Source organism: Diadema setosum, chromosome 8 (genome assembly GCF_964275005.1).
Source record: "Diadema setosum chromosome 8, eeDiaSeto1, whole genome shotgun sequence".
NCBI classification, from domain to species: Eukaryota; Metazoa; Echinodermata; class Echinoidea; order Diadematoida; family Diadematidae; genus Diadema; species Diadema setosum.
In genome coordinates this window covers 12925967-12998055 of record NC_092692.1, presented here as the reverse complement: position 1 = coordinate 12998055, position 72089 = coordinate 12925967, and the positions used below count along the sequence as shown (strand labels likewise).

The following is a 72089-nucleotide window of genomic DNA, read 5'->3' as shown; positions in this document are numbered from 1 at the left end:
AATCAAAAAATGACAAGGCGAGTGATATCCAACACGGTAATTAACTTATCAGTATCAATGAATACACGGTGAACACAAACACTTTCCCTTTTTGAATATTGTTCTCAAACTTTTTTCACTACTTGTGGATATTAGCCCCGTGCAGGACATATGAAACGGTAGGGATATTGAGCCAATTTGCTCGATCGCACACCTTTTGATCTCGCCACGTTCGGCTTTTCCCCACCTATAAAAACGTCATGATGCGGTTAATACAGGATTATGTTTTCCTTACTTTCATCTCAAATTTTCATCCGTTTTTGTTGAATGTCTATCATCATTCGTGATAATGTGACAGAAAGTTTATCATTAACAAAGTTTTGGAGCTGACTGACCGATTGAGATGTCTGCTTGAAAGAAAAAGAAAAAAGAGGGAAAATTAAGTTTTGCTAAATCCACACAAGAAAAATATTGCAAAGTACGATCAACTCTGCTAACTTAGTTCCGTCATTCATTCTGTTCGTACTTTCCTCTTTGAAACCTTCGATTGCCCTCTTTTTCACCTTATTTTCTTTATTTTCCCAATTTACCGTGCCAACCTTTTGAATGACAGTGGTTTTCTTCTAACGCCGATGGCTCCTATGAGATATACGTGCGTGTCTTTAAAAGACCTTATCACTGACATCTAATTTGTCTTGTCAGATCTGTAATGATGGACACCGCTGCGATAAAAAAAAAAAGAAAAGTCGAAGACATACCTTATGAAATTGGTCACCTTCTCGTTTTTCATCATACATAATCAGTCTCCGTTATCATCTTCCCACCATTAGCTTAAAAAGTATAGATATAGATACCACGGTACTACAAACCTTAGAAACTGATTGAGGTCAGTATTTTAGGTTTATGTAAGCAATATACAATCCATAATGGAAGATCGTAATGTTTATAGGGTAATCTTATATTTTTGGACAATGAAAAGTATCATCGATGATTGCATGTCTTTGAGGAACGTTTTCCATGCAACATGCGCACATTAATTCGATCCGGATAGAATGAATGTATTCATCACATCAACATGATCAAAGTGAGCAATGAGTAAGTTGGTAGATGAACTAGCAGTGGAAAGGCAAACTACAAACAAATAAATATTCTAGGGATTTCACTCAATTTAGTAAGACTCGTTTGACATGCAAACTTCCTCCAATCAATAACATTGATATATTGCACCATTACACATGCGCATTGTGATTGATGCTATTATACTGTCAGCCTGACTGTGTCTTGATTTTTAACCCGAGCGTGCGAAGCTGGATTACTGCGCGCAATGTGAACGACAAGAGCGTTCGATTCAGTGTCACCGAATGAAAGATATTTTTTTTTTTTCTGTCCTTCTTCCTTTTTTTTTTAAACACATGATCGCATTTCGTCACCGGCGTTGCATATTCTAAGCCATGCAAAGCCATGCTAGCGGTAAACATCTCATCAACAAAATGAATTATTCAGGTTGTGTTATCTTAAAGGATAAGTGATTTGGAGTGCGATGGGGGAGGCGATAAAAATGCCGGGAAAGCGTCCCGTTCCCATGGGTATTGAGCCGTGATGGACAGCTTCTAAGGAAACGGTATAGCTGCTCTTGAGATTCTTGATATAATTGTGCATTTCTATCTCTGCATGGTATGTCTGTGTGATTTTCGTGAGTATTTGCTAACACAGACGTTTCCATGTTTGCATGTATAGATATGATGCAGGAAGTCTGGAGAATAATCGTTGAACCTACGTTTTTCAGATTCTTTTTTTTTTTCCTTTTCATTTTGCTGAGTAAGAGCGAAGTAGAAAATGTCAAAGGGATGAAAACACGCGGTGAGGGGAAAAATGCCGACTCGAAGGCTCGCCTGCGTTTCATTTCACCTGAATAAAAGGCGATAATGCCGGAACTCACTGGGGAAACATTGTACATGAATTAGGTATAACTATACACGCTTTTTCCGTTCCATGCATACACTGCCGGAGATTAGCGCAGAAAAGCACCCGACGCGCAACGGGCTTAATCCTTGCGCGAAACCATTTCAGATCCCGAGAGTCCCCCGCGTCGCTTTCTCTTAATGGAATCATCTAATTCCGCGGCCCTATTGTGCGGTCGCCACTTTTCATTCCTTTTTCCCTCACTCTCCCTCCTTCTTTCTCCCTTTCTTCATGTCTTTTTCCTTACAGTTTTTTTTTTCTTCATCATGTTACCTTCTGCTTTAGTCCTCTCATTCTTCAGTTAAGCTTTGAACAATGATAACAACAACATCAGCAGGAATGGCAACAAGAAAAAGCTAGCGGGGGGGGGGGGGGGTGGAAGCTCAAGCTATCACTGCAAGATTTCCCCCCAGTCGATCATCGAGAAATCGTGTTCCAAATCGGATCTGGCATCATTTAATGAAATTAGCGACGTGAATATCTCCTGTAGCTATAAAATATTAATCAAATTACGGGTCAGGCTGTAGAAACTTTCCGTGTCGGCTCAATGCTATTACCAAGTTTTCTTCTCTTGCCTCTCCTCTCTCTCCCTCTCTCCCTCGCTCTCTCTCTCTCTCTCTCTCTCTGTCCCCTATTCTTTCTCTTTTTCTTCATCTTGCCTTTCCCTCGTGCATTACCTTGACTCAGTCTGTATTGAATTGTTCGGGTTTTTTTTTTTCTTGTCTCTATGACTCCTTTCCTGTTTCTCACCAATTTCTATCTTCTATCTTTCCTACGTTTGACAATTTTCTGTCTCTTCCACCCTCTTCACCCCAACTCTCCCTCTCTCTGTCTGGATGTCTTTCTCTTTATTTTTCATTTCTTATTCTCTCCAAATTTGCTCTTTCTATTACCATGTTTTTTTCTCTTTCTGTTTATGTTTCTTCCCAGCGGTATTGAAATAAATCTTGAACAAAATGTGAGATGTGCCATATTATCTTTCCCTTTCAAAAGTTTGCTATTGCATTTTATCTCTTTCTCCTCATTCATGCCTGTACCCTCCCCTCTCCCCTTCCCCTCCCCCTCTCTCCAAACCACCCCCCTCTCTCTCTCTCTCTTTTAGTTTCATGCCCATTCTTTCCTTCCATGTACGGTCTCTCTTTCGTTCGTTCGTTTGTCATCCGCGGTAGCTAGTTGCCGGGCGGCCGGGATGAGTGCCCATTGCCGCTGACAAGTCGAGCGGCAGCGGCAGCGGCAATCGTCAGGGGAGCCCTTCCCCGTCGAAATTCAATTTGGAGCCAGAAATGGGTATCTCAAGCAGAAATGTAAGCGACCTAATTGATATTGCTTCCAAACAGGAAAAGTTTTTTACCCCCCCCCCCCACCCTTCAGCCCTCCTTCCCTCAAACCATCTCCGCGGTGTTCTTGGCGGTATAAGAGACAATGAAAGACCAGTGAATTGGAAGCATGTCCACTGATTGACTTATTTTGTGAGTGCAAATATGCGATTACACTATGTATGTGTGTTTGTTAGAAAGACTGCATGCATGTGTGTGTGTGTGTGTGTGTGTGTGTGTGTGTGTGTGTGTGTGTGTGTGTTTGGTGCTGTATTTGATAGAAAGAGATGTGAAGGCATTTTTCTGACATCTACGTTAGATGTGAAAACAACTCGTCAAGCTTTGTCACTTTGTTTATTATATCAAGGAGCTGTTTGAAGCTCTTTGATTATATAGAAGATAAACAAAACAGTCTTTTTTTCACTCCTCGTTTTACCCCGTTTCCCCTCTCTTCTCTCGAAATACTCGAAGGGAGATAAAGCACCATGGATTTTTTTTTTTTTTTTCAGGAGGGGAAATAAGAGCAGACGTCATATATAAATCATTTGCGTTAAAGAAATTGACGTACAACGATGAACTACTGTATTAACTTTTTAACATACGATTATATAGGATCTGGGCGTCAACCAACCGGGTCTTTCTCCAGCGCTGCTAAAACCAACACATCACTCTCATCGGGTCAAAGACTTTAACAGATAACACACTCAAGGGCGTGTATATCAGTTGCCAATATGTTGCGTCACTGGTTTCGTGATAGGGCGTTGCTCATAAGAGCGTACACTGTATATACGGACCCTTTAACAAAAAAGGTGGCTTTCAACCACAACATTTTTAGCGATGAGGAGGACTAATAAGCATACTTTGTAATAATTATCGCTCACCAGACTTGGTAGATGAACAGACAGACAGACATACATACATACATACAGAGAGACGGAGGGGGGAGGGGGAGGGGAACAAAACAGGTAACTGCGGTGTTAGGAAACCAAACTGCGATCGAGAGATTAAGTCTTATTGAAAGGAAAGGCCGAGGATGGTGTCAGATGTATCAGAGAGCGAAAAACCGAGGGCTAATGACATGCAAATAGAAATGCATATCATTAGGCACGACACGATGCAGATCGTGTTGGAGCGGAGAAAGGAAGCAAAACTTACAGATATAATTTGGCTGAAGGAAGGGAGGATATCAAAGAAGCAAATAAGAAACAAGCAAACAAAACGAAAGAGGGAGACGGGAGAAAAAAGGTATTGGAGAGGCCCCGCGTAAATCCCCTGTAGATTAACACTTCTGCTTTGATGCACTTCCTTCGACACCACTGGTTTGAAAGATACGCGTTTCCATCAACGTCAAACATCTCATTACTCATTGATTATACACTGACCGGAGATTGCCTATTTTTTTTTTTTTTTGGGGGGGGGGGGTGGGGTAATCAAGATACACTGCCCACTTTTTTAACGATATCTATGTATCTTATTGCTTAGTATTGGACATTTTGCCTCTGACGAAGATTCTGCCAAGATCGAAAGCTTATGCCACTTCTGACCCCATTCAATATAGCGCACATCGTATTATTGTTATAAGTAAGATCCAACTAAATCATGCTGCAGTTAATCATTTACAATCAGAGATCGCTCTGTGTCCACTTTTCAAATAACATTGACAATAAGTTGTCCACTTGTCAAACCTCAAACTTCTCCGTTTTCTGCCTATGATCCCAAACTAGACCCATTCCCCCCCCCCCCGGCCTGACGTTTATATACATCTATGCGTAGATCTCCCCACCCGTCAGACCCCCAATTTGGTGTTGCTTTGGTGCTTGCTTATTTGAATGGTTCTTTTGCTCCCTTCGCATACCATTTTGACTAATAAAGCACATCCACACCAATTCTCCTACAACATAATGGTCACACTTTTTTTTTTTGCTTGTCAAAATAATTCTTTGTTAAAAAGGTTACAAAAGATTATACTGCAACGCCAGAAGTTTTCGCTTTTTGGGAATTTCGCGTAAAATAATACACTCATATCAACGGTTTAACAATAGAAACACCAGGAGCCACATAACTTTGGTGAGCTTTCCGTTGAGAAATGAATCATTTGTTGGAAGTGGTTAATAGTTTGAACAATGTGTAAAAGAAATTAAACGATTAGTAATGCATTACAATAATAACCTCAAGCCAGCGTTTGGTTATGGCCAAGTCCACTCTCTCCACATTTACAGCACCAAACAATTGCCTCGTTGATCTCATGTATATTCTATTTCGTCAAAATTACGGAGGTATTTCTAAATGTGGTTGGGTTAAAGGTGCAAAAAGTCGTAAATTATCACGAACAGACAAAATGGGAAGATAAAAATGAATCTGCTATGAGGGAATCATCATAGGAAACAATGAATTAGATGTTTTACAAAAAGCCTTTGAAGGGTAACTATGAATAGAGAGCCTATATATCACTGTAATTTGGTGACAGCGTGCCGCATGCACTTTCCGATCCGTAGACGATTAGGCGAAAATTTGCGAGCCTGAATAATTAACGAAAAATCAATTTTATATGCCGACCGTTCCCAAGCCATGGATAGCCAAGGCTTGATGCGCTTACACATTTTCGGCCGGCGCTACCCGCTTTCAGTGTCGTCGTTCCTCCCCCCCCCTTTTATCCGCGTTTGTACCCCCAGTCAAAACCACTTGTTAGCTAATTGATAAATCACTCTCTATTCATCCGCCCCCTGTTCATGCACCTGTCAGCGGAAAATGGTACCCTTGGAGCACTATTTCCTATTTAAAAAGATTTTCCCCCATTCATGACAGGTAGACAGGGCGCACAAGGTTATGCTGATATATTTTGAAGAGCGAACCAATAGCAGGCGACAACTGCCATTATGATTTCGTGAAATAATAATTCCCAATGACCTTCATATTTTTGGTTGCGTGTGAGGGGCCGATTAAAAAACAGGTGATTATCAGGCGTCGCTATTCTACTGGGCCCCTTTTGTTTTTCATTTTCCCATGAATACCATATCACATTGTGAGCAGCGGCTAATTCATCATAACGACTTATCAATCAATGATAGGGTTATTAACTTTTTTTATTCTCTTTTATCATATTTAAAGTGAATCTGGGCTCAATATATTACATGCGATTAAAAAGAGGATAACAAGAGTATAGAGAAGAGAAAGAGACACAGACAGAATGATACCGCAAGGCCAGAAAAGATCATATTTGTTACTTTTATGTCCACGTACATACACACACACACACACACGCACACGCAAACACATATCATATATATATATATATATATATATATATATATATATACTTTATTATAATCTACCACTATAAACTTAATGTTATATTAGGGAATATATACTTCACAGAGTGGCAGACAGGAAGAAGATTGGAGACATTGGCAGAGGATGATGTTGTCTAGATTTCTTTCATACTTGTCATTTATGCTCAATATCGCAATTCAGAACGAAATTGCGGTGAGTATAACTTTAATCTATTTATAGCTTGGATTTCAAATTCATACTACTCTTTAGTTAGTTAGCAGCATAAACGATAATATAGTTAAGACTATAGAGAGACAGAGAGAGAGACAATGATGAGATAGATGGAGAAAGATAGATGGATAGAAAGAGATACATATCAAGAGATAAATAGAGAGATAGATCAAGAGATATATAGAGAGATAAAAAGATAGATAGAGCTATATAGATGGATAGAAAGAGAGATGGATGAAGAGATAAATAGATATATAGATAGATGTATAGGCAGATTATGGAACAAGAGAAAGAGAGAGGGAAGGAGGAAGAGAAGAGGAGGAGGAGGAGAAAGAGAAGGAGGATGAAGAGGATGGGTAGAAATAAAGTGCACCGGACCATCACCGAGTGGCGCTTAAAACGCCTTACAACGTGCCATGAACCCGTTCACTGGAAACTACCCTGCCGTCAGGTCCCGCCACTCCCTTGGGAGCCATCCGACCAAACTGGCCCCTCCTGGCGTTCACATACTATATAAGCTAACGACAGGTACGTCAGCATCTTATTGTGTACCTTTCTACACCCCGACGTACAGAGGATCGGTGCGGAGGAGAATGGAGGCGTCTTAATATAGTTCGAACTGAGGACTAAGCTTCTCTATAACATCAAACACAGAGTACGATCCACTGAATCAAAGCACCTTAATCACGTTAATAGTAGCAGAAACAACTTCCAAATTCTTATAAATCAGAAACTGGACGTGAAACGTACGTCTTGCAACGTTTCGTCGGTTACACTGTCAGCTTCTTCTGGCGTCCTTCCAGTGGAAGTCCTGTTTCTGATTTATAAGAATTCGGAGGTTACACTTCGACTGGATGAAGAATATTCTACACCAGTTTAGTAGCAGAAGTATAATTATCAAAGCGCTTGGGTTTTGAAAGGTCAGATAAGAAACCGCATAAAGAAATCAAAAGAAATAGAGAAAGGGGTAGGAAAAGGACAGGGGCCTTGGAGTGGAACAAAATCGAAGATAATGTCTCGCAATACCATAATTCAAATATTACCTTTATCGAGTACGGAGGACTGACCTACGTAGAAGAAACGCAAGAGAATACTTACAGAGCTTTGTTGATTTACCATGATCAAGATGAATATAGTTGCAAAACAGATTAATCCTAGCTATGATTGGATGAAATGAAAGCATATTGCACCCTTATCGTTACTAAACAGACAATGTAGTTATATAATACTGATGCACAATGGACTAGAAAGGAGAGAGAGAGGGGAGAGGGGTTGGGAGGAGTAAATTTGATTTTTGTTTACAAACAGAAGACGCTCACGTGAGAGATTTTCCGTCGTATCATCTGTATTTGGCAGCATATAGCAAGACACACTGATGGTTAGATGGAATATATCCGATGTTATTAACCTTTATTGGTTTGATTTTTTTTTTTTTTTACCGAGACAAGCTTGGCGAATCCTTTCCAGAATGTCCACAGACCGCGGCCCAAGGCCATTCCAATTAATTTACATCACCTCCAGTATTAGCTGAGTATGCAATTATCGTCTCTTCTAAATGATCATAGATGACATTCCTGTATAATTTCAAGTCAGCTTGCAAGATGAAGAAAAGGGAAGAAGAAGTAGTAGTAGCAGAAGAAGAAGAGGAGGAGAAGGAGGAGGAGGATAAAATAGAGGAGGGGGGGGGGGGAGAGAAAGAGGGAGCTGCAAGTGACCATGGAAACTGCGCCCTCATGCGATAAAATTAGTGTTTGATTGCTTTTCTGCTGTGGCCAGTAATGTCATTGACCGAGTTTGACGTACTCCTGAAATATGCCTATATTCATAAATGTAATAAAAGGAAGAAATTCCTTGGGTTTCCTTGGATAATGCTTTGTACAGATCGTGCTCATGAGACCAGATATCTAAGACATCCAGAGAAACTCATACTAGTAATCTGCGTCTGTATGTAAGTGCATGAATACAGCCTTTATTATCACAAATGTACGTGTAAAAAAAGTTACCGTATATTGTACATTTCTGAAGTCAGTGATCCCACTATGAGAGAGGTAAAATACCAACGTTTTATGTCAACCTTCCTGTCATCAGAAGCAGATTGTGATAAATGAATTTACGGAGTCAGACAGACTGATACATAATTACTTAAAATCCTTCACCACTTGACTATTGTATCCACGTGTGGAGACCGCACCTCAAAACAGGACATCAAAGTGTTAGAAGGAGTGCAGAGAAGAACCACCAAACTTATCTCGAGCGTTAGACACCTCCCATATCACAAAGTAAACAGTTATGAAGAAAGACTCGCGAAACTCCACATCACTATGCTAGAAGATAGACGCAGAAGAGCAGACCTAATTCAAACCTAAAAAATCTTCAACAACATAGACAGAATCAAACCAACAGAAATCTTCCAACTTGTTACACACCAGAGCACAAGAGGACACCACCTCAAAAAAGCAACACATGAGAGTTGACGCTGGGAAGTATTCGTTCAGCCAAAGGGTCATCCAAGATTGGAATAATCTCCCTCTTTCAGCAGTAGCAGCATCACTCAACAGCTTTAAAGCAGAGCTACAATCGTTTCTGAGTTACTGTAAAAGGCGAATAGCCCCCTCATCCTTGCCGCACTGCATTCTACATGGTGCATTACCAAGGTGGATGTGCGGCGCTTCAGTAAGTTCAGTAAGTTCATAACAAGAAGCATTACATCAATCTGTCAAATGGAGACGATCTACAAATTGACGTCAGAAGTTCGGATGAGCGTCAGTTGAGCAGGAGACAGGTATATCTATGCCATTATGGTGGAGAGTTTTGTCGTTTAAGTCCTAGCCTGGGCTAACAGCATTCCTTAGTACGTTGACGATTTCTCATACAGATATACATGTATATCTCTACGCAATTCCCGCTCTTCTTATGTCATTGAAGAGCTATTATGATCATTTAAACGAGACAAAAGGGGTGACGATTGGGATATAATAATGATGAAAAAAAGTGAATGCCATGAAGACGAAATTTTATACTGCGGTTCTTTTATGATTATTATTAATATTAAAAATTATTATAATCGTTTTGTATTAACAAAACGATTATCATTATCAATGTTACCATTGACATTATTATCATTGTTGCTGTTATCTGTATTTCTTCCTTTTTGAATGCAAGCAAAAGCTATAAACTGACGTAGAATACAACCTACCGTAAACAAAGCTAGATTGGCTCGTGACCACACATTGCGATCTTATATCATTTGTTTTTAAAACTCCCAAATCAAACACAATACAAAACAAAACATATAAAACAAAGAACATTTCCTGTTTTATTCTATAATATACATGTAACACTAATCGGTTGATTGATTAGTGAACGCCCAGTGTCAATGTTTGCGCACTTTCTCTATATCCTAATTCAACGAGGAGTTTCATCGTTGACAGACACCAACCTATTACATTTATCATCCTTAGATATGAAACTCTAGAATGTGGACATCACTAAATAACTTGAATATAATATTTCTTTTTTTTGTGGCGGTTAGGTTTATAACCGATCAGTGCACTTCACGAATTTCATCGTGGTTTACAAACCGCTATATCAAAAGGATATGACGTTGTTGAAAAGAAAATAATGAAAAGAGAATTAGTAACTGCATACCTATCATGGTAAAGACTTGTTTTTCTAAGGATGATTTGTTTTGATGGTTTCGTGACGTTTCACATGTTTTGCAGCACGTGACGTTTCACATGTTTGCAGCACTGTCAGTGCGTGATATTAAAACATTGTGTAAACTTTCATAGATAAAGTATATGATAGAGATACAATCTTATTGCAATAAAAGGATTTGTGAGACTGTGTGTGCGTCTGTGTGGGCGCGCGAGGGGCTGTGTTGTGCGTGTGCTTTGGGCACGCGGTAATCGGTTTTGTCTTGGATCTTAGGGGAAGATGTTTGGATGGACGAACGTAGCCTTTCTCGCGAAGGGGCTACTCTTGGTGCGGAGGCGATTTTAATTTTTTCCTACTCTATTTGCCCAGCCTGCTACTGACACTACCAGGCAGTCACGCTGTCTGGCTAATTACTGCAAACGTGTTATAGGCAAACTATTACGAGCAGGGCCTCAGGCCTTTTCTCAAACACGTTTTGATTTTCGCCGGACGGGCTGATATATCACGCGGCGTAATAAATGGCAGACTGTCAAAAGGAAAATAAGAAGACGAAGACATGAAGAAGAACGGAATAGAAAGAATAGCCAACTTGAAGATAAAAAACCGCAAGACACAGGCTGGGAGGATGTTGTTTGTATCAGTCATTTTTGCACTAATTTTCTTAAAGATAAGTAGGCACGAATTTCTTTTTGCTTGTGCAGTATGATAGTAATCCTACCCTGGTTAAACAAAATAAGAACTCCATAAACACGGGGGGGGGGGGAAAGCAGATTACTACAAGTATTGTTAATTTCCTTAAAAAATCAGTGTCGTGCAAGTGATGTTTTTCCTTTCCTTTCGTTTCCCGTCGTTTCCAGAACGTGTCGACTGTAACGTAGAGAAATTCTTCACAAATTATTTGCCATTTCCATGTGCATTCTTATACCTGGCACATGACTCTGCTTTTTTTTTTTTTTTTTTTTTTTTTTTTTTTAGTTAGAGACGGTTAGCAAGTAGAAATCATGCCAGTTGCCAGTGTTCAGTCAATAGGCAAAGGAAGAAATCAAAATAATTACTATTCTTTTCTGACGTATCCAGTTTTAGGTCTCATGAAGTTGTCAATATCGAACACTTAACACAAAGAGAAATTTTCGGATTCAGAGATGCAGCAATATTGTCTGCCGACGGAGTTCCAAAACGAAATCGCCATTTTGGAGATTCTAGGATCCGAGGGACGCCGAATGGATGAGGCAGCGTTGCGACAGAGGAAATTCACATGTTGACGTTATTGATCAACTACTATTCTAGGGGGTGACGAAAAGGTAGATGACAGGTGTTGGGAAGACACTCGCCTTAAAATGCTCATCCTTCCCTATCAACCCCCTCCTCCACCCCCCCCCCCCCCCCACACACACACACACACACACACACCTCCATGTCCTAAACCGCTTGTTGGCTTCAATTCCATTTCATAGTATAGCACCGACCCTCTAACGATGACGACAAAGTGGACAATAGTTAAATATATAGGAAGAGGCAAATTTAGCCGACGGGTCACGTGATTTGCAATTAAAATAAGCGACGGAAGTTGGCAGACTCCTGACAACGATGCCTGACAGGGCATCTCTTTGATTCATTTGCGAATAATCATCATCAGTGATAGAATAAAAATAGTATCTCAAGAGATCATTGTTTGGCAAGGTGAATGTGTTTTACTATACTTCAATATTCCAAACGATTTGCCGATATGCCACGACGTCAGTACATTGAATTAAAAAGATTATAACGTAAAAAGGAATGACGATGATACTCACAACGATGATATTAATTGATATCATCACTACTCTCAGTATCGTCATATCTGTTGTTATCATGATTTACCAGATGATAATAATGATAATGATAATAATAATTACTGTTATTGTAACTATCATCATTACGATTTTGTTATCATTATTATCATAAGTTGATAGTATGGTTTACCAATATTATCTTTGCCATCGTTTTAAGTAAGAGAGTCCGTAAAAATAGCACATTGTCATGATGTCAAAAACACATACTTGTCCAAATGAACCGTAATCAAACAAAGAATAACAGCAATACTGAAATGGTTTTATGTTTACAGACATGCACATCGAGGTTCCTTCGTAATGGGACAATCAGGGACGATAGGCCATATTATAGAATTGTTTTTACTATAAAGCATCACGAGAAACTACTGCAATGGGCCCGTATAGTTATAATCTCCATATCGACTACGTGTTCTTGTTGACACGAGTCCGCTGCGGGAGGCGGACCGCTGTACTTCGTTTCTCTTTGAGGAAACCCGTGGTACAAAAGGACAGGGTGTCACGGGGCGCTTTCACGCCACCGTTTACAAGCTTTTCCCCCCATTCCACCCGACCCTCCGTTTCACACCTGTTCAAATTAAAGCTCGTCAGGTAGGGTGACATGTCGCGTTGAGCAGAAGGGGCAGATCCGGAAGGGGGAGAGCAAAGACGGGAAAGGGGACCATCACACGAGAAATGATTTCTATCTCTCCCCACCTCCTTCACTCTCTCTCCTTTACTCTCTTTTTTTTTCTATCTGACTCCGGTGGAGTCATACGGATAACGTGTCCGTGATCCGTGGATGCGAGATAATTGAATTGAATTAGCGATTCTGTTGAGCAAATTGGTCCCGAGTCAGGGCGCGAGTCAGGGACGTGAATGAAAAAAAAAAAAAAAAAAAAAGACGTTCTGTTAATACGGAGTATCGGTTTTCGGTTTCACGTGTTGGCGAAAATCGCGGCGTCTCGAAAATGAGACCCGCTAGGTTTGGGGATGGTGGAGAATGAGGAGGAGGAGGAGGAGGAGGGGATGGGGTGGGGCTGAGTGGAAGAGGGAAAATTTGCCGCCGCATCCACCTACACATCAGCACCAGAACCTTCTTACACGTACACGTCTAACAATGACCAGCAATATTATCGAAGTTATAAACTCATCCGTCTGTATTTATAGAGTGCAGTCAGTAATCGTCAGTTATAGCTGGAGATAAATCATTCTGTTTTGTTGTTTTTGTGCAATATTGATAAAGTAACGTGGCTGAGTGGTCCATGCATAAATGCATGCCCTTTATAGAAACTAAGATTATCAATGTATAGACTCATTTTCTTCTCTTCTTTAAAGGTAGGGGATACCTTTTACAGAACTCCCAAAATGCAGCAAAACATTAATATGAACCTCAGGGGACTTGTTTAGGCCACTGCTTAGAAATTTGGAAGTCAACAGTTATCTACAATTTGAATAATGCACAAAACTCAACTACTCAGTAGTTCTGTGTGTCAGCCACACTTAAGCCTTTTTGTTGCAGTCTTCTGTATTTTTTTTTTTATCTATAAACACAAATCTAAAAGTATAAGAGCTGATGTTATAACATATAGAGTGTGTGGCAAGAATGTATATAGAAATGTTTGTAAGTTTTGATGAACTTTATTCACAAAATATACATGATAGACACACATGCAGTGCATGGGTCTGCAAAGGTAGCCTAGTAATGTACTGGAATTTACGGTGAGCCCCGAAAAGAATTCAATTCAAAATCTAACGGTCAATAAAAATGTACTAAATGTTACCACATTCAATACTTTATGGAAATTTCTAAAATGATACTCTCTTCAACATACCACTGTGTTTATACAACTCTTCATTTAAGGCATGCAAATGGGATTCCCTACCTTTAATATGCAATCCTTCATTGAAATGTTGTCTTTATTGGTTCAGTTATCTCGTGTTGAACATGCATGGAATTTTGTAAAAAAAAACAACAACAACTTTTCTATTGTCACCAATACTTGAGTATTCAAGTCAAGGATTGAAGATTGAATTATAGAATAATGTACGTCATGGAGTCTTAGTGGAATAATTATGGCATCCCACCAGTGTAGGCCTACATTATTTTGTATAAGGTATTAGATGTGAGATTTGTGATTTCTTACGTTCACACTGCGTTAATCGGAAATAAACACGTACGTGATGGTGTATACTATTATAGGTGCTTCCTTTTATGTTTTGCTCTTTTTTCTTTCTGTCTTTCTCAGTCAATGCAGTACAGTATATCAATCTTGTAAAATATGACAATGCATGGGAACAGCTAGTTGGTAACGAAAACCCTTTTCCGAGTAAGCGTCCTTTTGCTTTACTTTTTCAAGAATAAAATGTTATTTTGCAAAAGTATGTTGTTTGCCTTTTTCATTGGTGTAGATATCGCCTTCCTATCGCACTATGTCCCAGTGCATGTATTATGATATCATTTTGATTGTGTCATTACTTTTTGGATTTAGAACAACACAAAAAATGAAGTGAAACAAACAGCGGAATGAAATATAGATCTACTTGCTTTCTGAGCTTATAACAGCACATCGAAATGCAAACTTAGTGGAAATAAAACATAGTAATCTTGTTTACTTATGATATTCCAAGGGACGAGGGCTATATTGAGGAAGGGTATTCGCCAAATAAACTTCTATGATAGGCTTTCTCAAAGCTATGTGATTTTAAAAGCCTGTATTCCTTATAACCAAAAGTGCGTGACTATGCATTATTACATTATCCCTTGAGTGATGCACACAATTAGGCTAGCTAACCCTGGTTCTGCTTTTTATCCCTTTATAATCCTAATTTCTTTCGGCTCATTTGCCGTAGCGTAGTGCGTGTACAGACCTATGTTTAATATTTGTTTGCCAGTGTGTATAATAATAATATATAAACGCTACTTTTTCTCTCTTCTTTATAAATTCTCTCATGAAAGTTGCAAGCCATGCATTCAAGCGTATAAATATACAGCATGTCCCTTGTATCCCTCATTTCCCCCCTTAATCAGTTGCGTGAAGATTGTCTGGAATAGTTTGTTGGTTGAATGTTGATCTGGTTTTACGGCTCATTTTGTAACTCTGATAAAAATGATCATTGTATAGGTAAAGCAGATGATTTTCTAGCGGTTTGGCGATTGGTCAGTGGATTTTTTGTTTGATTCGTCATTTTGTACTAGTAATCATATCGCAATGGCTATGCACACAAAAAGAAAGAACCAAAAAAAAAAAAACAGTTAAAGAGAAAGTTGTAGGCCTGCTATGTGCTCTCATCACAAGGTATGAGTCTTTTCGGAAGTCATCTTTTTTTTTATTTTCTTGTTTAATAAGGGTGAGAAAGTGACATCAGACGAGCTATTACGAAGGCTCAGAAGGAGCTACAAGTAATTGGAAACGTATTCACAGTCACAAACACATGGCGCGCGCGCTCACACACACACGAAACACACAATCAGGCAGTTTAATGCTCTTCTGAGTGCAAAAATATGGCAAACATGGAGAGCGCTATAAAGACAAATCCCGCGGTGCACGCGCGTCTAGACAAAAATCGCTGCAGATCTTCGAGCTTCCATACGATCGAAAGTCAGAATGCGAGCCACACCGCGAAGTATAAAGTACGCGCGATAGCTGCCCGCTTCCTTCCATTTTGTTGTAGTTGTTGTTTATGCGCGCGCTGTACTATAGCTTCAGCACACTCTCTCAGCATGGATGTAAATCGATAATTTTCTTGCATCGAGCAAAATTCCCAGCGCCCAAAATCTTCGCCAAGAGACTTCCCACATGAAATGTTGATGTGCAAACCTCAGCAATTGTCTGTCAATGGAGAAAAGGCCGTCTAAAGTCAATGATCATTTTTTTTTTCTTTAAATTGGGAAGTTACAACAGCAATTCTCTTTGATCTTAGGGCGGCTTTGGCTGCTGTCGTATTTCATTGTAACGATTTCACTTTATGTATACACTATAAAGGTTCTTCCCAGAAAGAGCCGATGTGTGTACATCAAAATGATTCATGTGCTGTAAATACTTTTATTGATGGAAATACAATGTTTCAGTATCTTTCCTTTTCAATGCTTTTTATTATTATCATTATTATTATTATTATTATTATTATTATTATTATTACATCGTTACTGTCTACGTGTGATAGTTATGCCATACCCTCTTCTGCGTGGAGAGGCTGTTAAAAACAATCCGGTAAATAAAGGGAAATGTTTACTTTTGAATACGATTATGAAAAGAAAAAGAATAAAAAAAACTATTTCCATTAATGACGGGATTGGTTATTTTTATTTCCCGTCATAAAAAGGAATACAAACGAAATGATTTTACAAATATACAGAGTATACGGAAATACAATAATATACATGCATATGCAAATAAGAGAAAATTAATATTATTGAAAAGTGAAAGTATGAGTTTACCGACGGAGAACCTAAACAATAATAACAGTGACAGGGTAATAGATGAGATTAGAGTAAAACGGCTGGAAAACCCGTATATTCAGCGACACTATTGTAGAGTTACTGGTCTTCCATGGGGACCAGAAGAAAAAAAAAAGATAGAAAAAGAGGGGGGGGGGGTCGTATCGTCTTGTAATGATAATGATAATTTTCAGCATTATCTTCTTATTCTAGTTAAAGGTCCTTTACAAATCAAAATAATCGTTAATATCGAACATCATACATAATAATCTTTGAATTTAAAACACCATGCGTTTTATTCATTCTAATTATTTAACAACGATCGCTTAAATATAGCAATTATTTATTCTTGGGCAGTTACGAATACAAATGGGAAGACTATTATATAAATTTATACCTCTGTAAAAATAATGTGCGTTTACAACTATTTGTTCGAGGTTTAGGTAAAGAAAGATTATAATATTGAAAATGATAAGGTTTATCAATATAATAATATATTTTCTTGGTGTAAAACTGGGTGTTAAAGTATCCAAAACTTTAAACATCATAATTTGAGCGTGACGAATTTGACGAGATGTTCAAAATTTCCCACACTGTAATATTTCATAAAACAAGGATGATACGGAAAGATCAGATTATCGCTCTATTGTGAAGTTTCTGCATTTGGTCACGAAGTTGCTCACGTGATGATTAGAATATAATGTCTGCATAATGTAGATGACGTAAAATAATCGTTCGATATATCAAATTTAGATGTTTTCTACTGGTAAATTGTCGTAAACGACGACGAAATGAAATCACGCGACCAACCTTTTGACACAAAAATCAGCGATCAACATGAACATCCCATTTAAGTTCGGCATCAATATAAAGGCCCAAGTTTTTTACACTCTGTACTTGATTTATCACATGACCTTTTATGCTAAGATCCAATCTGTTGTACCTTTTAATCATATAGATGAAGGAATTTCTCCTTTTCTTTTTCTTCTTCTTTCTCTTCTTTGATTTTTTTTTCTTTAAGAAAGACTGGACCAGTCATTTCACTTTCAATGTGCCATGTGTTGCATCCCTGATCCCATTATTTGTGTTAGGTCCTAAAGTAATAATAATGATGATGATAGTAATAATAATGATAATAATAATAATAATAATAATAATAATAATAATAATAATAATAATAATAATAATAAGATAATCATTAATGTGATGAAACGCAGAGTATAAATATTGTATAACTTTGGGAAGAGTCATCCTGGATTGTGATGTAGGGTCTGGTACAAAATATCACTTCTATGCAGTAATGCAGAAGTTATTTTTATATACATTTATATATATTTATATTTATATTTATATACATGGTTGCTGTTCCTTTACGACAGATTATCTTGGACTGTAATTTCAAACTTAAAACAATGGAATGTATTATAACAATTCATGTTTTGTCATTCCGAATGATTTACGATACTTACATCATTTTTTTTTCTCAGAGTGTATATAGAGTGCATGTATCTTTATTGTACTGATCATGTAGACATCAACATGTTGTTAATCCTGTCTGGTTATGTATATTTTCAACGATTCGCATGTCAAATTCATCATAATATTGTTTCTTGTACATTCTGTTGAAAAAAGAAAGTGAAAATAAAGTTTGAATTTGAATTTGAATTTGAATCATTATGTGGGGGCAAATTGGAATGGTGCCTAAATGACACAAAGAAATAATTTACAAACAAATTTCAATCCAGATTAGGCTATCCTGCATGGTAAAAAAAACCAAACAAAACAAAAAACAAAACAAAACAAAACAAAATTAAACGACTTGAATTTGATTATCTTTTTTGTTGTGTTATCATCATAATGAGCTTCCATATTTGTGGAGACTTATCTTTCTTTCTTATGAGCTCCCCCATGGACACAATTATTGTTATGAGATGATAAAAAAAATATAATTATCTAATTATGTGGTTATAAATCAATGTCTCCATGTGAGAGCAGATCTCCCATGGAAACATTTTATCAGCATAGAATCAGATAACGATTTTTTAATCTGTTTATAGTATCGTTTTATTTGATATCAGTACTGGCTAAGGTATGTTTTTTTTTTTTAATAGGATCCCATTTTTCAGTGAACAAGAACAACATTTTGGCGCTGATTTCATTTCATTTTTTGGTGACAACCTCCTTACATTTTTAAGTTCTTTTAGATTGAAAATAAAATGAGGAGAAATACCTTTGTATGATATAATGGAAATTTATATGATAATTTTAAGAACTTTTAATTTCTTTAAGAAGATACAAAGTGTATCAGGACTCAGGACTTCTAATGTTTCGTAATATCATTAAGAAACATAGTGAATCCTTTAAATCTTCTATAACATCTAATGTTTCACAGATAAGCTTCCAGTTACAATAAAAATATTTTCATATGCTGGGGTAAAACAGTGAATTGTTATTGTTTCCGTAATTCCAGTTACAATAAAAATATATCCATATTTCCATCATTCCACAAGGATAAAAAAAAAACACATGACATATAAAAATCAAGACTACGTGAACACAAGGTATTATTAGATTCATATGCTATACAAATCAGCACAAAGTACACAACTGTAATGATGAAAAATGGAATGCACATAAGAAAGCCTTTAAATGGCTTGTAAGACTGTGCATACCTACTAATATAGAAACAGATTTGAACTGAGAAAACAAACAAGCAAAAAATACAGAAACGAACAAACAGTCAAATTAACATGGTCAAGATACATAAGGATATCACCCAAAATCTAAAACCGATACTTTCACATAGAACTTCAGTATAAACTCAGAAGAATCTTTTTATACTGTTTTTTAAAAATATTATTAAATTGTACATTAAAAACATGGTTCACGTTCAAATCATTCCACAATACAGGTCCAGTATACCGTAATGAATATTTGGACCTATCATTTGAGAAAGACCATCGGTGAATCTGGTAACATGATCTAGTATAATGAGTGTGAACATCAGCATTAATCATGAACATATTCATAAAATACGGAGGGAGAGTTTGTGAATGGTAACGTTGCATCAACGAGGCAATTTGCATCTTATTTATATCTATTAACTTCAGAGTTTTCAATGACTTGAATAATTCAGATGTAGGCGCTTAATATGTAGAGCCAGTGCAGATACGTATAGCCTTCTTTTGTAAAACTATCAACTTTTGCAAGTGGGAAGAATATGTATTCCCCCAGATAGAATTACAAGTATGTCAGATGTGATAAAACATTAGAATTATATAATATGAATAATATAGACTTTGGCAATTCATATTTCAACCGGTTTAAAATTCCAGCAAAACGGTTTAAAATTCCAGCAAAACGAGACACTTTTTTGCAAACAGAATTAATATGTTCCTTCCAACTTAAAGTGCTAGTCAATGTGACACCAAGAAAATTTACAGAATCATAAAACATTAAAGAATCTGAATCTATTTTGACAGACAGCTTGCCAATATCCTGTTGCACACCTTTCCTTTTAAAACGGATACACTGTGTCTTGCTAATATTCAAAAATAATTCATTTGTTTTAAACCATGAAGATATCTGAGCCAAACTTCTATTCAAATTACAAATCAACACATTCATATCTTTATGAGATGCAAGGACTGTAGAATCATCAGCGTATAAAATAAAACGACAATCAGAACAAACATTTACAATATTATTAATATACAACAAAAACAATAATGGCCCAAGAATTGAGCCCTGGGGTACTCCTGTACTAATAAATTTTTGTGTGGATGTACAAGAATTAAATACAGTGTATTGTTTCCTATCTAACAGATATGATTTAAACCAGTCAAAACAAACACCTCGTATTCCATAATAATACAATTTTTGCAACAAAATATCATGTGAAAGAGAATCAAAAGCTTTTGATGAATCCATAAAGACTGCAATGACCTCATTCCCCGAATTTAACTCATCCAGGATTCGATCATGAACTTCAATAACGGCAAGGTCCGTAGAATGATTGTGACGAAATGATTGTGACGAAATGATTGTGACGAAAACCATACTGGCTGTCATACAACACATTATGTTTGATGAAAATAGATTTAATCTATCAAACACCAATCTCTCTAAAATTTTAGAAAAACAGGGTAAAATTGATATGCTGAGGTAAAATAGTAAATTGTTCTCGTTGGCTGAAAAATGAAGATGCTTTCAAGAACGTTACAAAGATAATTATGTTGTCTTTTTAAAAATCGCTGCCTGTGAATGTGGTATGATGTTTGTTTTTATGATGTAGCGTGATCTCTTTGTAAAAGTATGGCTTTTTCCACAGAATGACAATAATATGTTTTATGATATTTATTGAGCTTTTTGTCCATATCGGCAACCACATATCTCACAAGGTCACTCTTTTCGCAGCCCCCTCTTTCTTAAAAAAAAAAAATATTTTGCATTCCTTTATGCGGCCTTGAGCTTTTTTTTTTCTTTGATAGAGATCATGCGTTTCGAGCAATCTTTGTACTAACATCGGTGTTAGGCAAAGGTGGTAGTCAAATTAAAATGCGACTCAAGCGAACATCACATTCTGACGTTGTAATTTTCTTAAAATCATGCAAAGTGATCATTTTCCTTCCATTTGCTGTTTCAAAGAAAACTCTTCAGTCAATGAGGCATTATCATTGTAAGACCAACGTCTAAAATCAAAGCTTTCACATCATGCTTTAGAGTTATTACACATAATCTTGTATGCGTTTCGATTAGGCAAAACGTGGCAAACAATGCATGCAGTCGCGCGTGCCCAAGTTGCCTTTTCTCTGTACGTGCACCCATCCGAGCATGCAACACGTCTGAAAGCTTGCGGTCCAATCCACTCACGACACTTTAGGCCGAAGAGGCTGGCCGGGAAAACTGTGAAGTACCGCCCCGCGATGACAGCGGACTCCATTCATGCAGCCCGCTGAAAGGGATAACTTCGAGAGTGTCGGGCGACGTCTGGCGGAGATCGAGTGCGTTTGCTCGGTCGCCGGGTGGCGGTCGGCGGTCCGTGGGAGCAGCGATGCGGCACGAGAATAGAAGATACCTCTTCGTCTCTTTCTTTCTCTCGCTTTCACTCATTCTTTCTATCTGCCAACCTCTGTAGATGACGGCATAAACGTTTTGTTTCGGCAGCAAATTATCAAATGGTGTCGTAGGGCTTGACTTGGATACGATTAAGGCGAGACACAATGCGACAGTGCTGCAATGGCGACATTCCTCCTGAATCTTGTCGCCAGAAGAACCACGTAACTAAAGGAGTGTTTGTGTAATACAGTGAAAAGTGAAAACGGGATAGACGAGGCAAGTGTTACAGAAATGAAGCAAAGAGTTCGTCAGTAACAGTCCACACGATCCTTAAACTCTCATGAGAATAATCTCTTTGTGTTCAACAACATCAAGTTACACATAAATGTATCAGTTAGTATTGTATACCAACGGTATTCAAAACAGGGATACGGCAAGCGTCAGTTGACATGAAATCAATCAAACCTTTAAGAAAGTTATCAAAAGCATTTCTTTGGAATGTAAAGGAAAATAAGGCACGGGATCAACGTTAAGTCAAAATTTAAAGCTTTGATAAAAATGATTGAGATAAAATAACATGCTTAAATAAAGACAAAGTAGCAGACAGTGATTAGATATTCAGGAAATGTAATGATAGATTAGCAAATGCTTTTGAAATTTTGATCACATAATTTTGAAGGAGGAAATGAAAAGACAGCATCAACGCACCATAATGATGATAACCTTTAAAACAGAAGGAAAGCAATACATTTAATCAAAATTTATGTTACCAAGCATAATATACATTTTAAAGTGATTATAAAGTAGGTTGTACATGACATCTAAAAAGAATATTGCACATCCTTATAAGTTGACGATCATTACAATAACACACCTCTTTTAACGTCCACCGCATTTTGTCATTAATTTTCTACAAAGATGACTTAACTGCATGATGCTTTGAAAAAGGTATATAAAAAGCGCAGTCGCTAGGGAAAAATCAAGCGAAGTAAATAGGCTGACACACAAGCTCAGAGTATTAACCTTGGTATGTTACTGAAACATTACGAGATATTTGCATAGTAAGGGTCAAAACACACAAACCACCCCAAGTGTGGTGAAAAGAGAAATTTGGCGTCCTCTTCACTGCATGCCTACTCGTGTTGAGAAAGGAGAAAGTGTGTGTGTGTGTGTGTGTGTGAGGGAGAGAGGGAGAAGGAGATTGAGAGTGCATAGTTTGGGTACTGAATGCCCATTGGTCTAAAATGTCATTAGATTAAAACACGTAATCATCAACAGTTACATACACACAGACACACACACAGAAACTCACCCATGAAATACTACTGTGCTGTCCCCCTCGAATACCCCTACACACACACGTTAATTCTTGCGACCACATACACTAAACACACCGACACACGTGCGCCGGAGGATGGCGAAGCGAAGGAGAAAGGACCACACCGGGAGGAGAGGAACACAAACGTGGCGGCCTATAAACCACACACACACACTCACACACACACTGTCATGAGTTCTTGGTAGATAGAGGGCAAGTTGGAAGCGGTGCGGCGCCAGAACGTTGGCCGTGTTGAGCTGAGGGTTGACTGCTAGAACACGTTTCATTAGAAATTTCCTATATAATGACACTGCGAGTGCCTGGCGGCTGTCACTTAAACTGTTTAGAGTAGTTTTGTCTGTAGCGCCTTCTACTCCACGGCCACCCTGTGGGAAGTCCCCGATGACCGTATTGGCTGGCCCAATTTCATGCAAAATTGGAATATCCATCGACTGTCGTCCTGAAATGCTCCAAGTTTTGGGGGAGTTTTATTGCTCTTCATTCTCTTTTAAATCCATGATTGAGGGGCTTCTCAAAAACGACGATGTGCAAACATGATTATGCAATCATCCTCCTTTCGGAATTTCTGTGAGCGCTGAATGTCGCGGGCTGAAATGAATCTACACAACACTGTATTAAACGTTACCGGCTGAATATCATCATAAACACAATATACTAGTGATTGACACAACTTGATAATCCTTACATTGCAGATATATATTTCTTCGGATAGAAGACAGTTGGTTATATTCCAAATTGTATCGGGACTAAAACGGCGATGGACGCCCAGCTGATGCGGAGTCACCTCTCGCAGGCGAGCATCGGCGGCCTGAGCCCCTTCCCCGCCTACTCCTTCTCGACCGCCGCTCAAGCGCTAGGCTTCCACGTCTCGCCGCCGGGAGCAACGCCGGCTACGCACGGCGAGCTGGCCATCGCTACCTCGGTGGCTGCGGCAGCCGCGGCCGTCCGCGTTCAGAGCTCGATGGCGAACGAGCTCAAGCACGTCTCCGGCGACTGCTTCTCCGCCAAGGGGAAGTTGATGAGACCCGTCAACGATGATGACGATGACGACAAAAACGGTGAGTGAAACCTCTTTCTGTTTGTCGGCCAACACGGAAAGCAGACTTATACTCAAAACTGTCATTCTCGGCCTCAGGAAATAGAGAACTATGTACACAATCCTCCAGGTTAAAATCAATCAAGCAGCTTAACCTAGAAGTGGTAAAGTTGATAATAGTTTTCCTTCTATAGCCATCCTTTTATTACCTATTTAAAACACGGAAATGCAACACGGAATGTACAAAAGTTAAATAACGTATATTGATTAGACCTCGTGTTTTGAAAATGTACGGGTCTTTTTTTTTTATAGACGGAAAGATAATTTTCGTAGATTTGTTTTTCCTTATGGATACTAAGGACTGCTATAGTATTGTTGCTCATCAAATTCTAGCAAAATGTATCTAATAGCTAGACTTTCGCCAAACTGTTAACGCATAGACTTGTCCCAGACGCTGATTAAAAAAGGTCTGGACCTTTGAAATTAATCAACATAGTCCGTTGAATCTGAAATCGTGTGATACGAATTCACATTGGCTATTCGTAATAACAATTCAAAAACTAAATAATCAGAAAGTAAAGGGTAGACATACAAGTTTTTTTTTCTTTATGGTTTTCCCCTTTTTCATCTTAAAAACTCTCCCCGTAGAGATTAAACATTATATTTCCCTTGTTTGGTATTGATATCCCATGGGTATTTATTCAGCATGGGCTGATGGGTATATGAAACGTTCGTTCGTAGAAATCTTGTTCATATATCGTGATTTCGATGAAAAACTTGCTCTTGAATGTTTAATCCTCAAACACTGCCGCCATTCATCTTTCATGAATCTTCCGTTCCTCTAACATGGGATATTACCGACTAGTGGCCAAGAGGTATATCAGAATTTTCCTCGCGGAAAATGTCTGATTGAATAGCATGTTGTGTTATTATATTCCTCTTGCCATAAGGCAAAACGCCACAAAACTTGTAGGTTTCATATTGTTACTTGAACAAGCGAAGACATCTGAGAGCGCAAAAGCATTTTCAAGTTATGAATAAATCACAATCATCACCCAGAGGAGGTTTGCCAGTCTGTAGATGTCCTGTTTTATGAGAGATATGTAAGATCGTGGCACAGAGAGTGGAAAAGTTACGTGACTGTCTCAGAAAAATAAAAAATGCAATTATGATCTTGAGTGACGAGTTTTTGCAGTGTGAGATATTTATCTGTTGATGGTCATCACTAAAATCTGATAACGGTGCTTATTTTTGTGTAACGCGTTATGATCAAATAAAAAACAAACATAGACAAATGTAACCTCACATATCTCCAGTCCTTAACCTACAAAATAATTGCTAGTATTTCTTATATATTATGATATAAATATTCCGGGGTCTTTTTTGACTTACTTTTTGACTTTTTGTCATTAAGACTAGATAAAGTTTGTAGACTATATTGATAAAGCATTTGACTTGATTCTTCCAAAGTTATACCATATTGACTCGCCCTTTAACCTTATGATTGTAAAGGAGTGTATTATCAATTTGGAGGCCAGTACCATCAAATTCAAACAACAGTTAATGACAATTATTGTCGGCTTATTATCATTATTATTTTTTTTTTTTGTCCAACTTTCATCTCTTCCATTTGCTAGGTCTCTTCAGGACCACGGCTTAAATACAATGTAAACATACATGCGAGCTATCACATGGGTTATTTCGAGCTGTAACAAGCAGTCACGTACTTTGTACTTTTCTCAAAATATTATCATCAAGTTATTTATATACAAAATTTTCTTTATGAAGAAATTCAAATCAGAATTTAGGAGCGCAACTGCAACAAATCAAGATGACCAAAACAAACGCTCGGTAGTGAAGGATATAACATAATGTTCCAAGGAAAATCAATAAAAGTGCTTGTATTATCGGAGAATGTACTTTTCTTCCAGTAACAGCACAACAGTAATTCATTTCCATCATAGCAGTAGGCGACATTTTCTGAAGCTATGATATTCGTTCAGGGTAAAAATACTCAATTTTTAGAGTAGAGGTCATTTCGAATGTTACATCACTTAATGTGACATGGATCTAATGCCAAATGCACTATCAGCATGAGGCATCACGGGTTGACTATAGGATACTTGTGTCCACTGCTGCACAGAGCCGAAACAGAAAGTCTAACATAGTTTTCTATTGCTTGCCGCTTTAGTATACTCGATAACAGACATACAAGCGTTGTAGATCAAAGTGACTGACTATCTTACAAAATGGTGATTGAAATCTATAACTGGAATTTTTCTTTTGTAACAACCTTTGAGATAAGCGAACCGTTTATTCTCGCATTGATATCTTAATTTCATCATGATTTCCGTCATTAGCGTGGATGTGACTGCTCGAAACCTGAAAATTGCTCAGTCTATACCCGCTTCATACCACCGAAGCTCATCTTTGGCAATAGGACAGGTTTACATTCCTGCATCTATATTAATGTCAAAACACATGTGCGTGAGATCTGAACATGGAAAAAAATGTATCTCTCGCCTGCAGTAAAATACTACCTTTATGGGGATCAAAAATCGCAACTCATATCCAAAGTCATTCATCGCATATACACTTTGTGAGTATACACGTGAGTATATTTATGATTGTATGTTAAGTTGTGTCACGGAAAATGGAATGTTATGAAAGTTACTTCATCTTTACTTCCTTTACTTTGAAAGAATTCAGAGGTTGCACACTTTGTCGTCTTGTATTCATTGCAGAGTAACTTTAAAAATTCGACTTGAATTTCACTGAATTGTGCAATTGCTGTTCTATTTTTTTTTTTTTTTTTGAAGTATAATCTCTCTGGGAAAATCGAGATGATCGTATGCTGGTATCAAACAACCGCAAATGAAATCAACTGAAATGAATTGCGCTTTACAATAATGGAGAGATAAGAATACGAAATCAAAGTTTACAAATTCAGAAGGCTATAGATGTGGTTTGAAATTCCCTTGTAATTAACACGTGTACGCTATACAATGACAATCTATGACAATGACAATGGAAATATCGCAGATGTATTGCTAAGAAATATATATTCTATACGCGATAGAAAAACAACAACAAAACAAAGAAACTGTATCAATAGTGTCAGGTTTCCTCACGAGTTGTTCGAGTCGAGATTATTGTCACTGATTTTGTAAAAGAAGAATTGTGGAAAGCTCAGGGCACGCACGCTAGAGAAGATTTTTTATTTGTGTGAAGGAAATGAGTTGCACTATATCTGTCTTTTGATTGGAAGGTCTTCTTAATGATTCTTCAAGGGAGTTTGTCATTGTCTTAATGACCGACAGGTCTCGATTCCCCTCTCCCTCTCTGTGCCTTTACGAAATGACACTCTCCCTCGGATATCCCAGATCAAAAGATGGACCGAATTGACCATGAATGTGTTGTAGCTCCATGTCTTGAAGTAGCGATGTCAGATCGAGCGAGAGGAGTACATCATATAATGTGGTCGCCACCTACGGCGGGTCAGTTGAAAACTTCGATGGAGGCACAAAGCTGACATTGGTAGACAGTGATGATGATGATGATGATGATGATGATGATGATGATGATGATGATGATGATGATGATGATGATATGATGGTGATGATGATGAAACAGCATTCATATATAGCGCCATTTATCTGTAGAAACATTCAAAGGCGCCCGTGCAGCTCCCACAAAGTGTCACACATCATTCACCAAGTTGCTGGAAAAGATAAGTCTTCAGTTCAGACTTGAAGGTATTGCGGCTGCTGCAATTCCGAAACTGGACTGGTAGAGAGAAGCTGGACTGGTAGTGGAGACAGGGAGGAGAGGGTGGGGGGGGGGGGTACAAAAGAGAGGGAAGGAATAGAGAATGGAAACTGAGAACTAGGACGGTACTGCTTGTTGCTGCCTTACTTGGCGCCTTTGGCAATGCTGTCATAAACGCTAGGTATCCATTTATCTTTGACATGGAATGAAACTTTTAATGGGTCCATTACCTTTTGAAAGATGACAACATGTTTGATGAATAATGCATTTACATAGTTTTGACGATGAAGTGCATAATGTGCTTCTGTCTTTCTGCCACACCGCGCGAGAGGCGGAGGGAGAGATGGGGAGCTGGGGTGGGGGGGGGGGTGTTAGAGAGAGAGGGGGGGGGAGAGTGGGGGGGGGGGAGAAGTAAAGGGATGAAGGGAAGGATCTCGTGCATCACGGGTCAGCAGATTGTGACGGAATGGAAAGGAGACCGCAGTTTCTCAGTCTTCGTTGTATTTTTCCCTCTGGTCTTTATTTCTATGAAATTCCATTAACGGCTAGACAACGATATCAAGATGTCAAGATATCATCCAATGCCATAACGTCACTTAATGTCAGAGGAAACATTCCAGATTTTGCTTTCATACTTGTGTCTACATGCTATCCATTGTTGATGTTTTTGCGATGTTTAGAGCAACATGGGTTGCGGTGAAAGAAAGATTTTATCCTCGACAATCTTTGAACGGTACTTCCACACAATTTTCTTTTCAAACTGTATTTTGGGCACATTGCTTCTAGCTTGGTACTAAGTATAGTGGTAATCAATACATCATACTTTCCTGTAAATTGAAATGCATTCGTCTTATCCTCTAATGACCTCCGATGTAAAGTACCAAAAAGTCGCATTTTGTCGATGCATTAAATGAATTAGCTTTGTGTCGTCTCCAATTGCGCATTTGAATATGCTCCACTATACATGCCGATATACTTTCAGAAACGAGCTGCCATGCTGAGCTCAGAGTAAAAGAACAAGAACCACCATTACGGAGAATTATGTGATATTTCCCAAATCGCCTTGGGCGACAACTAGAAACTGGGGAAATCGTAAGGCGACGCTCTCATCGCCAAATAAACAAAATGATTTAGGCAGTTTGTGATTTTTCCTCCCTCAAATGTCATCTCGCAGATATGGCTTTATCGGACGGGGGCAAACGAATCATTAAACCGAATTATCCGTTTGTTCTGCTTGTACGAGAACGGTCGCTACTAATAGGTTTGATCCTCCTTTAATTGACTCCTTTGATGAAATTAAAACCCGGCAATGGCGCTTACGAGCATTGCCTCGGAATGGGCGAGGCGATATGGCCTTCCCAGCATCCCTCGCCCGAGCAATAAGACTCATGAGTTCTGGTACTTATTATCAAAAAATCCCCGGCGATAACGAGCCATAAAGTGGATCCTTAAGAACATATCGGCGCTGGAGCGACTCGGTATATTACCCAGATTTTCGGTAACCGCTTCTTCTTGTACTATACACCCCAATACTATTTCAACAGATCGGCTCGGCGTTTATGGGCAGAGATGTCTAGTGCACGACGAAGTTCTCTAGGTTGAAGAGAGGTGAATAGTCTTTTGCTGACTTTCTTTTTTTATTTTAAAATCTGTTCATGTATACCACATCATTAAGGATAGATGTCATAGTTTGATGGTCCACCACTTTGCTGCCCTGGTTTCGTAATTATGTTCCCAAGTCTATTACATATGGATATTTCCTTATTTTGTCATGTTTGCTATATCTTCAGGTCACCCAATAATGGCCGAACCATCTCAGTTACGTTCAAAAGACTTTAGTGCGCACATTCGAAAGAGGACAGCTATAATCTGGTTCAATGTTTTAAACGACATACACAATAATGTTTGACATGTTTACATAGCTCTTAAACTGGGAATGCCCGTATGGAAAAACAGAAGAAATTGTCATAATGCCGGGACAGATGATCCCCAATACTTGACACAAACTTAGTGCATTGTATTCTTTTTCTCATTGCGTTTTATCATGTCAAATTTGTTCTTTCTACAAGCTATGAAGAGATTTTCATGCGTATCATTCCTCCGTATACATCATTAGTAAGTGCTAATGATTGACATTTGCCGGAATCTTCTTACTTTCTTTGATTTTGCTCTGCTCTTTTAAAGAGATGTCTAAAAGATTTTAAACAACTTGTCACAAAGCCTAGAACAGGGTTGTTCCCATTTTGAAATAACTCAGTACAATTTCTTCGACTGTCATTTACAATATCGAAGGCAGAATAACAATGAAGATATTGTCAAGAGTCAAGAGGAATCGAATTCACTTATCAAGTGTAATTTAGTGTGCAAACAGAACGACACTGTTATACTCTCCATTCTACAAATACCCGGATTTTCGCGGCATTTTTTCGTAGCCACTCAATGGGATCCCGGTCTTGGCAGTTACTCTCGAGTTTATAGAATGTCAATTGTAACGCACAGGTGGCAATGGTACGACCGGTATAAGTGCAACCGGTTCAGTACACCGATAGTTCAGCAGAGATGCTGCGCGGGATTTGTCAACCCAATCGTCGGGGGATAGTAGTGGCGGACGTAATGGAATCTCCCGTGAGGACTCTGCTCTTCTCTACTGTGCTACATCGGTTCTTGCCGTTTTGGGCAAACTTTTTTTTTTAACTTGCATGTTGTTTTCGTGAGGCTTAAAAAGACAAGACGAAAGATGAGATAAAGACCAGAGAATGCAGTCGTTGGTTTAGTTACAGAGACTTGTAAATATTGTCCAATGACGAAAAATGTATTTTATGCTGTATTATTATCATATATTATTGTATACTGATAAGAGTCTGTAGAGCTTGAAAAGACACAAGAACGAAAAGATAAAACACGCGGAGGCGATGGAACTTTATTGGAGGGCTGAGAGCAATTTTGACAAGCGCGACGCGAAGCGAGCGGAGTCAGAAAACTAAACATTACCTTAGCGCCGCAGCATCGGCGTTGTAATTGTGGTCAGAGTACCGACGAACATGGACGAATTTCATCATCAGCGACAATATTACGAACGGCCAATGAAATTACGCTGAAGGGGTTACTGCATGGTTTGATACTCGATAACACTCTTTGACTCCTACTTTTCCCAACACCAACTCTCCTCTCTTACCTCCCCAACCTTCTCTCTATCTTTCTTCCCCTTCCTCCTCCTCCTATATTTCTTCTGTTATCCCCTCCCTTCCCTCGTTTGTCTCTTCAGTGACGCTGCGTTCTCGCGTCGGGACGCTGGGACCCGGAAATTAATAGATACACTTTTCTCCTCCGATACTCGACGGAGTCGGGGAAACCGAGCGACAGTCTCTCGTCACTTTTCATACACGATGAGCTGTCAGAGACATGTAAAGAGCATTGGGCGGGTCTTTTCTAGTGAGAAGCACGTAACATTAAATAGAATCAATCTTCCGCTAGTCGCCGCAGCCAGGGAGGGCCCACCGCTTTTTTACACGCGCGCTCGTGTTTACGCAGCCCCGCGGGTCGGAGCAGGTAACAACGCATTTGTCTTGCGGGATGATGTACGCAGGGGCTCCCGCCGCTATAAAAAGTGAGTCATGGAATGGAAACGGCCAATAGTCTGACAAAAATGGCGAAGAGGTAAAGGGGTGCTCGTGAGTGCGAGCAGGGACAAGATAACGAGTAGCTTTACGCAGTTGATGGGTCCACATTATTACCCTTGCAGCACGCACGCGCATGACTGATCTGTCACGCCGCATTGTGCCTGTTCGGCGAGGACGAATTAAAAGTTGGCGCGCGAAATGGACTCTACTGAAGCAAGCAAGCTCGCCCGCGGGCACCAGCAAATTCCGTCGATTTGGAAAATCATTTTGTATCGTCTGCAACCGCGAGGAAAGGGAGGAAATTATGCGATAACACTTTTCTAATAGGTAGATTGACCCCATAAAATGTTGCAAATGATTGTGGCCCGGGAAAACGGATGTGTTCAGTGGCTGGTAACGTTTTTGACATATTATTGCTGCAAGCGCGTTTTCAAAACAAGGAGTAAAAGACAAGATGAAGAGAAAGAGAAGGAGAGGGGAAGAGTGTGACGAAATAAAGGACAGCGCTCTTCTCGCACTCTCTTCCCGATCAGCAGCGGATGAAACGCAAATGTGTACAATTGCCGAGCAAGATGGTTAACTGGCGTGAACGGACAACCAGCCCGCAGCCATTTTCCCAGGCCCCTTTTCAATTCCTTCCTCGGTTAATTACGTGTTTCACCCCCTAAAACGACGCACCCTCTGTCCCGCGCGCCTATCAAAACATTTATGTCAATAATTGCCTTCCCTCCTATGTCTTCCATTAGACGAAGGGGAAAGAAAGACAAGATTCTTGATGACTTTTTACGGTGACGCGAAAGCAGGTGTAATCTCGCACAAAATCTTTTAACCTTTTTACCTCGCAACTGGCTTTGAAGGTGCATCGTTCTGGGACGGACAGGCAAAAAAAAAAAACTCCTCGAAAATAGTTTACGAAGTAGAGCATAGACCCTAGGGAGAAGTTTACTCTCGGTCGCGAAAATTAGCTGAGAAATTGTCGTCCCTTCAAAATTGAGTTTTACACGTCGCATATTAATTTCTCCTATATTCATTTTGTTCCCAGCACCGTGCACAACAACAAAAGTTCGATTGATCTTACATACGGAGAAGGTGATGTCGATTCTGGAGCATCTATCCAAAAACAGAATTCTATTTACATTATTCACTTTCGAGAACAACGCGTACCTTTTTTTTCTCTCTCTCTCTCCCCTATTCACGCAGATGTAATTTTAGAAAGGTGTCTTTAGGAAATATTGATATAATCCTCTGATTTCCCATTTTCCCCCCGTGTGTATACAGCGGGGAGCCTGTGTTATTTTTAAGCGGATTTCGGCGAGGTCTTTGGGGAAAACCCCCGAACGCGGCTCACTGCAGGGTTTGCGGGGTATCACCGCGTACTTATACCTCTGAGTGTATTCGTGTGTATGTGTGTAATGCGATTAGGACTGGAACAAAATGTTTGCAGTGCTAGATATCATGAGATGGGGGTAGTCTCGGAGGAGCAGAATACACAAAAACGAAACGTATTACACGCCGATTACATGGCTAACACGCCAGATACCTCTCCGCGTTTTTATTCGACTCTCATGCATGGGGAAAACAACTCAAAATAAAAAAAGGACTGTGTTCGACAAAAATATATTACTTATGAGATCGATGGAATTAGAGCCTTTAAAATTAGGGTAGATGCTTAAACTAGGGACCACGTATTCATTTCGTTATACATCCATCATAGAGGGACAGTAGAAATTCAAACACGTTGACATGAGCTCAACATAACTATTGCTAGAGACACGAACAAATTTGAACTATTTTCACTTTTCCACTAACTGTTGAGCCTCAAATATTGATGACCTTTTCACAGTTCACTGGTGACATGTACTAATGAGGAGAAAGCTGGCAAGATCGTAATCGGGGTGTAAAATCTAATCGTTTGGATGTAAACGCACATACTAAAATGCTACAAACATGATGAAAATAAACAAATAAGTAGTATATACTTGTATAAACACAAATGGAAACACACAAACCCATACACATACATACATAACACATGTCTAATCAAATAGGCGCATCAAGTTCGCATATATGAGAAAGCTATAATGTGTGTGAGAGAGAGAGTGATAATATATATGCACGCAAAACACAAACATAATTGCAATAAAGATATGCATGTATTCCCTCACTATAAGCGTTACTTCTCTATTTTGCTCATGGAAGACATGGATTGTCTACGAGCCTGCAACCATATTACTCAGCATAACCAATACTCCGGGTAAATGTGTTGCCCACACTACAACGCAGCTCAATTGGTCGGAAAATACTATCGCTTTGACCTACTCTAATAATAACATAAGTAAAAGCGTTTTGATTGTAGTATCAGCAGTGTACAATCCTTTCAGTGTCATTGAGTCAAATGTACACAGATTTGACATACAAACCTACGGACAGTTAATTAATGTGGCACCCAGAGAGTTAACATGATAGATTATTTGTCGTTTTCGTTTTGCCCCGTTCAGATAAAGACGACAAAGACCCGAACGGCAGTAAGAGACGGCGGAGCCGCACTAATTTCAACGGTTGGCAACTTGAAGAGTTAGAACGCGCCTTCAACGAAAGCCATTACCCGGATGTCTTTACCAGGGAAGCCCTGGCCATGCGATTGGACCTCGTTGAGTCACGTGTTCAGGTACTTATGAATATTTATATGTCATCGGTCAATACGGATTTTTGCTTTCATACTTTCCACAGAAATCTGTTTTGATTTCATTAACATACGTTCGCAAAAAGACAATGAGTGTTTTGGATGCTGTAAGTGAATGATCCATTTGGTGTAACAGACTTCTCACGTTCTTATCTTGATATCATTATTCTTTACATTTTTTTTTGTAGCAATGATATATTATTTCTTCGATGTTACATAGATCAGAGTCTTATGGAACTTGGATCAGCCAAAGACGAAACTATTTCTGCAAATATCTGATTAAGATATTAAGTTAACTTTAGCGGGACCTCTTTCTAGATCACAGTTCAGTCAGTTCTTTGTGACGATGTCAGAGTCCCATCATGCTCAAAAACCTCGATATAATGAGTGGATCCATTCGGTTTCAGCAGAGACTCTGTGTTGCCGAATTCACGATCCTGTGCCTGTATGGGGTTTATCATTGCTCATTACCTTTATTTGTCGAAAATTCCCCTGTTTTTCATTGTTTTCTTAAAACCAAACCAAACAAAAAAATTATTACTATTTTTCTTGATATGATCCGATTTTGCCCATGATCTGATGATTATTACGGATATACTGTAGTTTTTTTCATCGCACAAGATTAATTTTAAGCCATTTTTACCTGGAATACTTTCATACTATTAAGGCTCTAGAGATGGCGTAAAAGCATAAGAATAGAAAGGTGTGGCTTTGAGTTTCATATCATGACGAAATCATACAATAGACGTCACCGACAAGATGCTGCACTTAAAACATTTGAGAACGTATTTATAGACTTGGAAACGACAGGTACAAAGAAAAGTACGGAAAACTGAATGCTGACCATGCACTAAGGCGATATTTAGTCAGAAGTGGTTTTGTTTTTTACTCCAAAAGAAAGAAAAAATGTTATCTCTTGATCTTTATTTCTAGATATTTCTTTCCTGTTTGTTTTTTTAGTGTCTTTGTTTTTTCCTGTCTTTCTCTTGTTTGTTGCTCGATCCAGCTCTGTGTCAATCCAGCAAACCTATTTACATAATCTATCTCGTCAGCTCTGCTCTCTCTCAATAGCTGCTTGCCTTCCAATTCTTTCATATTTCACCGCTGATTACATAATTGATTGTTCCGCCTATAATCCTCGCGCCTGCTGGCTGCGTTTAGTCACAGCCCTTCAGTCGCAAGCGGTCAACGCATTTGTAGCAACAGGCGAGAAATGTATAATGTAGCACCCGTAACGATTGAGCGCCGGCTTTTGTTTCTTTCTGTACGTGTGTCACTGGTAGCCGAGAGAGCTTAACAAAGGAAAAACAAACAAAACAAAACTTTTAAAAGGAGAAGACCCACACCTAAAAACCGTTCGATTGGTCACCCTGTGTGTCAGACTTTAAAGAAAGAAGACTATTTGTAGTGGACATTAGCACAGATAAAGGACGGTAGTTGATGGGACGTGGCGAAATTAATTTACTCTTTGTGCGCTCTCCTTTTTTTTTTCTTTGTCTCTGGTGTTACGCGTAAGCTCGTAGAAGTGTTGATTTAACAGCCACCCTCGTGGCAATTGTTTCTTCCAATGGGCGTAATTGACTTCAGTGTTGGCAGAAACTTGCTAATGTGTGCGATACAATGACCAGTGCATCTATACGTACAGTCATAATATGTAGTCTGCCAAACCGTGGGACCGTCCCTCCCTCTCTCCCTTCCGCTGCAGGTAAACTTCACTTCAATTCTTCTGTAAAGAGAACGTTTATGTAAACGGCCATCTATCGACACATTGTGAAAGTTCTGGCCTCATTCTCTCGGTGTCGATCCCGATACGAAAAGTGAATCGAACCACCCTCCTGTATAATACAGCCACCAATATTTGCACTCTCTCCAATCCAGGCATGGGCTCCCCCGTTTATTCCTATTCTTCTTCTTCTTCTTCTTCTTTTTCTTGTTCTCGGATACTTCTATTTGCTGTATACCTCGTAGGTTGACATCCATCGAGGACCACTTAAGATCGATAATTGAATCAAAATATTTGCCAATAATGCCCGTAATTAATCTGCGGGGAGCGTAATTGGTTCGGTTCTCATTAGCTAATTGGCAAAAGACGGGAACCTAAACCGACGACGAACAGTTTCGTTGGCCACATGTTGAAAGCGCTGACACGGTGGGAGAACTTTTGTGTAAAGATCCTTTGTTAATTTCTAATTTGACCTCGTCCCTCATAAATACACTATTTATTCATTGTTCAACCTCATTATTCTACATTATTGGTCATCTTGGTGGAAGAACTCGAGGAATTATGTTTCTGGTCATCTCTTTGATGTCGCTTTATCATATTGAAAATAAAACAAACCACAAATCATTCTCTTTTCATCTTGAGTCCTCGTAATTTCAAAGTGTTCATGCCTTTTCTTTTATTAAACACCACGGGCAAGCTTTAATTTCTATTAATTACTTACAAATAATGAACACATTATACACGTGTTCCCTGTCAAGATTTATTCATGAATATAATTATGGTGTTATCATACCTCTTCCTTATCCGTTCTTTCTGGACTGTGATTATCTGAAGAAAAAAAAACCCACCAAAAACATACAAACTCAGCGATAAAATGCAGCTCTAATTCCATGCTTTCTGCTTCCCGTCCTTGCTCTCAAACAAAGTATGATTACTTATGGGATCTTTTGTGTATGTGTGTTTGTGTGTGTGTGTGTGTGTGTGTGTGTGTTTATGTGTGTGTATGTATGTGAAAGTGGCACATTCATTGCTGAAAATCTTTTTGCGCAGTTCAAAGAATTGCACGACGAAGACAAGAAAAAAAAAAACAACTCCCCACGAACAACATTAGCAACATTTCAGACATGAACTGTCGTAATTATATTTCTTTTTTTTTTATCTCTGTTCTGTCATCGTTGATGCTCCTTTGATCTTAAAGGAATTTGAGTTTTCCAACTTTTTTTAATGATGATTTTTTTTTTTAGATAATGAGAAACCTCTTATGAAATATGAAAGACATATAATTCTAAAAGGAATTCAAAATTTATTTGATGAAAATTGGTTTTGAAATGGCTGAGATATCAAAAACAAAAAGATCTTAATAAAAAGAGTGATCCACCTTTTATTTGGATCACTCCATTTTACTTTGTTCTTGGCTCTCTCAGCCATTTCAAAACCGATTTTCATCAAATGAAGTTTGAATTCCTCTTTGAATTGTATGCTTTTTAACATTTCATTAAGTGGTTTCTAAGCATCTGGCCAAAAGTTAAAAGCTGAATACCCATCTCAATCAATACTATACCATCCCTTCAAAGTTGCCTAAAGTAGCAACAACAACAACGACAACCAAAAATATTTTCATGCCGCTCCGACATAATGACATTAACTTCTATGTTTTGTTGTGACGGGAGTGTTGCCAATTTGAATCCAAGATGAGCCACCACCCCCTGTGACCACTCCACTCCCCCCCCCCCCCCACCCCCATGATCTGGGAGAAAAAAAAAATCTCGAGTCCTCTGTTATACATTTCAATCCATTATTACCGCTGCACACTGCCTCAGTCTAATTTTGGCTCTTCCTTGAATTTGATTTTTCTCTCCTTTCTTTCTGGTCATTACCCAGAACTCGAGGGTCGGTGAAGCCACTCACAATACTGGGAAATGTAATTAAATAATCCCTCGAAGATTGCCATCAGAATCAATCAGTAATTGCTGAACGTATTGCCGTTATCAACAGCCGAAAATGGAGGACACTAATGGACAATTATTTAATATCATGTCAAAACTGCCACAATTCCCGTGCGGAACGAATTTTATGCAAATATGTACTCAGATTAGATGATATCGCACCCGCCGAAACTGTAGGGCTGACCTATCCCTTTTCAATCAATGCGATAACACGATTGGTCACGAAATCTGAATCCAATTAAAATCGTCTCTCTCATTTCAGTCCTTAGGTAATTTCCACTGTTTAAAGGAAGGTTACACCCCTCGATGTCAAAAATAGCAGGTTCCGGAAACATGCTCGGAAAAAATTGTCGTTTAATTTGATTCAGACTTAGTGTTACCGTCATTACGATCAATCAAAAGGCCTATATCCACGTAATTATACGCAATTGTCATGTATTTTCTGCTTTCGAGGAAAGTGTACACTTAAATCTATATCGTAGTCGGATCTATTAACATTTCAAGTTCAAAGACTGCCATATCTCTGTCTTTTTCTGTATTAGATTATCCTTGATGTTTGTAACGAAATCCTTTCTCTATGAAAATAAATTCCATTTGAAAAATCAGTGCATGAGTCTAGTAAAATCTGACACATCCTACAAAAATACTTACCGGACTGCGTCCGTGCTCGACTTCGCTGCAGTGCCATACATTTGACCAGAGAATGTGTGGACGTCGATTTACATGATATTTTCTACAAACACAGCTAGTCTTGCCTTTTCCGAGGTGATTCCCATAATGCAAAGTATTATGTGATCAATAAAAACTCGAAGAGAAGGCGCCTATAATCTATGACATTAAACGTAGAATGTTCTCCCTGTCATACAACGCTGAAATTACCCTCACGGTTGATACTGACGAAAGGGTAATATATTTACGGTAAATTACTCAAACCGAATCACTTTTGTGTGCATATTTAACTAAATATGACGATGATTGTAATTAACATAGCCCGATGCACACAATAACCTGTAGGTAATAATTCTTGTCGCGCACGCAGCTACAAGCAGCGCCTGAACTCATAAGCAATTAAAATCCTTGCCGTGTACATAAGAAGCGGTGAATTGATTTGTATAAATGGATAAAGGAGCCCTCCTAATTTCATTTTCTGACTCAGTCTGTGGGACAAGGAAAAGCGTAGAGTTGGCGGTTTCGCATTTCGACCATTCGGACGACCAGCAATCGAACACAAAAGATGTTTCCTGAGAAATAACTCGCAGTTTCCGCCGTCTTGTTCTGGCAAAGCATGATGGACTTGCGCGCTGCGCGAGTTACGCTTTCTCCCCCGGTCCACCTATTCATATTTTGTTGCTGTTTCTTTCTTTACTATTTATATGGTTTGGACCAGGAGCATAGGCATACTCAGAGTCAAGTTAATTGCGAATTGAAAAGTAATTATTATCCAGCCTTGAGATCGGGAAGGAAATGAAACAACTTTTGAACGATACAGAATATAGCGTGTTTCCCTGTATCTGATTATTTCCCTCCCCCCCCCCCCCCCCAAAAAAAAACACTGTATGTATATACATGTATATATTAATGCTTGCATGCAATTACTGGGATGTCTTGCGACAATTGTTATCTTCAGGAACTCATATATCAGTGACTGGTTCATTAGATTAAGAAAAGAAAAGTGGGTGTCATTTAGCAAAGATTAATTGATACTATATGCATCGACAGAACTTGCATTGACTATAAAGTCAGTGTTTGCATAAAAGTGGTATATTATGGGAATTCTCCCTGCGAATTAGATACATTATGCAATCGACAGTGACAATGTCATTTCACAGATATACTCAGTGTGCAAGGCTGGTAAGAAAATCTCTTGATGTCTTAACTTGGTTTCATTATCCTTATCAGAGGGAAAACCCCGCACCGCGCTGCTCTTAATGTTTATGTATGTTGTTGTTGGGCTTCTTTTCTTTTTTTTTTTTACACGAAAAAAAAAGGTATACTCTCTGCAGTGAATTTGCGGATCTTCCGGATGGTTACAATCAATGCCAACCTCTCCTGTTCTTACACAAAAACAATAACAGTGTCAGTGGAGAAGGAGCAGCTCAGTGGGAGAAATGGATTTTGCTGGTTTCTTGAAGTGTTTCGACGCCAGGGCGCGTCCGCTCGCTCGCTGGATGGGCGGCGTATAAAGAGTGTATGCGTGCTAGCTCTTTAATGGCGTCAGGATGCAACAATAGCCCTAGCACGGGATGAAGGCGAATCGTTTTGGAAATCTGCATGCGAGCCGTTTCTTGCCGTGGTGCCGTCAGAAGAAACCAGGAGAGAGAATATGAGAGAAAGGGAGAAAAAGACAGACAGAGGAGAGAGATGGGGAGGGGGTATATATACTGAGAGAGACAGAGATTGTGTGTGAAAGGAAGGAGAGAGAGTTCGAAAGGAGACTGAGAATAAGCATACTCCTTTGGAGAGATCAATGAAAAGGGATACAAAGGTTTTGCCCGAAGGAGCGCGTACCTTCTGTCGAAGTATTTCTCGTAGCGAACACTTTGTAGCAGATTTTTCCTCCTTTGCTGTCAAAATCCATTTAAGCTGTTTCCTTCTGTTTCAAATGATTTCCTTCTCCCATAATTTAACCCCCACACTTTCTATTCTCTCCACCCCCCCCCCCCCCTCCTTTCTGGTCAATTTCAAGCAGTTAATGAGCTCAAGTGTGAATCGTGCCTGTTCGCAAAGCAACAACAAAAAAAGCACCATGTGCAACGATATGACTTTGCTAGGTTGCATTGGGCTTTAAAATGCTTTCCTAGACGACAAGGCGATCTGTATTTGATAGACAACTGAATAAGAAAGACGGACAGCGTCACATTTTATAAACAACTACAGTGAAGGTAATCTCCTGTTTATTCACTTTTAGTGAAAATGTTCTGATTACCAATGTTGTTTTGTAACGTCTATTTCTCTTTGGTGTCACCATGCGGAGTTTGAATGTTTATGTAGTTTCTTTAATTGACGTATTCCACGTATCTCTTATCTAAGAATGTATAAATGATCCAATATGAAATCATGTAAATGTGTACATATGACATTTCTTCTGTAAACATCGCAAATGCGTTCTATAATTCATATTGTTGAATGGACTGGTCTCGACTAGCCTACACGCTGTTACCGGTTCTTTGTCTTTTTAACACTGTCCTTTACTATTGATTTCTGTTTTTACTACATTGACAATGTTTATTATGTCATTGCCTGGTAAATAAATTTTATTTCATTTCATTTCATTTCATTTCATTTCATCTCATTTCATCTCATCTCATTCCATTTCATTTCATTTCATTTCATTTCATCTCATTTCACTTCATTTCATTTCATTTCATTTCATCTCATTTCATTTCATTTCATTTCATTTCATCTCATCTCATCTCATTTCATTTCATCTCATCTCATCTCATTTCATTTCATCTCATTTCACTTCATTTCATTTCATTTCATTTCATCTCATCTCATTTCATTTCATTTCATTTCATCTCATCTCATCTCATTTCATTTCATTTCATTTCATCTCATCTCATCTCATTTCATTTCATTTCATTTCACTTCATTTCATTTCATTTCATTTCATTTCATTTCATTTCAAAGCGATGTATGGGAAAGCATTGCAATGGTTAATAGTGGAGAGTATGGTAGGACAAAGTTCTTCACGTAGGTTTCAGAGCCACCTGTGCTTCCTTCGTTTCCTTAAACTCTTTAAAATGTATTAAGACACATTTGGCTTTTCGTAATACTTGTCCTAAATCTTAACCTGATTTTTTTTTCTCAGCAGCAGCAAACAAGTTGATTAGTCCAATTTGTAACTCTCCTAGGCAGGGATCTCTGAATAAGCTACTATTTTCTTCCGCCCAATATGTGTTTGAATAAATAAGAAAATAACATTGTGAATCGAAACTTTTGTTTGTTTGTTTGTTATCAGGCTTTTTTTTTTTTACCATGATTAAGGAAATTCGATGATAGTGATGATGGCATGTGATAACGAGAACGTGGCTTTCCCAGAGGCAAATATTACCGCATAATCAGAAGATTGTATCACTCGCGATAATAATCTCCTTTAAAAAAGAAGAAGAAGAAGAAGAAAAAGAATGACAAACACAAAACAGCGACAGTAGAAGAATAAGGCAGACCGTTACTGTCTTTGCAGCGCTTTGCCTCTGGTGCCATTTTATCTCCTTTTTGAGAGGAATGCGACAAAACTCGATAATAGTTCGATCTTTCATCTATTGAATTCGTTACTGGAAGATTTTTGTTGGCAGGGATGATGTATATTTCCCCCAATCTTCGCCGGCCATGTCCCCCCATGGGATTAGGACAGATCTAATTCGTACCAGACGCACGTGCGGGGATTATTTTTCTATGAATATTAACCACATTTTTGTAGGGATTACCGATGATCCTTCGGCGGCTAAGGCTAGGGTTACTCGCCCGCCGCCAAAATGATTATCAAAATTAAATCAGACTCGAATTCAATTGAAATTACAAACTAAGAAACTTTCTTAGGCACACGACCATCCTTTGACGTTTTGAGAAAGAGAAGGAGATTTATACTAAGGCAGAGATGGGGGGGGGATGAGTAGACATCATCACATTATATGTTTGGCATCGGCTGAGAATCATACACCGTTTTGAAGGGGAACAAATCATGACGAGAATAGAATTGCCTTTTAATGAAGTTTCGCCGAGATATTGAATCAGCAGAGCAATGGATCCTTCGAATCTGAAATTGACCGAACTCATTTGGGATTAAGGACGTCAGGTATCGGTGTACTCATTTCCAGAGAATTCAGAAGGTATAGACTGTGGTTAGGTTTGACAAAACAAAATTAAGGATTCGAAGTACCAGAAGGTTCCCTTAAAATCTCCATGCAATTTAAAGGGGGGGGGGGGGGGCTTGGATTCTCCAGTTTCAAGTATAGGGGTACTATTATGGAACTGAATGAGGAGAGAGAAAAAATAGGGAATCATTCGGGAAGGGAGTTGATTTTGATCGTGTATACACTGCAGTCCATAAGTGTTTTAAAGGCACTGTTTGCCATTGGGAGCAGTGATTTAGAAAATGTTCGAGTTATCACATTTGATGCATATACAGGTCAGGTGTATCACAAAACATCCCACATATGAAAGTTTAGCAATACAGCCTAAGATATGATGAGATAATATATCACTATTTTTCTTACTAAACCATAACCGCAGACGGTTCAATCTAGAAACAATTTCATTATAACTGTTGTTCACATTAAAAAATTGAACAATACTGAACATCGATTGCACTGATTAACTTTTTCATACTAGTTGTTTATATCCCTAACTCACATTTTAGAACTATTTTGAAGCACTAAAGCTGCGTTTTTGTTTCATCTGCAAAAGGTTTACAGTGCCTTTAATGTAGTTCCATACGGGTTAATATACGAAAGGGTTGGCAAATTTAACTCTCTGCGCTTACATTAGAGTGGCACTATTGCACCCAATATCAGTGAAAAGTATCTTGACGGAAACCTCCTCATAGATGTTTCTATAAAGTACCTATACTTTGTATAGGAATGATGAATTCTCGTGGGCAATATGTTAATTTGAATTATAGTTGTCATGATCTGAGTTGTTTCATATTCATTCCTGTTTTCAGAAAAAAAAAGCTTTGTCATGATTTTCTGAATCCATTGGCCTCATTGTTATGGTTATGACACTGACTACAACTTAATCCATGCAGACATTCCATAATGTGACAAAGCCTGAACTTTTGCTCACCTGGAATCTACATTTTGTTGACCAGTTGTTTGTTATCCTATTCATGTAAAATGTTAGCTCCCAGATATAATGTATTTTACAATACAGGCCGAACGATAAAGTAATTGAATCACATTTATCTCTTTTGTTATGTTATGTGCAAAAAGGTTGCTTACAAAGATAATTTAGTCAAGCAACCTCGTTTGGAAGAGTGCTAGACAGCGGCTGCATGTTTGTTTGTTTATGTGTGTTTTTATTTTTTGAACTGACTTCGAATTGCAATTCCTTCGTGACCCGATTCCCGACCTGTTTCCCATGACCGACAATCCCTCCTAAAATCTTACTTGATTTGCACGTTGAGATTACGAGATGCAGACAGGCTCTAATAAGAGTGAACTGGCTTTATTTAGCTTATGGATTATCACTTCATGTTTATAAAAATATCATAGTGCGATGCATGCCTACATGTCAAATTCAACGTATAAGCAAATAAGACCTTTCTGGATGTAAAACCATGGACTCATTTGCTCATTGAGCCAAAACTTTGCTGAGGAGAGACTACTTTAGTTTGATATTTGATTCGATTTCGAGAAAGTTATGATAAAAAGCTTTCAGATTATTCTAACTGCAGGAGTTGTTCTAAATTTGTGTGTCAATGTAAAGACGTGTGTTTGTTTTCTTGTTTATTTACTTTTTACTTGAGAAGAACAAAAATAAAAAGGAGAAAAGGAATTAATGTTCATATAATGTCCTGCTGGAAAAGAACACAGTGTCCCACAGTGTAAAACACAATGTGAAACACAGTGTGAACACAGTGTGAAATCTCTTCCCACTGTAAAATTCAAGCGTTTTAACATTGTGAACAGCACAGCACGTGAAACAGAACACTTCCATGTGAACTCTCTGTGAATAATCACACCACAGTGTGATAATTTTATCATCTTCACACTGAAAAATTCCAGCGTTTCCACATAGTCGACTGTGTGAACACATTAAATAATGAACACACTGTGGGACACCGTGTTCTTTCCAGTAGGGTCTCTTGTGACTTAAGTTACCCATTAAGTAACCCTATGAAGGAATATAGTTTGACTGTGCGGGAGAAGTTAATTCTAATGTATTTCTATTAGAGAAAATGATTTCCATTTCGCTTATTCATTATAGATTGTGGAGAGACTAATGTCTTATCCCTGTATCTCGCCCAGTATCACTCCATCAACTCGATATCACTCATTGTTTACTGTCGTTCGAGAGCTTTATGTATCGCGAGGCGGTTATGAACGGATATATCTTACAAAGTGTGATAAGGTAGATAATACTTATAAAAACAAGAAACTTTAGGGAAGGAAATGCCGCAGTGAATCCATGGATCTGATTTGAAATGAAGTAGGATACAGCCGCTGGATGGTTTGTCCGATTTACAATGGGGATGGACCTCCGTGTGAGGAGAGTGAACCTTCGATGGATGACTTTAGGCGGACTCTTGTCCTAGAGATAGGTTTTACTCAGAGAAAAAGTAAAGAAAGTAAAAGATAGAAACTAATTTTGAGAAGACCGCTTGAGCGCTGACAATGATTGTAGGAAGTGGATTTTTTTTTTTTTTTGTCAAGACAGAAGAGAGAAAGATCCGAAGAGGTAAGAAGAAATCCCAGATTATCATAATTTTTATCATTTTCTTTCCTTCATTGAATCAGAAGTCTGTACGGTCTCCATATTCTGAGCGTTAGTGAACATTCTCGCGTAATCTAACTCCTATTTCTACCGGACCATGATCTATGAATATGATAAAATGTATAGCGATTGCTTGAAAGTCATCTTTCAGTGCCCTATAGAGCTGAGTTTGTTTCGCTACACAAACATCCAGTGATCCAGTAATCGTAGTGTCAATGGTGACATATAAAGCGTGCAATTACCTTCAACAGGGTTAGATTTTCATAACATTAATAATGTCTATTACGAAGAAATGGAATAGCCTTCAAAGGTACAAAATACGTTCAGTCGTATTTTTGTTTGAGTCGATGTTGCGTATATAAGACGCACACCACAGCTGTGGCGAGTATAAGATGTCGATGACCTGAAAAAGGGATAATCCCCGTCTATATCTATCTATCTATCTATCTATCTATCTATCTATCTATCTATCTATCTGTCTAACTATCTATCTATCTATCTATCTACCTATCTATCTACCTATCTATCTATCTATCTATCTATCTATCTATCTATCTATCTATCTATCTATCTATCTATCTTTCAATGAAGTAGAGGGTTTTGAAGCCCTACGTGGTTCCTCCGTGCTGTCTACAATTACCGGTATTTTCCCTGCTATCGCTTGAAGAGGAGCTGAAAACAATCACGCCGTTGGCGTTTGGCGTTCACGCACAGCGCTGGCGTTAATCTTTTGTCGTTCCAATGGCAACCTTGCTTGCCTGCAAAAGTCAATGGCATTTCAACAACATGGTCCAGGGAGAGGTAAAACAGTGAATTTAAACGCGATTTACATGCAGTTTATGAGTGCGTTGTGTATAGCAGGTGCACACCTTAGGGTGGATCCGGTGTCGGTCTTTCGTCACACACGTAGAGTTGTAGTGATGGTGACCTGTTGGAGGATGGATATATAAAATGTTCATCCTTGGCATTTACATGTTCCCGAAACATAGACGTCGGGGAGGGAGGGGGGAGGGGAGTGGAAGTTGACGTTGGTAATGAGTTTTCAATGTTTCCATAATTATGTCAAACTATGTGCTTTACTTGAAGTTTGTGTACGTGCATGTGTGTGTGTGTGTGTGTGTGTGTGTGTGTGTACACGATGGCCATGTAATTTTTGAGATGTTTATCAAAGATCAGAGTTTAAAGGTGTATATTGAGTTTTACAAGTTTTATTGTCATCAATATCGATGATTACATTTATTCCATTTTGTGACATAAAAACACGAGAATCAGTGTAATCCAACAGAAATCCAAGCAGTCGAGAATATGTGAAAGTGTTTAGATATAATTTGTTTGAAATAGTATATAAGATTATATTCCTATGCATGACGCGGCAAATGTATACAGGAGGAAACATGTGGGGTCGTCTTTGAATGTTAATTGCGCGTTCTTTGTTTCAGTTTATGAACTTAAACAAAGAAAGTGCAAGTGGCACGTTCAGAAGTTGATGCACAGAAATACACTTTTATCTATCTGTACATTTCAGTGCACAGCATAAAGTTATGTTTCAATACAAACATGCAAAATACAAGAGGTAGACGCTAGTGATGATTAGATATTGCCCTATTCCGAAATGTCAAACGTTGTCAAATATTGATCTTTCAATTTTGCAGTGGAGTTTAATTAGGAAAATGATAATGGGATGAATTAGGTTTGATGAGATGATAATTCGTTACGAACAGATATGTAAGTCTTCATCTAATAAGCGAACGTAAAGTTATAAGGGAAAATTATATACCATTTGCAATTGGCAAATCCTTCTGCGGAGATGTTTAATCGGACATTTTACTTGATGATCAGAATTCAAGGAGGCGTCAGTTTGTGTTGTGGAAAAATCCCCCAGCAAACGTAGCGTGATTGAATATTTCTGATTTTCTACTTTATTTCCCAACACAAACGCTCATAAACGCTTATAATGATAAGAATAAAATTCATTTATATTGCACTATATCCACAGAAATAGCTGTTTTTAACAGCTACTTCCGTGGATATAGCGCTGTATAAGCATAAGAGCGTGATGAAATATATATATATATATATATATTTTTCACACGGAGATGACAAGCAGACATTTTAGTTGAAGTGATAAGCACACAATGCAGGGATCTAATTTTCGAAGATGAGGGACTCATAATTGTTCACTTCAAAAACGTCAGTTGTCTGTTTTCGCAGTTTCAAGCTTTAATTCTTTATGCAGCGAGGCATTTAAACTCCCGTGTACATCTCTCTCCTTTTCTTTCCCTTCCCGCTTCTTCTTCTTCTCCTTCTTCTTCGTCTCTACGCCGCTTTCATTTGTTCGTCTGATATAGTACGACAGAAGTCAAATTTTGATATCATTCTCAAGTCAGGGGTAAACTTATTCGATTTAAAGACGGTGAGTGATTTCCCTCTCCGCGTCGTCGATTGCAAAATTGTTTAAATGAATATTTTCTTCACGCTAGAGGAAAAATTCAGAAGTCGCTTGGCTGCCCGCGCCACTCTCGCGATGCAGTCGCGTATTTCCCGATCACACGTTATCTAATTCTGGGAGGTTGCGCAAAGCTCTTTCTATCGATTCGAGGCGTGTCTAAATGGTTTAAAAATCTTGCTATTAGCGCGGCGAGTGGAGAATTCTTCGGAGGGTTAATGTTCGTTAGCGGCCAAATAACTAGCGGGTTATTCGGAAGCAAAGAAGCTGTGCGGCTACACGCAAGAAAAAAAAAAGAAGAGGGAATAATAATAATGAAAATCAGTGTATGTTCTTGGACAGCCCTCCATTTGGAATGCACATAATTCAATCTCGCAACGAGTGAGATTTTTGCATCGGGCTAATGTAGTGTTCAGAAATCCCTGTCATTTCTCTTCCCGTTCATTAGGAAATAAGTGCTGAGTGCCAAAATCACATGATTAAGCATCGTAATACATTTATATGAAGTTAGTTCTCCTCGAGAGATATGGAGTTAGAGAGAGAGAGAGAGAGAGACGGAGTCTGCATAACGGTAGAAAGATATTACAAATAGATGCTCAATAGAAGAATACCATAGTTTCCACATGTCCATCGCTGGATTAGTGCACCGGGCATTATTCAATTACAGGCTATCCTTTTGTGCCCACTAAACACTTCAGAAATGTGAAAACCATGAACAAGTACATATTTTCTTTTGCATTTGAGTCGCCAGGGATTATGGGTAATGCTTTCCCTCAATGCAATTTTCTTCCTTCGCTTGGATGAGTTGGGGGGACCTTAATGCAACATAAATTTTGAAGGGAAGTATGGTGTATGGTGAAAATAATACTGATGATAAAATGCATTCTCGATCGAAAGTTTTAATTCTATATTTGATTACTGTACTGAGAATGTCTCTCTGACTCCCCTTTACATACAACACATATACTTCAGCTTTGGTATTTTGCATGTACGTAAGTACCTAAGAAACTTATGTTTACTATTATTGTCTATCATAATTCCTCATGGAAATTATCTCTTATGTAGGCACAATGGGCTTCCCCTACTGGAAAGAACACAGTGTCCCACAGTGTGTTCACAATGTGGTCACATAATAGTCGACTTTGTGAAAACGCTCGAATTTAACAGTGTGAAGATGATTTCACACTGTGGTGTGGTTTTCACAGAATGTTCAGATAGTAATGCTTTGTTTCACACTGTGAATCGATGACTCACAGTGTGTTTACACTGTTAAAACGCTCGAATTTAACAATGAGAAGAGATTTCACACTGTGTTCACACTGTTATCACACAGTGTTTCTCACACTGTGAGATACCGCGATCAGGCTGTCGTCTCTACAAGCCATTAGCTTTTCTAACGACAGCCTAACGACAGCATTCTACTATACATCAATCAATTCACTGCTTATTTTTCTATCCGAAAATCCCATTATTTTAACAATGCGTTTTGAAGACAGACACTCATATCTTTTTTTTTCACCTTCTTCTTCTTTTATGGTATATGTATTTGTAGTCTTTTTGCTTTGGTGTAAAGCGCCCAGAGCAATAATCTAATGGAATGGAAAATGGCGCTATAGAAATTGTATGTATGTATGTACATATGTATTATCATTATCATTATTATCATTGTTGTCATTATCATTATTATTATCAGTATGATGATGATGATTATTATCATTATTATTATTATTATTATTATTATCATTATTATTATTATTATTATCATCATCAGTATTATTATTGTCATTATTGTTGAATGGCTCAAATCCGTATACATTTTTATTCTGCTATCAGACTATATGACACTGTGTGGATGTAATTTTAGTTATATTTGAATGTACCGGTTGCACGTCTTATTCTATTGGAAAATGGAGGAAAAGCAGAAGAAAAGACTACGTTATTTTGTTTGTAACATGATCGTGCTGAAGACCTTTATTATAATTGGAATCTGAATTCTAATTTGCATTATGAGAAGCAATTAGGTGCAGGGGGCTTGAAAACTACAAAAAAAAAAGCCATCTTTAGTGCTGGCAGTGAGATTGTTTCATAAAAGATAAAATAATACTAGCGATGGGAGAAAGAGAGAAGAAAAGAGACAAAGAAAGATGTGAAGAGATAGATATAGAGGAAGGGGAAGAGAAAGAGAGAGAGAGAGAGGGGGGGGGGTCGGGGTGAATTAAGAAAGAGGGAGAAAAACGAACCCGAACCGAGAAATCGTGTTCGAACTAAGTGCCAAATGATTGTTCAATATGAAAACGTCCACTGTCTTCGCGTCTGTTGTACTTCACGAATTATTAGCGCAAAGCACACAAAACTCTCACATTACGGGGATGACGATGAACGTGTGTCAAGAAAAGAGTATAAAAAGCACCATTTCGGGGTCATTCTCTTTTTGCATTTATTTCAATTTCCTCTTCAAATGGTTCTGTTGTCTTCGCTGCAAATCACGCGACATCGAGCCATGATTTCTAACAATCAGGCTGTCATAAGAAAGCCCACCCCCCCCCCACCACCACCACTACGTGTCTTCCCTTCATGCATACGTTTTGTCGCTTACAAACGTGTCTCCTGCATCGCAACAAGAACTGATTTCCCGCGCTTCCAATGTGGACATACCATGCAATGATACACATGTCAATTGTTGATTTCTCGTGTCCTTCTCTCACCCGTCAACCCTCCCCCACCCCCTTTTCAGATATCTCTCCCCATTTCACGTCTTCTACTACTTTTTTTCGCTCAGTTTCCCCAGTTAGGTTTGATTGTTCCCATTTACGCTAAAAACGTGTTGCGGTGTCGCTTTTCCTTGTCGCACCCAACTTCCGATTGAAATTGGACGTCGACTGAAGCTCGCCACTCGAGCTCCGTCCTCGCGCGGACGAGCCAAAAAGCTAATATTGCGATTCTTGACGCGATAAAAGCCCGCCATCCAACACGAGTCATTGTCGCGCAGACAGTGTTTGATCTGGTGAAACGTGAAACGAACGCAGATTTTGGCCCATTGTTGACGACTGTGTCCCGTCCGCGATTAATTCCATTGTATCGTTATTTCGTTTATTAATAATTTTCGCACTCGAATAGAAATTGCCTCGAATCTCGAATGAACTCCCTGAAGAGAAGTTAGGTGCATACTGATACAGAACTTTTCCCCCTTCAATCTCTTTCGTCCTGCGATTATTTTGACACCTTTTGGCGAGATGGAAGTGATGAGCGGACAGCGTGATCCCAGGCTAGAAAGCAGAACTAAACATGCTATTCGTTCCTTTCTTTTTCATTGAATGATACATAATACCGCGAAAACGTTTAAGTCCCCTGTGATCCATATTATTTGTCTGGTAGACATAATGATCAACAACGTAAATGTAGATAACAACCCCATATACCTTCTTTTCTATTCCTTTATGTATGTTGCAATTTATCCACTCATCGAGTTGTTGTTTTTTTAATCAGTCCATATCCCCCATCACTCGCATTTGCCTATTCATTAAAACTTAAAGGTCCTGTTTACCTTTGGGAACATTGATTTTAAAAAAAAATTCAAGATATGACATTTAATACATGTGTGTATGTCTGTTGTACCACAGAACATCCTATCATATAAAATTTTTGCGATAAAGCCTAAAATATAAAGAGATACATGTATTTTTCTCAATAAACCGTAACTGTATACGGTTTAGTCTGGCAACATTTTTATTATAACTATTGTTCACATTTTGTAGATCTAAACAATACTTAACATCGATTTTACCGATTCAAATTTTCACAGTGGTTGTTTCTATCCCTAACTCACATTTTAGAACTATTTTAAAGCACTGAAGCACTGATGCTGGATTTTTGTTTCATCTGCAAATGGTAATATGCCTTTAAACACGGATTAGCGTTTTGCGATGTTTCTATAAAAGTACAATATCGGCGAACACGGGCAGCCCTATAGCACACTTCCGTGACCTAGGTATGTCCTCGACCTTCATTAAAAGGGAACTTGTGCTTCGCTTACGCTGCGAAATCTTTTCTCTCAATCTTCACGGTGTGACATTTGTATCGTTCTTGATTTTTTAAAAAAGTCAGTGCATATCAAATGCAATTTGTGTCAGACGTGTTATTTTTTTTTCTGGGTATGACGACCCTCTTCTACCAAATTGACGGTTTCAGTGACACAGACAAGTACCGAGTTGCGCACGTCTGCCAAATCTCCACATTTTCATTATTATTATTGTTATTATTATTTTGGGGTCGTGTATATAAATGCTTTTTCACTCATGTCGAGCTTAACATTTTCCAACAATGCACACTTTAAGGACATACGACTTTTGTATCCGTTAATGGCTCTGCTTTTTATTCACCATACACCCACTTCGTATCAAATGACTGGATCTAAGTGGTTGTACGAGATTACTACATAGCATGACGACTATTTATAAATCGTCTCTATGTGACAAAAAAAAAAAAGCGCAGAGGTTCAGCGAAAAGTCTCACGTTCAATGCCTCGCGTTAATGCAATTATTAACTCACACTCATTATCGGCCTGTCGATTTGGCAGTGAAAGAAAATCGTGATGATGGTGACGTCAAAGAGAAACTTGTTCAAATATAATTAGTGCAGTTGTCATGAAAGGTTACTCCCACACTTACAAAGTAGGAGAATACGCGAAAATACAGTTGTCGATGGCAATTTGTTATGTATGTATTCTTCTTGTGGACAGACTTGTGACAGAGATAAATCAACATATTCTGTGTTGAGACAACACACAAAAAAAGGCGCCTTAAGAAAGGATTGTAAGCAATCCATTTTTTTTTTCTCATTTTCTTCTTTATTTTCAATTATTGTAAACCACAAAGGCAGTCAAAACACTTCACAACTAGAAAAGCACTCGGAGAGCACAGACCACCGCCAAGCCAGCAACTTATTTTTACCCATGCAATTTCCCAAAATGGTAGCCTTTTGTTTATACACGTCATTACACGGCGCCTTGAGCGAACAGAAACCTCCAGTACGCACGGCTTGAACCCCAAGTTCGTTTACCTTATATGTCAAAAGATGAAAAATCCTTCTAAATTCTACAAACATTCTTGGAACACTACAAAAATCAAATGAGGTGTTTCTTGTGTCAATATCGACCTTTTATGCAAGTTTCATTCTCCGTAAACAACTTTTTGAGTTATTTTGCAAACTAAACGCCGATGATCACTTAACCTCCTCCTCCTTGGCGGAGGTAATAATACCCCTGCTTTAACTGTGTGTGAATGTATGAATGTATTGTATTTTGTTACCGTATTTACTTGGTACACAAATGGTTGAATTGATATTGTCTGGACACTGCTGGAATCCTGACATTGATATTTTATGTTAATTACGTATTATTTTCGCACTATTTAAGTACGGTTGACAATATGTTTTTATCATAACAGTAAAAAATATTATATTCAACAAAGATAAATTTTGAACAGATATTCATAATTGTTTACCGAAGGATCCAGGTCTACAAGCTGTTGTTACTCTTTTCCGTCACTTTAATTACTTCTGAACGTCATTTCTGCCAAGTATACATTGTTTTATACCTTTATACATCCATTTGCATATACATTAAGTACTATTCTTTATAGTGCACATGCTTTTTTTTTGTTGCTTGTTTACTTTATACTGTGATCACTTCTTTGTTGGTTTGATGATGGAAATAAAGAAAAGAATTGAATTGAAATGAAATCGTAGAGCATTCCGATTCATAATCTACACAGACATGAGGAGTCGTCGTTTTGACTCCGATCGTTTTCAGTCTTCATTAGTCCTGTAGACGAATCAAGTCGTTCGCGTCATCGACTTCTCAGTCATCACCGTGATCGAGACAGCAAACTGTCATCGTTTGCTGGCGACTTTGAATAAAAAAAGAGTGTCTTAATGATTTTTGTTACATCACTACCGATCAGCTGTGAAAAAAGCAACAACAACACAACTAAACAATGGAGAACGAATACACTACCTCACCGAATGGCTTTTACGGTGAATTGATTGCACAACATTGCAATTCTTTGTAACTATCTGTATATCACATTTTCTTTAAATCCCATTTCCATAAGAAATATATAAGCATGTTGCAGTCTTAGCTATACTCGGGGCTGCTTACTCTACATACACTGATTTTCCTAGCGGTTTCTCTTTTATGCAATGCAGAAATCGATATTTTCCCTTTTCCGAAGTTGTCAATACTTTCTGAGGGGCAGTCTGCAGGGAGACGTTTAAAATTCAGTGTGCGTCCCTAAACGCAAAAATCGTCCAAGGATTCAAAGAAATATTGAATAACTTCTAATTTAAGACCATCTTGCAATCCTTTGGGCTACATTTAATTGTGGCAATCAAGCTGTCTTTCTCGTCACTCTTTAATTACATGCCAAGATAGAAATCTAGAGCATGGTCGAATGAATGTATCGACTTGTATTCGCCAAAGTGACAAGTGAGGACGATAGAAAGGGAGAAAAAGGGACGCCGGATGAAAGAGAAGGAGAGAAAGAGAGCGAGGGAGGTATAAAGAGAAAGGAAAAGTTTGCTAATGTAAAACTCGACAAGTCTACCAAGGAAATAACACTTGCTCTTTCCACGCGTGTCGATAAAAGTAGAGGCAGGACGGCGTAAAGATTTTCGCGATTGACTCTGACTTAACTGTTTCGTGTCATTGATTTTGTTTATCACTCAGAGAAGAAATCGATCAGTTTTTCCCCGTGTTCCTTTTTTATATCTTTGAAGGGAGAGAGAAAGCAAAAAAATGGAGAGAGGTGATAGAATGGTAACAGGATGACTGAAAGGTCACGTGATTAAATTGAGACACGTGACGAGAGCGTCGGATATCGCCACTCTTGATCGCGATAGTGTGCTCGTGTGACCGACCGATCGCTCACTCTTGCGTGGAGTGACTGACAGCCGCATTTATGAATTGATCCGCGCCCGTATGACATATATAACCCTTCAGGCCCTGCAGGGCCAGAGGAATGAAGCGATGCGAATACCCGCATATTCATTTTGGAAGATTACAAGTAGGGAGATATTCTTTCTTTCTCTTCTTTTTGAACGCGAAGTCACCTTGCACCTATCGGGAGTCTGTTTCAGGGGCCTCGATTACAATCGCAGCGATCGCATCCTCCAGCTTGTCTGCGATAACAAGATTGACACTTAGGAGTAAATGGTGCACTCGCAAACGACTTCAACGGCTACCCTTTACACTGCCATGGACTACAATGCCTTCATGATAATGATAATGGTGATGATGATGATTATGGTAACAGTAATGATGATGATGATGATGATGATGGTAACAATGATGGTGATGATGTAGGCGATGATGTTGATGATAGCGGTGATGACAATGACTGCGGTCAAGATGTTGTTGATGATGATGATGATGATGATGATGATATGATGATGCCAGTGATTATGGTGATGATACTGTTCCTGATGAGGATAATTATGATAGTAATGGCCATTGTGAGAGTACTAGTTATCATCATGATGGTGAAGACACCGTTTTATGAGAGATTCCTAGTTTCGTCGTCATCATCATCATCACCTTTCATCCACCCACCTCTCTTCTGCGACAAGAAAAAAAAAAAGAGAATGTCATACGGAGAAGCTCTCTCCCTCTTCGCACAAAAAACCAGTTATCACACTGCCACTAAATCTTGTCAAGAAATGTCACTGCTAATCGATTTCGAAATTGAGGTGATTTCGTCTTTGCTTATTCGCGGAATTATATCGCGAAGAGATACGCTCCGTAGCCGCGAGAAACATCAGCAGACGTCTTAATTGAGGGGCACACTTTGCCTCAGCAACCAAATTTCCTCGCTCGCCGAAAATCAATAACGTCACTCTGAAGGGAGAGCGACGCGGTTTCCAAAACAGGAAGTGACGTTTACGACGTTGACATTACAGTTTCTTTATTCTATCTCTGCTGCCAACTGTTTCCTTCTCTTTCTCTCACCCCAGCTCTTCCTCACACACACACACACACACACACACACACACACACACACACACACGCACACACACACACACACACACACACACACACACACACACACACACATATACATACTCATGCACGCATATGCAAACATGCATGCACGCCCACCCATTTTTTCTTCTCTCTCTATTCTCTCTCTCTTGCACAAGTCTCTCACATGCATGCTCTCTCTTTCTCGTTCCAGCGCGTCCTATTTGAACTCTCTCCCTCTAACAACCCTCACCCAGTTATTGTATGCTGGATGTCACGAATCTCAGTTGTGCTCCTTTCTTTTATCCTTCAGATTCATTTCTCTCCCTTGTTAATAAAAGTCCTGTAATCATTGTGTACAATTAGAAATGTTGAACTTTTGTTTTGCTATAATCACTAAGATCAAAGGCTGCGGATTTTGAGTGCTCCCTTGAAAAGGGAGTCGAATGTTCTATATTCTAAGGGTTTGGACGATTGCTCTTTTTTTCGTAATAGGCATATTATGGAGATGGTACAATCAACAAACAATGTGTTCACGTCACGATTTGATTCACAAATCTGTTCTTTAATTGTTACCTGTGTAAAAAGGACAGAGATGTGGGTAAATAAGTGTAATCTAGATGCCCTCCGGTGTATTTTTTTAATAGGCCTATTTTTATGTTCCTTCATCTCTTCATTTCGCCATTAGTTTTGTTTGATGTAATGTTTCAAAGGATACTATGATGAAGAACTACTCTCATGCCATTATCTTTCTTCTCAGGTCTGGTTCCAGAATCGACGGGCCAAGTGGAGGAAGAAAGAGAACACGCGAAAAGGTCCCGGACGGCCCGCCCACAACGCTCACCTCACCTCCTGTAGCGGCGATCCCATCCCGCCCGAGGAGCTGGAGAGGCGAGAGAGGGTGAAGATGGAGAAGAAGATGAAGAAACAGAAGGACAAGCTAGAGAAGGCATCGCCGCGGCAAACACAGCGGAAGAGTAACAGCATGGGCGACGTTTCTGATGGCGGCTGTGGTGGAAACGGACAGGACAAGAGCGTTGACTCGAATTCCTCCTCAGCGGCCGCAGTGCGCGTAAACGGTTCGGCGGGATACCTGGCAGACGGCCAGCTCGAAACGCGGGATTGCATGGACAGCTCGAGTGCGGAGCCGAGCGAAGCGGACTCAGAGTGCATGGACACGACTAGTCTGGACGCCGCGGAGGAAAGGAAGCACCCCGAATCTCCGCGCCTCAAGATATCCGGTAGAACGCTGCTGAATCCGCTAAGGGGTGTCGGACCGCTACCGCGTTTCGACGCGGACAAACTGCAGGACTGTGACGCCGCATCGGCGTTCCACAGCTCGTTCAGCATTGACCGCCTCCTGTCACGCCAGCCGAGTCATCATCCCGACATCAAGCCAGGTACCGTTGCTGCGGCAGCGGCTGCCGCGGCTCTCTGGCCGGAATTCTGTCCCAGCTACGCCCTGGCCGCGCCCAACCCGCTCGCGTGGGGAGCACTGACCACTTTCGGTCTGCCCAGGATGTGGGGTCTGACAGCTGACAGACTGGCCGGGTGCTTGCGAGCCAACGGTCAACCCTTAGGACTCCTGGACGCATGGCGGGAGAGAAAGACTCTGAGCGTCGAAGCTCTAAGGAAAAAAGCTCAGGAACACAAGGAAGCTCTCAAAAAGTCTGACCATAGTGAGGAAGACTAGACCAAAATGATTACATCGTATTTGAAACTTTGCGTTGTGTTTGAGAATGATGAAGTGACTACATTGCGCGTTATTATGTTCAATCGGCGTACAGGGAATCAAGCAGGCCGGATGTAAGAGGCTGAAATTAGATAATGTTTCCCATAAATGATTATGCACAAAGAAAGCATTTTAAAAGAATGGACTACGTTTAACGTTGATCAGAATCCGCGGCAGGACTCTTTTATGATATTTATAAGTCTTGCCGTCATTCCAGTGACTTGCTGACTACTGGTTTTCGGTTTGGAATTTATTAAGTTTCTGTAGGAAGCAGTGTTTCTTCTCTTCTAGACGAAAAAGAGACAACACGGGTGATGTGGATACGTACATACGATCACATCAAGAACACATAACCCTGGCCCCGGTACGGGAGCAAGGTGTATATCGTGTTTAGAATGGTTGCTATTTCGACATGTGGAAGGAAACAATCTAAACAAAACGTGATCATGATGCATCCCAAAACTACATGAGGATGACCATTATGACACTCTGCATTCATTCCAATCAAGTTGTATTGCTCCCTGTATTTTTGTCTATTTTTTCCTTTTTGCAAACATAAGTGCTCAGTGACAAGTTCCTTGTCTCTCTGTTATGAAGAAGAGAACGAATAACCAAACTTCACTAAAAAAAAAAAAAATTGTGTGCTGACCCTCAATGCTGTGTAAACGGCAAAGGCATGATTTAATGTGGTGGAGACGAATGTGGTGTTTTCGATTCGACATACCTCAGTTGTTGCCAATTAATTGTTATATCTTATTCCACCCTGAAGGTAAAGCATAGTATACTAGCCCTTTAGAAGAGCGCCATATTAGTTTTCAATGCCTGAAATAATTCCACGGCACGATGAGATTACAAACCAATTATAAATGTTTCGAATACAAAACAAAGAAACACACAACCAAGCAACCAGAAGGCATCTGTCATGGAGTATGAAGGTATAATTTATTATATTCATTGTTTGATTCTACATAATTGAATTGAATTGAACCGAACAGAGCTAAATTGAAAGTATTGAATTGAATGGAACTGAGCTGAACTGAACTGAGTTGAAATGAATTGAATTGAATTGAATTGAATTGAATTGAATTAGATAATGTACCAAAATCCAAATCCAGTATTGCTCGTTATGCTTAACATCCCGCCGCTGATGGTGAATCAAGTTCAGTTTTCTTAGATCTAGATTAGTGTCTAAAGATGAAATCTGATTTGAAGACATTCTTTGCCTACTGCAGGTGTGTGTTTGTACAATGTATTCGCAAATGTGTTGTCAATACTCACTCAATTTATTGTCCGATGACATTCTATTCCTTTGGGGACTGTGAGGCAAATATCAAACCAAATCAATCCCCCATCGATGTTGATTGCGAGTCAGGGTTCTAATATCCGTTAAACAATCAGTCGTTTCAACACTAAGATAATATATATTTTAACGCATGTTGCTGTCTTATGCATCATCCCGCTGACATTTTGATTCTTCAAACTTAAATCAGTGATGATGAATATCAAGTAGAAAGGGTGATTAAACCGATTTAATTAAAGTAGTCCCGACTGTAGTTCTTACTGACGTATGTGTGTAGGCGAGAGATGAACCTAAATACACATATCAATCTCCCCCTTCCCTATCCCACTATCTCTCCCTCGCTGCGTCCACTTATTTCTGTCGATACTTAATACCTGCTGTCTTCTCGGTCTATAAACCTAGCCATGTTGTTATCTTTCTTTTCCATTTTCCCCAAGCCACATCCCAATCTCATCTCTTGCTCTCTTCCCCTCCGCCATGTCCATCATCCTCCTCTCTATCTCATTCTGTGTATCTCTCCATCATTCGTTCCATCCCCGTTTCTCTTTTTTTTTTTAATTGAGTCGCAAAACTATTAAATATCCAGCGATAAATCAATGTCTCTTCATCGTGTAAGTGAAGCGTCCAATTTGCGGTGGAAATCTGTTATTCTTGCAACATCATTTGATCTCTTTGCGATCGAAAAGATACGATCTCGATGAGACGGCGCGAGACGTAACAAAAATTTAATTTCCTCGCGGGCTCTTGAGTTAGAAAGCGTAATTTTCTTTTCGCCACGAGTGTGTTCCTCCCCGTTGCCTCAGCAGAGGAGAACAAGTAGTATAAGGTGCTGTTACACGCCAGTCGAGAGCCCGATGAGAGAGGACGCAGCGAGAGGGAGAGTCGAGTTCATTCACTTGACGTAGGCGAGCCTGAATTAACGGTTTTAATTTTCCTTCCTTCGCCCCTCCATGTGATTGAAAAGGAGTGGAAGTTTCGAGTAATTGCAAGTGTCCAACGAGCAAACACTTGTTGACGAGACTTGCCCGGCTCTAGTGAAACTTTACCGTAAACTTGGGCAGTCCTCCCACCCCCCCCCCCCCCCCCTCCCTCCCGGCCCATCCCCATTTATATAAAAGACGCTTGCTTGTGTTCGATATCTTTTTTTTTGTTGCTCCACTCTCGTCACACGTTACTACTAAATACACTACTTTTGTTCTGTGTGGTGATCCGTAGCCACTTAAAAAAACGAAAAAATAGTAGACGAAAGGGAAGGTCATGTTTGAATATCTGGAATATATATCTTTCTAGAAGCTGTGACGAGGATTTTCTTGTTGGAACTTGGGTAAACTGGCATTGAATCCACACTCATTACGCGTTGATTTATCATCATCTATTCCGGAGTGTTTACAATTACCCCTTCTGGTTTACATGGCCGGTGTTCAGCCATGAAAGGAGATGAGTAAACAATCCTGAGTGTTCAGTATTTCCAGCGATGATTTTTAATAAAAGCTGCACAGAGCTTTTCTAATATTGAATGTATTCTAAACTTGGGAAATGTAATCTAATGACATAGAGAACTAGAAAAGCTAGAGGCTGTTTGGTTTTCATACTTAGATCTATTTTCCACCTCACTGGTAATGTGAAGAATGAAGTAATTTGAGATGTAAAACATACTCCGTGTAAAATAGTGATAGTTGCAATGATATACTGTAATCATAGAAGATTTTTACCTCAATTTCCTCAGGTTCTTTTGAAAAATAAAGACAGGAAAACTCGTTTATTTATTTTTCCATTTCTTTGAATACTCCCGCATGTCGCCGTTGCATCGCAATGTCTATCATCTTAGTAGCAAGTTTATGGTATTTACAGCATACCAAATGCATCCTTTTTTAATGATTGCATAACATGACTCACATGTCACACATATATTCCGAACGAAAATCAGATTATTTCTTTTACCGTTTACGTTGCTGCGTGTAAGAAACTAATCATTATTTTTCATACACCATGGCAAGCATTTTTCTCTGAGTACAGCGGAGAAGTAGAAACGATAAATGGTTATTAATGGTATCACTATTAATGGCACAGGTCTGGTCAGGAAACAGATCTTAGCTAGTGGTAAATAACAGTTTGGGAATAGTAACTCCAATCTTCTGCCATTCCGTGAGAGCACCCTTGGTCCGTTGATCAAGTGAGATAGATCATGTCTGCGTAATTTATCCTCGTCTCTGCTCTATGAATGCTGTCGAAGCAGAGGCGACGCGTTAGCAATACGTCGTTACACAAAAAGCTTCTTCTACCTCGCTATCACGATTCCAAGACGAAGGACGCTCAAGTCTCTTTTGTCTAGTATGGTTTGATATGATTTAATCGATATCATTTCTGCGTAGTAAAGGTGAATATAAGGTTAATGCTTATATCAATCACAGCAATTTCTCTTGAAGGAATTATAAACAATCGCTGCTACACGGAGACAACCATTGAATATCTTAAAATGAAGAAGATACCATGACTGTGGAAGGATACCAGTAGCCAAATACACTACATTGTACAGCTGTTTAAGCTATGATACCGGTGTGTAGAACTTAACCTGTAACACCTACTGCGTGTGAGTTTCAAGCGTGAAGTAGAGAAAATTTTTACCATCTCCATCATGGGATTCATTGAAGAGAAAGTATGATTACCATTATTAGGCAATAATAATAATAACAATAATAATAATAATAATAATAATAATAATAATAATAATAATAATAATAATAATAATAATAATAATAATAATAATAATAATAATTATTATTATTATTATTATTATTATTATTATTATTATTATTATTATTATTATTATTATTATTGTTATTATTATTACTATTATTATTATTATTATTATTGTTATTATCATTATCATAATCATTATTATAATTATAAAACAGAACTATGAATATGAGGTAACGACTCTATCTGTCAGTACTATCGAGTAATACACTAGGAATACCTGCCAGAATAAATGAAGGAAGAGGCTCTAAATTCGAATTAAGACACTGCGGAGTGATGAAGTAATAACTTTAATGATGTCGACTCGAAAGCCAGATCACCTGTCACTGATGCCTTGATCATAGGCAAGGAAAGATATGTATAATTTGATTGACCTGCTCGCTCCAGGCATGTTGCATAATATAAGTTGCTATGTTCCTATCTAAATCTACTACTTGCGTAACCAATGCTCTGGACTTTGTCGTTGCACACACCACCTATACAGAAACGTCTTTAAGATGTACCTTGCAAACTTAATTGCTAATGATTGGGTATAGATCAATCATGTTCTACTGTTGTAAAGGGTAGATGAATATGATATGATATTAAGAAATGTTATTTATCGATGCCGAATTGTATTACGGTATACAACGTTGGGTTATTTGGCCATCAAAATATTTGTGGCAATATGTAAATAATAAAGTGGAGATTATGTGAATTGTTCATACACATGATATAAAATACAAGGATTTATGTACGAGAAAACAACCTGGGTGTTGTCGTCCAGTACTTTACGCACCTTCGTTTTAGAGAGCTGTTGTGCGAGTGATGGTTTGATGTGATTGTGATAAAACCTTGTAAGATTCTCGCTGGTAAGTAAATTGTCAACAATGTGCAACATTTATGACGTCACAGCTTCTGAAAACAGAAAAATACAGATGAATAGTTGAAGAAGCAAATACAATCAAAGGCAAGAAAGGGGTGAGCATATAGAGTAAATGATATCTTTCGATCTCTTACATTAAAACAGTTATTTCGGTCTATTAAATTAGTAGAGAGGAACACAATTTCCACAAGGAGATGTGAGGAAAAGGGTAATCGCACACACACACACAAACATATATATATATATATATATATAATAAAATGTATACATATATCAGTCAAGTACTATGAGGTTTAGCTCACACACACACACACACACACACACACACACATATATATATATATATATATATATATATATATTTACACATTGATATCTACGTACATGGACAAGTTGTTTCAACATCCTTTTACTTTTCATATATCTAGTATATATTTCTGTTTTAATGTGTGTGTGTGTGTGTGTGTGTGTGTGTGTGTGTGAGCTAAACCTCATAATACTTGACTGATACGAGTATAAGCAATGCACAATGTTCATGTACAATTGTATATGTATACACAAGTATGTTCAATCTGCTATATTGCTCGATTCTTTGATGCGTGTTCCATATCTCACCAAGATGGCGTCTGTCAATTCAAAGTGATGTTCCCCTCTGCCACTTTCAAACAGACACTGTTACTCTAGTATACTTACAAATAATGGACTTATCTAACAAAAGCGACGAGTTTAACGTTTTCCCATGCCGTGATTAGTGAAGAGTCTGAAGCGGTACGCCCTTGGCCCGTGTTTTTTCCGCGGCAAATCGGTGGTCACAAAGAGCAATCAAAATATCAAATAATGGCTGGAGCATTACTTTTCGAGGACGACACGGTACAGACCAATGTCATCTTGCCAAATCAACACTTTGCACCCCTATAAAGCCATATAATATCGGCAACGTGTTTATTTGGACAAATGTTGAGAGGTGATTTGAACATCCGCAGACGGTTAACCTGCATGCTTCATTCCCTCTAATAAAATAATGGATTAACGCAAAAATACTCAATCAATTTGGATTTTAGTGCACTACCATTGCGAATTTCATGTTTTTCAAGTAGACAGAGTTCTCCATCCTGTGTAGCAAATTAACTTGTAGATTCATCATTGTCGTGCAAACTGATAGACAGTTATCACGTATTAGTATTGGTTCTACGTCACTATCTCATTAAAACGATGAGATGTGTTGCGGTTCCCTATCTTATATTTGATAACTCCACATAGCAATAATTACAATCATCTGGGCTGGCACGATTAGTTTGTTTTTCCTATATTGCTCGTCAACCGGAGAATGAAAATATCAGATCACTGTTCACACAAAGTGCTGAATCCAGATGAGTGGAATTAACACTGTAACGTGGTGATGATGAGCTGAAAAGTGATTATTAAGCTTCGTCGGGATGCTGCTACTGATGGGATAGTCATAAAAAGGAGAAGAAGGAGGAAGAAGAGGAAGAGGAGGAGGAGGAAGAGGAGGAGGAGGAAGAAGAAGGAGGAGGAGGAAGAAGAAGAGAAGGAGAAGGATGAGGAAGAGGAGGGGGAAGAGAAGGAGGATGATGATGAGGAGGAAGAGGACGAAGAGAAAGAGGAGGAGAAGGAGAGAGAAGAGAAGGATGAGGAGGAGGAGAAGGAGGATGAGGATGAAGAGGATGATGATAATGATGATGATGAGGAGGAGGAGGAGGAAGACGAGAATGAGGATGGCACCTCGGCTGCTGTAGTGATGGTGATGGTGGTGAAGAAGAGAAGGAGGAGGAGGAGGACAAGGAGAGGGAAGAGAAGGAGGAGGAAGGGGAGGAGGAGGATGAAGATTAAGAGGAGAGGCTTGTGTCTGCTGAAAAAAAGTAAGTACATGTAGTCAAATTAAGGAGATTATGACGGCTGCTGAGTTCTAAAAAAAATCTCGAAAAAAATACTGATATCTAAATATATAAACATAGATCACTTATGATTGCTCATATACCTTGAGACAAAATAGTACTTACTAATAGGTATAATATATATATATATATATATATATATATATATATAGAGAGAGAGAGAGAGAGAGAGAGAGAGAGAGAGAGAGAGATAAGGTTTTGTAATATTGGTCGAAATGTTATCACCGCCAGTGTTCTCTTTTAACATAAATCGAATGCAGCTAATTTGTTAAAAGAAAGAGACAGACAGCAGCCTCAGTAGTTTTAACTTGAAAGGAAAGCTTTAAAGCGATGAAATAAATCAAACCACAGAAGAATCTGTAGGACTGTTCTGAATAATTTGTACTTTGACATTGTCTTATCATGAAATATTGTGGGCCCACGCTTTGGCAAAATCTGAACGGTAACAAAATTTGAGAAAAGAAAACATACATCGCAGTGTGGCTGTTCACTTCTTCCGTGCTCAATTCTCCAATCAGATGCATGGGGCTAAATGCTGAAAACAAAATCAATCAAAAACCAAAAATCACATAATATCATGGGTCCAATCCATCCATTCCAGAACTGCAGGAGGTAGGTTTCTCTCATTTCTCTGCGAAGTAGATAAATAAATGAAGAAGAAAATGTAATTAGAGATTCACAACATAATGAACAAATTGGCTATTGTGTCATTTTTCCACATTTTGATGTAAGTCCATCATCAGATAGAGCGAACTAAACAAAATAAAACATTTCCAGTGCTTCTTCATTTAATTCTCAGCAGCTTTAGTATTTAAATATCTCAACATTGAATATCTCAACTTGGCAAGAATGGATTTTTATGATAAGATTCTTCATTTGCAATTCTTTTATTTCCTCTTCTCGTTTTCATTTCTTCCCGAAGTTCCTAAAGTGTAAGATATCATTCATTCGATTTCATCCGTTTGAATTCTTGTCATTATCTGTTTGTTAGTTTTACTTCTGTTTTGACCCAGCAAAGATTTTACAGAAGAAACTGGATTGACTGTATGATCGCTTAAACCAGTCGGATCATTGTGGTGTATGAATTGTTTTGAGTGTGCCATCTTGGGATGCTGCCATCTGGTTTGGGTAAACAAGTAGGTTTGCTGGGCGCCACTAATTGATACGTTTAGGGGGAAATTGGTGGAGTCTGAGGAAGAACTTAGAGACGTTTTTCCACTGCTATCTGCAAAACGTAGGGAAAATGGGATAAACATCTTTTGATACCTTTTTAGATCGCAAAGAGGGGATAATCATAATAATTGAAGGTGAACTTTTGTCTGCGCGTTTATGGCGCTGTCATTGCAGGAGACGCGCACTATCCCCGACTCAGTCCCAATAACACGTTTTTGTGTGGGAAGCGGGTGGCGGCCACACCACTCCAGTCAGTCTGCCCCGGATAACGGCTGGCTCCGTTACAAATCACAAACCAATTGAAGCTCCTTTATAATCGAGCTGCAACTGGTGAAAGGGGATTATCTTCTATAAACTCCTCGTCATGCTCACCAATCGTACGGACCGTTGATCACCGCCAATTACCCGGAATCAATTTTACTGGATGGTGATGAATAGGAAAACGAGACTACAAAGGGTGGTTAGGGATCTTTACTGTGGCTGGATTGTCTGATTGAATTACTCCCCGGCGACTTTAACAACAATTTGGAATCGAACCACCTGCGCGCTATTGTGCCCACGCTTTCAGACCTTTCAATGGCTACTTGAAATTGAATTTGGAAAATTGCGTTGTTTACATCGTGGACTCTGGGGAGAGTGGAAGGAAAGAAAAGAAATGGAAACTGGTAGGTTGAGCAAAACAGGGAACTCAGCTTTCTCACACGGTGGTCCTTTTGTCGTCCCGTAGCAGGTAAACAGGTAAACAATTGTTTATCCAACATCCAGACGACACGGCGTTTTTTCTTGCATAAAGGGGTTGTTTTTTCATAGGTCCCGCCGTCGTGTAATCGGCTGTAATTAAGTGATAACATTCCTCGTCGGCATTAAAGGGGAGGTAATCTTGACAAAACAACATTGAAACTTTTTGAGGCGTGTCCGTCTACACGATGCATCGACGTGCCGTACGCGGAAACTCAAAACGCAGCCTTGCTATTTGAAAAAATACACACTGCAATGTGTGAAAAGGAGCGTTGGTTCTTTACAGCGCGGGCGCCTGCTTTTGCTGTTGAATGTGAGTGGTCTGCTGACATGCGTGTGTACCACGTAGGTGTGTGTGTGTGTGTGTGTGTGTGTGTGTGCTGAGAGGTTTTCCATCCCATGAGTGGTAGATGAATAGATAACGAATACAAATAATAAGATGTGAGTATGAGTATGTGCAACCTCGTTGCGTAGATGGATGTCGTGGCGCCGTCTCCAGGCGGCGCCCTTTTCTCCCAAGTTCCCGCCAGTGCCGCCAAAATACTCACAAATTGACGACACCTTAATGGAATTTGTAATGGGCTTCAAGAACAAACCCACGGACCCAGCCCACGGGCAACCTCCTGGTTGTTGAATTCCTGTGAAATAAGAAGTAGGCCTACTTCAAGTTTGAAGATGTAATGAGATTCTTTTTGTCTTTTCCCTGCTGCTTGTGAGGGCAAATTTTGTTATTCCCCCTTTTTTACTTCATGATCTCACAATCATCACCGAATACATTTCGACGTTCACGCTAGATTTCTTGAACAATCAGTTGAATGTGATTATGCGTGATCTACTTAAATAAATTGCACCTTATGTCGCAATTGTTATTGTCACTGTGTTAGTTTGTCACTTACTATCAGTCCATCCAGATATCTTCCTCATTTTCAGCTACATATCTATATTAATGATCTGTTTTTCCACCTGTTTCCTTATTTAATTTTGTTAGAATAAAGAATAATATGAACCGTTTTGAAAACATAAGTTGTTTCCTAGCCAAAATAAGTGATGTGGTAGATGGTCGATTGCTAGTATACGGTATGGAGGTACTACTCTATGGTATAGAGTTAGAAAAAAAGTTTAAGAATTCCTTTGGTATCTGCATGGTACCTGAGCGCCCCCCCCCCCCCCACGATTCTATTCTTGAATTCCTCCTCGTTTCATCAAATTTCTGTCCACTCCTTGGTCAGAATTATCTCCTCGTTTTCTCGGACGAGGCCGAATGTAAAAATCGTGGCATTCCGAGCCCAATTCTGTGTGCCACCCACGTTTCTTTCAATTACCCTACTGCTTCTAACGTCACGCGTCGCATCGGTCGGGTTACGACGTTGTACAAGCAATCAGGGGTACCTAAAATGGTTTGGAAAAAAAGAATGAAAAGAAGAGTAGATTAACAGAAAAATTTTAGCCGCCTTGCGAGGACGGCTAACATTTCAAGGAAAATACCACCCCGAGTGAGTGGATCTTTCTTTGGGTTGTGTTGTGTTTAAAGTCTTGCTTACTTTCCTTACGGCGCGACGTGCGCCTAGAGCTGGCAACAGAAGCGCGCAAGAGATATGGCTTAACAGACACCGCATCGTGGTGGGTTTGTTTGAATCTTCCCCGGAGGTGGCCGTACTATATTTTTGTGATGATTGTTTGAGTCAAAATGTAGCTGAATCGACGAGGTTATTGCTGAAGGAGATCGTAGCGACAATAACCATGCAAACACATGCTAAGGTTAAAGATATAAATGTTTGGTCCAACGTATACGTCTGTATATATATCTGTTATTTCCTCCAGAGAATAAAAAAAAAGGTGTATGAAAATAAGATTTTTTTTTATCAATATGTCACAAACCTTATGAAAATGTATATGCACCAATCGATTGTTTGTACATGTACTTAGATTAAATTCCACCAAGTACTAGTATACGTTTCATGGTTATTTTTGTTGTGTGGTCAGCAGTGTAAATTGACACATGTTTTGCTTCTTTCAGTATACTCTGTATTATACTTGAATATGATGTGTGTGCGTGTGTGTGTGTGTGTGTGTGTGTGCGTGTACGTATATGCCTACGTGGAAACAATAACAATAAAAACAAAATAAAATTTGCAAACAAAGCACGGAGGAGAATAGTAAAGAGTGAATCAGACAGTTATGAGAGAATAATGGCACTGAGAGCCATAGCAATTATTATCAGAATTTCATATAGTATATAATGATGTAAAATAGTAACAGCTAATATACACATGGAAATGATAAAGGCAACATAATCTAACAGTAATACTTCACAGTCACAAGAACGGTAATATAGATCATCATCATCTTACAGTCTTTCGTCAAGACCTGCCGTGCACGCGCTAAATGTAAAATTAGGAAGATATTTATGATACAATGGAAAGAAATAATAGTATATTAAAAAAGGGAAGAAAATTAATATCTTGGTGTCAAGTCACAGGGACCAGCAGCATCTATCTAAGTACTGTTCGTTGATTACATAGCATTGCTAGATATCACTTTAAAACATGAGAAAATTAACAACCTAATAATCATAACAATTTCACTTTGGACACAAAGAAATGTTGAAAGATATAAAGATATGAATCTGTTACCACACTTTTCTCTGTATTGAAAATTGTTATCTTTTCTACAATTTAGCTCTTGAAAGTGATGAGTGTATGAAGTATGAAATAGCATGAAAAAATTATGTATGAAATGACTTTGATCATCAGTATCTTTATCGTTATTCCCCTCCTGAGAAAGATTAATAGAAACGAGGCCTGCTGGACTAAATCTTGGACAAAGAAAACGAGAATTTAGTATAACAGCATAATATATACGCACAATCAAAAATCGAGGAAAAGGCGCTTCAACATCTTGCACTGTTATCTCAATATCTTGCTGTCTATCAACCCAGGTGACTGGAAATCAAAGGAGAAGAACCAAGCGACACACGTTTGTTTCTTGAAATATATATAAAAAAAAAATACCCAGGCTGCTGGAAAGGAGACCATGCTCCGTCGTCCTCTGGCTTGGAGGAGAGCTGTGGTGTATGTATCATAGGGACTGTTTTGATTGTCAACAGCGAGAACAATTCTGGCGGAGATGTTCCTCCGCAACCACCACAACGTTCCGCTCAAATTGAAATCTTAGGAAGCTTTTCTTGTGTGTTTTTGTTTCTTTTTTTTTTTTCGAAAAAAAAAAAGATGAAATATCTTTTAGGCCGGCAGCTCCGTTATCAGACTCATTGAATTACGATTTTCTTTCGTCCCAAATAGCTGATTGTTTTCGTGACTCCATTTATCTGCGAGCAGGGCCCGGGGAGCCGCTGGATGCTAGTACATACACAATCGCGGCGGGGATGACGCTGTCTGCATGCTTTTATCAGGACACATATTGTGACACTATTATCAAGGTGATCTGAAAATTTTTCCTGGAGAAGCTCTCTTCGGAAAACCATAGCAGGAGTATTTAATTCCATTCAATTCAATTTAGTTCAATTCAATTCAATTCAATTCAATTCAATTCAATTCAATGCAATTCAGTTCATTTCAATTCAATTCAATTCAATTCAATTCAATTCAATTCAATTCAATTCAATTCAACTCAAACTTATTGACAGATTGAAAGATTAGTCGCATTTCATGACATGAATGACGCAAAATTATTATCTATGACTTTTTTTGGGGGGGGGTTCTCTACTTGTACCTCGAAATGTATCCATATGCATACAGTATATAATATCATGTTATGGGTAAGTTTAGTTATTACTGATTCTTGTCATATTTTACTGAAATTGTTACTCCGCTACTTTTTTCACTGTTACCACTGAAAAAATAAAGCAAACTGAACTGAATTGATGTGAAATATTTTCAATTTATTTGTCCGTGCTGAATGTTGTTTCTTTGAAATCTTCCAACCTGAATTTGCCTTCTGCTTTCACACACAATCACAAACACACAGGCACACACAAACCTTGTAGATATGTACATTATAATTGCAAATTCTGGAAAAGGCCAGCATACAATAATAGCGCATTATCTTGAAGCCGACTTTTCCATGTGTTACCAATCACCCTCAAACCACAAATTATTATGATATGCGTTGTTGTTCCTTTTTTTTTTCCCAGCAGGCCTGGCTACATGCAATTTAAGTTGACTCGTTTGAGATATTTTCTGACAAAGTTACCGCCTTTCTATCTTAAGTCAATGTTTGGAAGCCCATACGAAGAGGGTTTAAACATAAGTTGGTCTCCCCCGTTCGAAACCCAACAGACACTGTTAATAATACCTTTGGTATCCTCAAAAATCAAGAATGAAACGCTATGAATGATTGTGACCAAAAAGTTTATTCTTTCTTAGTGGTTGCCATGGAGTTTGAATCCCCCTTTTCGTCTCACCCCCTGCTTCTACACACAATAAAGAGTGACGCAATGTGTGTTTGAGTAGATTTATTTTTTCAAAGCCTCTGCTCTGAAAAGTAGCAGTTCTACACGTCGGATTTTCCATCACTACCAAAAGCAATTATTGGTGTGGATTAGGAAGAATCAATTTTATCATACTGATGTTGAAAATGTCCTCTTTTCAAAATCTGACCTTCACTAAATAAATTTGATTATGGATACTCTTTGTTGATTTTCTACTCCTGTAGGTTTACATCCGTAGGTGAATTTTGTATGTAATACAAAGTACAGATAACCATATGAACAAAACCAAAAGAGTATGATTACACTTTGAAAGAAGAAATTTCATTTCCATAGGAAAATAATTATACATTTACAAAGATAAACAAGATTAGGGAAAATTTATTCCATAGAGCGATTTTTAACACTTCCCCGATTTAATGGTTGCAACAGTGAAGCAACAGTCGCCAACAGTCGCCAACATCATAAGCTCTGCTTATGATGATGGTCCCCTGTATTGATTTCTCCTTTGTTAATAGATACAGTATGCCTTAATATGTTATTTTGATTCATATGTCACTTCAGACTAATGTTGTTACGCAAATGATATTTTTTTTTGTATTGATTTGTATGTTATCTGTATCATTCTGTTTTCATTTGCAATTGTATTCGGAGAAAGAAAATGCAAAAACAAACCAAACAAACAAACAAACTTGTGAAAGTTTATCAGTGAAGGCAAGTCTCTTTAACAGCCAAAGATATAACAATACGTTTTAAGACCTTCCGAGAGTGCCAAAGAGACGATAAAACATAGGGTAATCTATGACGTAATGAAAATTATTGAAATTGTACAAAGTAATCGTACTATGTAATTCCGTATGATATCTTATGTTTTATAATGAAATTGTTGAAAATTGATGTAATTGGAAAGAAATACAACAAAGAACAGCAAAACAAATTAACAATCAATTCCACAACAAAGAGGAGATGGAGGAATCACTTCTCCTTTTTTTGTTCGTCAGTGAAAGGTTGGGAAAATTATCATGTATTCCACTAAAAGTTCACCAAAACTTGATACACTGCGATATAATTAACAAGAGCAGCCGTGAGTCAGGCCGATTTTCGCCAACAAGCAGTTGAGAGTGATGGGAGAAGAATATACAAAATGCAGCTATATTTCGTGGAAGAAGAATTCTTTTTCTTTTGATTAATTCTGAGGATTGTCATACCGGGTAAGTTCAATTATTTCAACGATTTTATATCAAATCACGATTTTTGTGTCCTTCCCATGAACAATGCTTTGCTCCTCAGAGGAACACTCTTTTGCAGCCCCATATTATCTTTGTGTGTGTGTGTGTGTTACAATGGCAAAGTGTACATTGTTCTCATTTTTTTTTTGCTGCAATATTATTCGTACATAACTTTATCATTTTGTATGATATTCAATGATT

General features: G+C 38.7%; 1 pseudogene; it reads left to right on the top strand.

Moving 5' to 3' along the window:
- The first annotated feature begins 23818 nt into the window (after positions 1–23818).
- On the top strand, positions 23819–57544 carry LOC140231836 (uncharacterized; annotated as a pseudogene).
- Positions 57545–72089: the final 14545 nt, after the last annotated feature.